The 60,948-nt window shown below is 47.2% G+C and overlaps 1 protein-coding gene and 1 pseudogene across 1 annotated transcript; one reads left to right on the forward strand and one right to left on the reverse strand.

Moving 5' to 3' along the window:
* The first annotated feature begins 6,277 nt into the window (after nucleotides 1-6,277).
* On the forward strand, nucleotides 6,278-10,729 carry LOC136506418 (acyl-CoA-binding domain-containing protein 5-like; annotated as a pseudogene).
* A 191-nt stretch (nucleotides 10,730-10,920) lies between these two features.
* On the reverse strand, nucleotides 10,921-36,699 carry LOC136506417 (golgin candidate 6-like). Its single transcript, XM_066501338.1, has 18 exons — nucleotides 36,407-36,699; nucleotides 36,117-36,169; nucleotides 35,841-35,968; nucleotides 35,542-35,741; nucleotides 35,371-35,444; nucleotides 35,215-35,284; nucleotides 34,692-34,745; nucleotides 34,499-34,594; nucleotides 34,322-34,372; nucleotides 34,144-34,233; nucleotides 33,919-34,032; nucleotides 33,758-33,829; nucleotides 33,469-33,654; nucleotides 32,733-32,830; nucleotides 32,436-32,484; nucleotides 32,266-32,331; nucleotides 23,620-24,375; nucleotides 10,921-11,693 (listed from the first exon to the last, which is right to left on the reverse strand). Exons 1-18 carry the CDS (start codon nucleotides 36,461-36,463, stop codon nucleotides 11,133-11,135), a joined length of 2,775 nt encoding a protein of 924 aa, XP_066357435.1. The 5' UTR covers nucleotides 36,464-36,699; the 3' UTR covers nucleotides 10,921-11,132.
* Between the last annotated feature and the right edge of the window lie 24,249 nt (nucleotides 36,700-60,948).

Here is a 60,948-nt window from a genome sequence, read left to right on the forward strand (position 1 = left end):
TTTTGTTATTTCCTTTTTAATTGCTTGCCTTCTTGTTGGGTGAGAATCGTCGTAACCGTTGTTTTACAGGTTTGGAGCCTTTGTTAACATCAATTCTGTGCTCAGCCAACTCCCTTGGGACTCCTGGCATGTCGGCTGGCTTCCAGGCGAAGATATCTTTGTTGTCCCGAAGAAAGTTGGTGAGCGCGAGTTCCTATTTTGCCGAGAGGTGAGCACTGATAGTTGCTGTCTTGGAGGTGTCGCCTGTGCCTAAGTCGATTTGCTTGACGTCGGCTTCTTTTGGTGGTGCGATGATACTGGGTTTTTTAGCCGATATTTCTAATTCTTCTTGGCTTGTTTCTGCAGCGATTGCGGCTATTTCTTTTCTTCCATTGTCAGCTTGTGCTTTAGCTGCAATTTGGATCGCCTAAACGTCGCAGTCAAAAGCGCGCTTTAAATCGCTTCGAAGAGAAAGGATACCGTGGGGTCCTGGCATCTTAAGCAGTAAGTACGGATAATGTGGTATTGCCATGAATTTGGTCAGTGCTGGACGTCCTAGGATTGCATGATATGATGAATCGAAGTCGGCGACTTCGAATTTGATAAACTCTGTTCGGTAGTTTGAAGGAGTTCCAAAGGTAACAGGTAAAGTAATTTGTCCTAGTGGCATGGCTGCTTTGCCGGGTACTATTCCGTAAAAAGGTGTGCTTGTTGGTGTAATCATCCCGGCGAGTTGTAGTCCCATTTTCCTTAGAGTTTCTGAAAAGATGATGTTAAGCCTAGCTCCTCCATCGATTAGTACTTTGGTGACGGTCATACCAGCTATAGTCGGATCCAGAACCAATGGATAATGGCCCGCGTTTCCCACGCTAGTCCATTGGTCTTCTCTGGTGAATTGGATAGGATACTGTGACCAATTGAGGTATCTTGGTGTAGCCGGTTCTGCGGTCATAATGGTCCGCAGTGCTAGTTTTTCTTGATGTTTGCTTCTGCAATCCGGAGCCCCTGAGAAAATCACTGCTACCGTTCCCCTAGGTTTTTGGAATCCTTTGTCCTCGTGGTTGTCTTCTTCTCTTTTCTGATTGTCCTCTTTAGTGTCTTCCTTACTATCTTTTCTTGTGTATCGATCTTTGAAAGTATAGCAATTTCCGATGGTGTGCCTCCCACTAGGGTGTAATGGGCAACGTATGTTTTCAATGTCATCATATCTTCTAGGTTTGGTAAACTTCTTTGATTTGTCGGCCATTGCCACAGTATTGTCTGGTCTACGTTTTCTTTCTTGATGTCTGCTGTTTCGATGATTTTGCTTGTCCGAGTTGTCCTGGTTGTTTCTGTCCGGGAACCTTTCTCGTGTTTTTTCTTCTGCAGTAATCATCTTTTCTACTGTTCGTCTGAATTCTTCATTGTTTCTCGGATTTTCTTTGCAGAAGTCTTGAAATTGCCACCTAGCCATGATTCCGTGAGAGAAAGCTTCAATTACTTCTCGTTCGGTTATGTCATGCACTTGAGCTCGTAGTTCGCCGAATCGTCGATAGTAATTTCTGAGACTTTCACCTCCCTTTTGCTTGAGTCCTTTTAATTCTGCATGGGTGATTGGATGTGTAATGATTCCTGTAAAATTCTCACAAAAAGCTCTTTGCAAATCCTCCCAATTTCTGATAGATCCTGGGTTCAGTTTGTCGAACCATTGGAGAGGCATGGCTTCCAGTGCCATGGGAAAGAACAGGGTTTTGATATCATCGTCTCCTCCGGCTAGTTCAATTGATTGTGAATATATTCTGAGCCATTGCCTCGGTTTAGTTTTGCCATCATACTTGGAGTGGTTAGACGGTTTGAATTTGTGAGGTAATCGTACCAATGCAAGCCTGTTCGCGAAACAGGGGAATCTGTCGTGCGTCTTGGTTTCTTTGAATTCGGATTCGGCACCTTCTTCTGGCCAACTGTCGTTCTGCCGGGAATAATCTTGCGAGACTGTCCGAGTAGGTACCCTACTCCTAGTCTTCTTTGGTTGTTCAAATCGGTGGCCTTGATTATGTTCCTTCTTACTTCCTTCGTCATGGCTTCCACCCGGCCCAAGTCTTTTTAAAGCGGATTTCCTTTGATTTTGTTCTTCTTGCCTGTGGGTTGTTGATCTGGCGGGTAGTCTTGATCGAGCTCTCTCTTCATGCGTTTTTGGGATCGTCGGTCGGAGCAAGTCCTGGAGCTGTTCATACTTCTCACTGGGATGTGAAGTTTTTCTGAGTTCTTCTAATGCTTCTCGAATCTTATCGTAAGGTGTATTCGCCGTGCATCTCCCCTCGACTTCTCGTTACGATTTTCTTTTGTCGTACTCTGCCAATTCTGACTCGTATCTGATCCAAGCTTCCCTACGCTGCCTAGCACGGTGTTGACGCCCTTGCTTCAACTTGTTTTTTCTTTCTCTAGCTTGTTTCTGACTATCTGTTTCTCCGTCGTAGCCTTGGGCAAAAGGTGATATGTTGGATTCTGATTCATCTGATGATCTGACATCAGGTACTTCTGGGGGATTTAATGGTGACCGCGGTCGTCGAACCATGAGCACTTCTCGCGCATGAGTCGTCCTGTTATTGGCGTTAGTTTTCATGCTGTCGGAGTTGCTAATAACTTTAGTGGACGCCTCGGTGTCGTAGATCGAGTCTCCTTCTTGGTAGGGTAGAATTGCTGTCGTCGTCGTGCCGACTAGTTGGGTACCGCTGTCCTCAGGAACAGAACCTGGCCAGTGGATGATGCAGTCTTGGGATGTTATTGTTAGCATGAGACCCTCCTGAGCTCCTGTCAGTGGTATCCCGCATCTTGGATTGAAAGATCTTTCGAACTGTCCCTAATAGGATTTTGTCATGTTGTCGAGCCCAAATGGAAAAGAACTCGACTTCTTGGAAGAACTCTGAGGGTAATCCGAGTTGTTTTGGGTTGTGCTCTGGAATCTTGCCAAAAAAGAACTCGGTTTTTTGAAAGCACTCGGATAAAGCTTCATCTTGATGTTTGAATTCGAATCGGATATGAGTGGCCGTGAGATCTGATTTGAATCGGATACTGTGAGCTGTGCGAATCTTCTGGTGAGCTGATCCGTTGTAGTAGGTGAAATATGGAATTCTTTATGATGATCTGGATCTTTGAGGAGATGGCCCTGAAGCTTGCCGTTGTTGTCCGCCTCGCAGATCCACGAGCCGAAGATGAAAGTTGATCCCGTCGGGAAGATTATGTTGTCGAGGTCCATCGAGTTCTCGGATGCAAAGTCGCCGAAGGCCCCTACCTGGCGCGTCAGCTGTCGATGTTTTACCACCGATAGCCTGCCACGGGGGTACCCGGGGCAGTATGTTCAGGCTTCGGCGTATGCCGAACTCGATGGTTAACGCAAGACACAGTCGATTTATCCTGGTTCAGGCCCTCGATCGTAGATCGAGTAATAACCTTACGTCCAGTCAGCGTTAGCCTTTGCGTTGGATTGATTGTCAAGTGTTGTGTTGTACAATGGTCGTGTCCTGTCCCAGGAGTCCTGCCCTCCTTTATATAGTCAGGAGGCCAGAGTCCTAGTCCGTTTACAATGAGATTTTCTAGTAGGATTACTTAATAGCTATACTACTAAGATTACATGGGGAGAGTCCTGGTTGGACTAGATATTCTCTCTCCCTTGCGGGGTATCCTGTGGGTCCCGCATCGACAAGGGTCTAGATCAGTTATCAGTCAATTGTAAAGTACAAGACATGAAGTAATACAAAAACTAATATAAGTTTTGATACTTTTTTTCCTGGAAGCTTGCTCGTTTAGCTCGCGAGCGGCTCGCGAGCTGGCTCGAGTTAACTCATTATAGCTAACGAGCTAAATTCTTGACTCGGCTCTACTCATTATCCTAATGAGCCGAGCCAGCCACCAGCCGAGCACCGAAAACGCCGTTCCCACTCTCGTCTCCATCGCAAACAACCGACAACCGACTGACAACCACACAGCGGAGCCCAAAAAAGGTCCAGATAAACAAGATTATCGTGTGCAAAATGTGCTTAAATTGACTGAGAAATGGACCATTAACTGTACTTATTAGGATTAGGACCTGGACCTATGCGTACAAGATGATAAGGTAAACTAACTTGGACCACAGCATACAATTTATAATGAACTAAGACGGTGCCCGTGCGTTGCAACGGAAAAATCACGGCATTACCTTTCCAATTATGATCTAATTTTTTTTCCGTCCTCAAACAGTCAATCACGACATTGCCTTCCATATTAATTTTCTTTTTGCCTCCTCAAGCGCGGCATTGCATTCCATTCGAGGTTTCTTTCCTTTAATTGCGCCAGTAGGGACACGATTATATGGAAAGCTTTTGGTGCTGCCGGGTGGACCAGTGTTGAGGGATGTTTGGTCCTGCCGGGTAGACGTTGACAATCTATATGTTTTAGTTGTAGAGATAAAGAAGAGAAATGTAGGAAGTTCCCTGAAATTTCACAATACAATTTATAATGAAGTTGTTAAGGAAAAAAAGGGGGCATCCGATGAAATATATTTTTGTTAAACGATATTTATTTATATTGATAAGAATAATTTATTGGTGACATTGAGTGCAGTCAATAAACGATAGGAGTAGAAAATGCATTGATTCCTCCATGGTCCATATGGGATGATGACGGGAGTACGGTGGTGGTTGGTTGTCCCTCATAAATTTTACTCACTATCTTATCGAATGTTTAGATATATGTATGGAGTATTAAATATAAACTAATTACGAAACTAATTGTATAGGTTGTGACTAATTGGCGAGATGAATATTTTAAGTCTAATTAGTCTATGATTTGACAATGTGGTGCTACAGTAAACATGTGCTAATGACGGATTAATTATGCTTAAAAAATTCGTCTCATGGAGTACTGACGGATTATGTAATTTGTTTTTTTATTAGTATTCAAACATCCCATATAACATTCTCCCAATATACCTCTTAAATTTTAATCACCGTATTCAAACACCACCTAAAACAATGGAGTACAACAGCAGGAGTGAGAGCGAGGAAGAGAAACAGAAACCAACAAGCACCGGTTCACAAGCTTGGGCCTCGTTTAGATTGCAAGTTTTTTTACTATTTCTTTATCACATTAAATATTTGGATACATGCATGGAGTATTAAATGTAGATAAAAATAACTAATTACACAGTTTAATTGTAAATTACGAGACGAATCTTTTAAACCTAGTTAGACCATAATTAGACAATAATTATCAAATACAAACAAAAGTGCTACAGTCCCCACTACTAATTCGTAGCCCCAATCTAAACCAGGCCTCGGTGAATCATCACCCGGGCCAAAGAGGACGAGAAGGCTGCCTGCTGCCGCCGCCGATGTTGCAGTTGCAGATCACGCGACCTTTTCTGCATCCAGCCATCCACCCTCCGTCCTCTCTCTCTCTCACGCACACAGACACATCACACAGCTGGAGAGCAGGTGCTTCTCTCACACCTCGGACAACGCCGCCGTTGCCAGTCGTCGCGGGGCAGCGCCGAATCCTGATAGGTGAAGAAGGCGTGGCATCCGTCGTTTTCGCTGCAGATTCTTGCTGCGGCTCATCTGCCCTGGCCCCCGTGCCGTGCTTCACCACCAACCCCGCCCAAGACTCCAAGAGGTAGCAGTGCTGCTCCTCTTCCTCGCAGGCAGCATCGTTGTTCTTGATTTCCTTTCTAGTCTCTCTCGGCGTTTCTCATGGTTGCCGGTTGTTCGATCCGTATGGCTTCGGAAGCGAATTTCTTGGGAACCGTTTTGTAAACAAGGGGGATAAAAAGAGCCACCATTTTCTCTGAATTCTTTCTACTGCACGCCTGGGATTTTGTCTTGTTGAGAATGCTGCTTCTTTGGAATCCAAAAACAACGCAAAAAATGCGTCGCTTCCTCTCAAACAAGATCTTCATTTTTTTTCCCTCGGTTGTTCTAGCACATGTCCTCATGATTGAGCTTTTTTTTCTTCCCCTTTGTGGTTTCTTGTTCTTCCTCCAGAGTCCAAGCCACTAGATGGCGGTGGCATTTTGGGGACGAGATTTTGTCCCTGGATTTGTCTGCGCTTCGCTTCTTTTTTTTCTTTTTCTTTTTTGAGAGAGAACCTGCGCTTCGCTTGTTGGTCTCTCTCTGTCCCCTGTGTTTCCGCCATGCTTTCCACCAACCGCCCCTGTACCTTCTTCCCAACTGATGATTGCATTGACTTACTTTTTTGCAGCAGACATAGGCTCATGTCCTGCCCAGCGGTTCGGCTCTCGGTTCTGAGCGCTGAACGCAACCTGTGAGACCGTGCAGTCCTGAATATGTTTGGTTTCTCGCGGCGCCAGGGGAAACTTGGAAGGTGAATGTTATGCACAGTTCCTTGTTTTCATCATGTCATGCTTTTCCTCATTTAAAAAAAAACGGTACCTGCTGTGTGATGATGACAAGGGGAGCTTGTTAACGTGAAATTCGGTCACTTGTGTACTCGAGTATCAGTGCATCATTTGAGTTTTGGCAGTTAACTTAGTAATTTCACCTGAGTTGATTCATCAGCTGGTGCTCCAGTACATGTCAGACTTCGAGATTTTCTTTAGAGAACTTTTTTTCCTTTTACTGACTACCAAACTTCTATGGACACAGTAGTACTGTTGGTAACAATTGATGGGATACATTGCAAATTGATGAAGTCATACGGCTTCATCAAGCTCAGTTAACATTGCATTGCATTCAACTTTTTTTTTTTCTCGAACACGCAGGAGAACTGCGTATCTTTATATTAAGAAGAAAAAAAAGTGTGTGTGTGTGTGGGGGGGGGGGGGGGGGGGGGGGCAAGAGCCCTTACAACACACACTCACACTCCTAAGCTCTTAGACAAACACACGCGCCTTTTACTAATATAGGAAACGACTTCACCTCCACAAAAGGATCCTACTGGCTATCTACAGGCTCAAGAGAAGGGAAGTAGCTTCCCTGAGCCTTTGCAAGCTTCCAGAAACGCTGTTCCTCACTTGCGAGCAGCAATGCTCCAGCCAGGCTAGGAGGAGTCCCATCGAAAACACACCGGTTGCGATGGTTCCAAATTGTCCATGCACCAAGGATGATAAGCGAGTTGAGTCCTTTTTTGTGCGAACCATCCATTCTAGACTCTGCTTTGCATTCAACTAAAGTCGCATTTCCTGGCTACATTTGATCCCAATCAGTCCTATTTTCACATTTGCTTTGACTGCTTTATACTTTGTCTTTTTTGCTTTTCTTTTTCAGGTCGAAGGGTGACCCAAGTGATCCTTTGAACAGCTCTAGGAGTCCAGTTGGCCCCAGTAAACACCTCAATCTGCACAATGTGAGCCTGTGACTGAAGAAACTGCATCTAGTATTGACCTTGTTGTATTTTGGCCAGAACTGGATGGTTTAGCTCTTGGATTTTTTTTCAATTTTCAAGGGTATGACGCAGTTACGACATCAGTGAGTGGCCGCGCAGATGATCTTTCCTACCGCTGCTCGTCAGATACCTTTGATCCTGACGGACGCACTTTCAATATTTCAGAAAATTGGACTGTGCTGTCCACAGAGGGAGATAAACCTATTCCTCGCTTCTATGTAAGCCACTGAAAATAATATAATAACTAGAATTAAGTTCATGTATCTTGAAAAAAAATAGGTATTTACTTAACACATATTCAACTTTGATCGAACAGCATGCAGCAGCCATCGTAAGTAGCAAGATGGTAGTGTTTGGTGGTGATTCTGGTCAACGCTTATTAGATGACACAAAGGTATGGGATCTTCTTTTTTCTTATGTATGTTGTTTGGATGTGTGAACTCTGCACTGAGTGGTACCATGTTATTATCAAATAATCTTATAATCTTATGACTTCACTTATTGTATTAATTAGATACTGAATTTAGAGAAGCTTACTTGGGATTCTGCGCCTCCTAAAGTTTGCCCATCACCAAGCGGACGTTCGATGAAGTTGCCAGCCTGCAAAGGTCATTGTCTGGTATAGCTCTTGTAAATCACTACTCTGTAGTGGTTCTTGAAACCTAAGTTACTGATATGATCATTCTTTAAATAAGAAAATTTACTGTGCTGAGTTAAGGCAGCTCGAAGCGGCCACACGGTGATTAGAGCTGGTGCTACATTGATACTTTTTGGCGGTGAGGACACAAAAGGAAAGAAACGGCATGACCTTCACATGTTTGATCTTAAGTCATCAACATGGCTTCCATTGAACTATAAGTAAGTCATAATTGATTTTGGGATACTACATTTTTGCTACTGGTCTATGGTTGTCCCAACTTAACATTTCCCATATAAGCGCATCTGATTTTTTTTAATTGGGGTTAAATTCAATTTGTGTTCTTTTGTAGAGGCACTGGACCTTCTCCAAGATCCATTCATGTTGCTACACTGTATGATGATAGGATCCTTCTAATTTTTGGAGGCCACTCAAAATCTAAGACACTTAATGACTTGTATTCTTTAGATTTTGATACAGTAAGTTTTTGTGAGCATCCTTGGTTCAGTATACCTCAATACGTTTTGCATTGAGCAGGCTACTTTTTAGTGTTATCTTCCTGACAGATGGTATGGTCAAGAGTGAAGAACCATGGTCCTCACCCATCACCTCGAGCTGGTTGCAGTGGAACTCTGTGTGGAACTTAGTGGTACATAGCTGGTGGTGCAAGCAAGAAAAAACGTATGTCTCAAGCTCTCAATTTGGAAGATGAGTTGGTGGTTTTATTTCTTAATGAATAATACATGTATTGCTAATGATGACCATCTATCTTCTTTTGCAATTTCTAACAAGAAATCAAATTCTCAGGACATGCAGAAACCTGGGTTTTTTATGTTCTACAATCTAAGTGGTCTGTTTGTGTAGTACCCCCTAGTTCATCAATTACTACAAAAAAAGTAAGTAATTTTCTTTCTGTTCTTTCTGACTCTCTTATTTAGTTTTGATAGTATCTCGTATTCACTACTTTCCATTTTACATCACTCAACTAATTAGCCAGAAAACTAAAACAACTACTGATGCAGGGTTTCAGCATGGTTCCTTTCTACCACAGGGACAAGATTGCTCTTATTGCATTTGGAGGGAACAAAAAAGAGCCGTCCAACAAGGTGAAGCAATCGGTTTCTACTAAAGAGCATATTTTTTAGTGACTGTTAAAGAACTGGTTGTCATTTTGATCCAAAAAATATATATAGTGTGGCTTCTCATGATCTTAAGGCTCTTAAAACACAATTTGTCATCATTGTCTGGCACATTTATGATGTATGTTTTCCACTTACTACCTCATGTGAAGTCAACTAAAAATGGTTTTGAAGTTTGAAGCTTTCATATCAACTTGGATTGTATCATTGACCATGTGACCTTGTGCAGGTTGAAGTATTAGTGGTACTGCAAAATGAGCATTCTTTTAGTTGGCGTTCGGCCCCAGAAGTGGACCATGTGCTGTACGAGTACTCTCCAAGCAATAAGGAGCTTGCTGATCATCTCAACAAATGTGCCCCCTTGTACTCACAGTTCCATCGCAAGGCATAGTCTCACTTCTGTGATAGAACACCCTCCTAGAAGGGAACCCCTCTCTGAGTCATTGTTGAAGCAGTCCAGTTTGGGCACTTCACTCCATGGGCAGTTGGATCAAGTAGGAGAGTGCAGCCTAGGTCAGAAATTGCAGAAACCAATCGATGATGACAGATACGATGACGTTGATGACGACTCTTCATGTCAAGATAGCACTGTGAACAGCTACGAGCAAATGGACATATTATTTGTTTATCTGCATAACAGATTGTTTCTTACAGCCGAAAGGGCATCGGAGCAAAAGGACAGGACCTGGTATTCAGAATGACATAGCAGAAAATATGGTGACTGGAGGATCAAATGTGAGAAGGATAGCTAGATGCTCTTCAGATGTTAGCCAGAGCCACTTATACACCACAAAAATAGCAGACTTAATCAGAAGAAACACCACGCTCGAAGACCAGCTTGCGACCACGCTGGCGAGCAAAGACCAGCTAGAGAAGAGCTTATCATCAGTCATTCACAGCAGAGAACAGCTGGAGAAGATGCTTGCCAACAAAGATAAGGAGGCTGAGATGCTGAAAGAGAAGATAGCATGCTTAGAGCTGGCACAGGAAGAGTCGAACAGCCTCTCGAACACGTTGCACGCTGATAATGTGCGCCTCGAACGTGAAGTGGCGTTCCTGAAGGCCGTCACAGATGAAACTCAGAAGGCAAGGAAACTTGATGCTTACTAGTAATGTTTGGTGATCCTGATGTGTTCTTTACTGAGTTCGTTTTGGTCTTGCAGGAGCTGCATTCCACTCGTAGAGTTTTAGCAGGAGAACAGTCGCGAGCGTTCCAGGGCCAGGTACTACATTTGAGACATATTGACCCCATACATTGAGACTTAACTGAGCCAAAATGTTTTTGTCACGCAACTTGACAAATTTTACCTACCAGTAACTCACCATGGCTTTTTCCAGGTTGAAGTGTTCCATCTCAAGCAGAGGCTGCAAATACTGGAGGGAAGATCAGGAACACCCACCAAACCACCTCTATAGCTTGTAGTTGCTACATTTCTGGACATCAATTGTTGCAAGTTTGTAACAGCCCCATGTAAACGATTCCGTGGTGAGCGTTTATATGATCAACAGGTTTTGTTATGCTACCATGTTAGATCTGTAATTTGTGGGACATGATATAAAACTATAAATAGCTAACGGATTGAACCGTGCTATATGAGTAAATATTGATCTGTAATTTGCGCGGACATGGTTATACTTACCTGAAAGGTGGCATCTTCCTTTCTCGAAGTTTCAATTAGCATTGATTTTTACATCAAAAAGACAAACTGCTATCAAAATTCAAGTTTAGTCGGAGAAGAATGTTGCATTGTTAAGTGCTTTACGCACAAAACTGTACTAAACAATTAACCATAATATAAAATTAAGTTAATTATCAACTATAAAATTTTATTCGGAGAATCAAATTCAACAAGAGCGCGAGTCAGCTATTTAGTCCCATTCTCCACAAATAACTTAAAATGGAACGGTGCCTTTGTCTACACAGTATCCACTGTACACTTGCCAATTGCCATCACAACATCATGACCCAACATGAGGGCGGATTACAGCAGCAGAACTACAGGGTTACATAAATATCACTATTCTTCATCTTCATCTTCGTCTTCATCGTCATCATCCGGAATGGCAGTGTCATCGCCAATACTTTGCAGAAGGGTATCCACATCTTCACCGAGCTCTGCCAGCCTTGTGCTCAACTTCTCAACCTTAGTTTGTTCCTGGCCGAGGCAGACGAGTAGATCATTCAGTTCCGCCTCACCATCCTTCTCAGCCTCTTCCTTGGCTTGCGCTTTTATTGCTTCCACGTCAGGATACGGCACACTGCCTCCCTGCCGCAAGGTTTTTACCTCGGCATCCAAGCGGTAGTTGGCCTGCTCTATGCTGTTGTAAGCTTCTGACAAGCTCTTGAGATCAGACTCCAGTTTTACTGAAAGGTTTCTTTGGTTGTTAGCTTCAGCTTCAATCTGGGATTTCTCAGCTTTGAGTGCCTCTATCTGTCGTTTCGCTCCCTCCAGTTCTTGTCTGAGGGCTTCAATCTGGACCCTTTCTCGGCCACTGCTCGGTTTGTGTGAAGTATCTGTGGTGGCACCACCAGTTCTCACTAACTCTTCTGCTAACATTGCATTTCGAGCTAGTAAGTCCTGACAGATGCCATTATAAATATCAGTGTCAGCTTCTTATACTTTCAGGTACAGCAGTGTCTGAAATATGTAGAAGTTAAGTCCTGCTCCCAGTTATCACTTAGTTATCTGTGCTTAATTATGTTTCTGCTATTAAGGCCTTGGGCAGCACAAGTGACTGTGCAAGTACCCAGGCAGTTAGCTGTTTAGTTAATGCTCTAAATGAGCCATCAATGTAATCAATGTGCTACTTATCTCCTATATATGAAAGAGCAGTCGCCTGGGTGTGTTATCCCTAGCTGAGTAAAAACACTCTGTACCTCCAACAATTGGTATCAGAGACCAGGTTAGACACCTCTCTCTCATCTTCTACTCGAGCCCCCTTCCCTGCTTTCTCATCCATGGCCTCGACATCTTCTGAGCGCCGAAGGAAGGCTGCCAAGGGCGTCAGCGATGCGGAGGACTCCTCTGGCCGGGCCGCGCGCTTGAAAGCTGCAGAGGAGGCAGCTGCGCAGGCGGTCCAGGCGGCGCGGCAGGCGGCGGCGGCTGCAGAGGAGGCGGCAAGGACCGCGCGGGTGCTGAGGGAGGAGATTGCAGCAGAGAAGAAAGAAGAGGAGCTGGAGTATGAAGAAGGAGAGGAGGAGGTCAAGAGCCCGCGCCGGAGGTCTCCATCTCCGCCAGTCCGCAGGCGTGGCCGCGGTGGCGGGCGTCGGGAGTCGCCTGTGTACGACAGGGTCGTATACAGGGACTCGGGCAGCGGCACGAACTGGCCGATGCTGTCCAAGACGAACTACCACGAATGGAGCCAAGAGATGAAACTGCGAATGCAGGCCCGCGATCTGTGGGACGCAGTTGAAGGAGAGCGGGTCTCGTTCCGCGACGACCGGCGGGCTATGGAGGCGATTGTCGCAGCGGTTCCCAAGGAGATGGGGATTCCGCTCATCGACAAGCAGACGGCGAAGGAGGCGTGGGACGCCATAGCTGCTGCGCGCATCGGCGTGGACAGGGTCCGCCGCGCGACGCTGCAACGCATCCGCCGCGACTGGGAGAACATCAGTGTCAAGCCAGGAGAGAGCGTCGAAGATTTTGCCTTCCGCCTCTCAACTCTGCATCGACAGCTTGTCCTTCATGGTGATCAGGACATCGATGAGAGGCGTGTGGTGGAGAAGTATCTGCGTACAGTACCGTCGAAGTATGCGCAGATTGTGGTTGCTATTGAGCAGTTTCTGGACTTTGACATGCTCACGCTTGAGGAAGCCACTGGGAGGCTCAAGGCTGTTGATGACCGTGAAGAGCAAGCGCCTACCGAGCCAATCACCGTCGGCGACAAGCTCATGTATACTGAGGAGCAATGGCGCGCACGCTGGAAGGAGAAGAAGGGCGGCGGGGATGATTCTGCTGGCTCTAGTTCAAAGAATCAGCGCGGCGGCGGCCAAGGCGGCGGTGGTGGCCGCGGTCGCGGCGGCTGGCGAGGAAAGGGCCGTGGCGGCGACCGCGATGGTGGACGCTGTGGCGATACCTGCCACAATTGTGGCCAGGAGGGCCACTGGGCAAGGGACTGCCCTCATCCACGCCGAGACAGAGATGGTGACCGTGATGGTGGCGGTGACCGCGGCGGCGGACAGGGCAGAGGCCGTCGTGGCGGCGGCCGCGGTGGCAATCAAGGCCAGCACGCTGGTGGCCGAGGGGGCGCAGGCGGCGGTGACGGCGGCCACAATGGCCGTGTGCAGTATGCAGAATGCGAGGATGATGGGGCTCTGTTTCTGGCGCATGGGCTCGTTGATCTTGATAAGTGCGCGCCGGCATACACCTATGCTGCTCAAGAGGTGAATCTGGAAGAACCAAAAGCCCGCGCCTTCCTTGGTGCCAATGGCGATGAAGAAAAGGCAGATGTGTGGTACCTTGATTCAGGAGCTACACACCATATGACTGGACGGCGTGAGCTCTTTTCTGACTTGAACACGGACGTGCGAGGCACGGTCCGATTTGGAGATGCGTCCAAGGTTGACATCAAAGGCATCGGTTCGATTGCTTTCGAAGGAAGAACTGGTGAGCATAGGGTGCTGCAGGGTGTGTACTATATACCAGCCCTGAAGAATTCCATTATCAGTCTGGGTCAGCTTGACGAGACTGGCTCCAAGGTGGAGATATATCACGACGTGTTACGTATCTGGGAACACACTGGCCGTTTGATTGCCAAGGTGAAGAGAGGGGCTAACAGATTGTACACACTCCAACTTCATGCAGCCCAGCCACTTTGTCTTGCAGCATGCAGAGGAGATGTAGCGTGGCAGTGGCATGAGAGGATGGGGCATTTGAATTTTGATGCACTCCGCAGACTTGGGAAGGAGGAGATGGCGCGCGGTGTCCCGGTTATTGACCATGTGGAGCAGGTGTGTGACACCTGTGTCACCACCAAAATGAGAAGGCGCCCGTTCCCAGCTGCAACACAGTACCGTGCCAAACAACCCCTTGAGCTGGTGCACGGCGATCTTTGCGGACCAGTGACACCTGCAACACCTGGAGGGAATCGATATTTCCTGCTGCTCGTCGATGACGCTAGCCGTTTCATGTGGGCAGCGCTCATACCAAGCAAGGATGCAGCAGCAGAAGCCATCAAGCGCATCAAACTGAGCGCAGAGGCGGAGAGTGGTCAGAAAATCAGGGTGCTTCGCACCGATAATGGAGGAGAATTCACAGTTGCTGATTTCGCTACCTACTGCGCAGAACAAGGCATTAAGAGGCACTTCAGTGCTCCCCACTCACCTCAGCAGAATGGGGTAGTTGAACGGCGCAATCAGTCAGTAGTGGCCATGGCAAGGGCACTGCTTAAGCAGAGGGGCCTGCCAGCTCGGTTTTGGGGGGAGGCTGTGATGACAGCAGTCCACATACTGAACCGATCACCGACACGTGCGTTGAAGGGGATCACCCCATATGAGGCCTGGCATGGACGTTCACCAACTCTGGGACACATGAAAGTGTTTGGGTGTGTGGCATACACAAGGAAGCTCAGTCAGCTGCGCAAACTTGATGACCGCGGCGAGGCCGGCGTGTTTATTGGTTATGCAGAAGGAGCTAAGGCATATAGGGTGTTTGAGCCTGTGAGCGGGCGTGTCAGGATCAGCCGTGATGTTGTATTTGATGAAGAACATGGCTGGGATTGGTCCTCGCCGGAATCTGGGCCATCAGCTGTGAACAGCAGTGAATTCACAGTTGAGTATGTCTGGTCAGAGGAGGTGAGCGAACCAGCGCCGCCGTCGTCGCCTCTGCTCCCGGATTCACCAAGAACACCCGCACCAAACAGCCCAATTGGAGTTGAAGGAGCAGAGGGCTCCGCATCAACTCATCCTCAAGCTAATTCTGCTCCAGCGGCACTGGAAGTGTCACCACTGCCACCAAGTCCTCAGATTGAGCATGCCACGCCTCTGGAGGATGATGATGATCGACTGGATGCTTATCACGAGGATGAACCACTTCGCTACAGAACTGTCAGCAATATCATTGGCCAGCAGCCCACACCGCCACTTGCAACTCGCCTGTTCGCAGAGCTGCATCTAACGCACTCTAGCGAACCAACTTCGCATACTGAAGCCAAGAGAGATCCAGCGTGGTGCGTAGCAATGAAAGAAGAGCTGCGATCAGTAGAGAGAAACAAGACCTGGGAGCTTGTGAAGCCTCCTGCTGGTCACCATCCAATCACCCTGAAGTGGGTGTTCAAATTGAAGAAGGACGAACACGGTAATGTTATCAAACACAAAGCCAGACTTGTCGCTCGTGGCTTTGTCCAGCAAGAAGGCGTGGATTATGATGATGCTTTCGCCCCTGTCGCACGCATGGAATCCGTTCGAGTCTTGTTGGCTCTGGCGGCACAGGAGGGTTGGTCTGTTCATCAGATGGACGTCAAGTCCGCATTTCTGAATGGAGACCTCAACGAGGAGGTATATGTGCATCAGCCGCCTGGCTTTGTTGTTGCTGGACAAGAAGACAAGGTGTATCGCTTGCGCAAAGCTCTGTATGGCCTACGGCAAGCACCAAGAGCATGGAATGCAAAGCTTGATTCAACATTGAAGAAGAAAGGTTTCAGACAAAGCAACCATGAAGCTGCAATCTATAGGCGAGGTTCTGGAAACTCTCTGTTGCTTGTCGGTGTGTATGTGGATGATTTGATCATCACAGGGGCCAAAGAGCAGGATGTTGAAAGCTTCAAGGCTGAAATGAAAGCAACATTTGAGATGAGTGACCTCGGGCTCTTAAGCTTCTATCTGGGCATTGAAGTACAGCAGAGCACCGATGGCATCACCCTTAGACAGACTCACTATGCCAAAAGGATACTGGAATTGGGTGGTATGGTGGACTGCAACCCAGCAGCCACTCCTATGGAGGAAAGGCTAAGATTGAGCAAGAAGAGTACAGCCAAGGAAGTTGATCCAACACAGTACAGGCAGCTGGTTGGAAGCCTGCGATATTTGGTTCATACTCGACCTGACTTGGCATTTGCAGTCGGGTTTGTGAGTAGATTTCTGGAAAGGCCCACCATAGAGCATCAGCAGGCAGTGAAGCGTATCCTTCGGTATGTGGCAGGCAGTCTGGAGTATGGCCTGCACTTCACCAAGGCATCCAGTGAAGCCAGATTCATTGGCTACTGTGACTCAGACTTGGCTGGAGATATTGACTCAAGCAAGAGCACTACAGGTTGTCTATTCTTCCTAGGCAACAATCTGGTCAGTTGGCAGTCCATTAAACAAAGAGTGGTTGCCTTATCTAGCTGTGAAGCAGAGTATGTTGCCATGACTACTGCTGCAACACAAGCTCTGTGGCTGTCCAGGTTACTTGCTGAATTGTTGGGAAAGAAAGTGGAAGTAGTAGAGCTGCGAGTGGATAACAAATCAGCAATAGCACTTGCAAAGAACCCTGTCTTTCATGACAGAAGCAAGCATATAAGAATCAAACAACACTTCATCAGAGATTGTGTTGAAGAAGGCAGCATCAAGACTGAGTTCGTCGCCACAAATGATCAACTGGCAGACATTCTGACTAAGGCCTTAGGCAAGGCCAAGTTTGAAGACATGAGAAGCAAGATTGGGATCATGAAGATCAAGGATGGGGGGAAGCAGGTCTTAGGGGGAGAACTGTAGAAGTTAAGTCCTGCTCCCAGTTATCACTTAGTTATCTGTGCTTAATTATGTTTCTGCTATTAAGGCCTTGGGCAGCACAAGTGACTGTGCAAGTACCCAGGCAGTTAGCTGTTTAGTTAATGCTCTAAATGAGCCATCAATGTAATCAATGATGGATAAGTCTCATGTGTGGCTGGTCTTTGTGGGGCTATGATGCTCACATGGTCATGGTCCTTGTGGCTGTTTTTTCTGTTTTTAGGACAGCATCTTAGACTAGAGGACAGCATCTTAGAGGACAGCATCTTAGACTAGAGGACAGCATCTTAGCTAGGACAGCATATTAGCATCTTAGACTAGCATCTTAGACTAGCATCTTGGCATATGCTTGGCTGGCTAGCAGCCTATAAATATGTAACCCCAACCCCTTGGGTTGGCATGGCATTTGTGTGAGCTTGTGTGAGAAATAGACAAGAAAATTGCCCCAACTCCTAGTGTCATCCTCTCTCGATGAGAGTAAGAATTCTCCTACTACCAAGAGTGAGAATTCAGCGACTAACAAGTGGTATCGGAGCCGTATTATCCTGTAGCCTGAGCATCTCTTGCTCATCTTCTCTCCCAGCCCCACAACAGCCCCAGTTGTTGGCAGCAGCAGCTCCTCCGGCCGCTCCTGTTCACTCCTCTCCCAGCTCGTCTGAAGCAGCCCTCTCCCCACGCAGCAGCCCCCCGGTAGCGCGTCATGTCCGCAGAGCAGTCTCAGCGCTCGGTCGCCTCGAGCACGCGGCGTCGGCAGGAGGCCGAACTTGCCGCGGCAGAGGAACGCGAGCGAGCGGCGGCAGAGACCGCTGCGGCGGCGGCAAGGGCATCGAGGCTAGCAGCGGCGGAGCTGGCAGCAGCCAGAGCGGAGGCGGAAGCAGCGGCGGCGGCGAATGCAGCGCGTGCGGCGGCGGCGGAGGTCGAGGCTCTGCGCGGCAGCATCGGCAGCTCCATTTCCGCTGACGACACAGCCGACGCGGACCTCGAGCTGCTAGAGAGGGAGGCAGCGCGAGCGCGGGCGGCGCAGTGGACAGCCGCGCACGTCCACGAGCGTGGCGGCAGCCCAGACAGGCGCGGACGCGCTGGCGGCGCTCCTGGAGGAGGCGCGCACGGCGGTGGCGCTCCTGGGGCAGCCGCGCACGCCCACGAGCGCGGCGGCAGCCCAGACAGGCGCGGACGCGCCGGTGGCGCTCCTGGAGGAGGCGCGCACGGCGGCGGCGCTCCTGGAGGAGGCGCGCACGGCAACGGTGGCGGACGGGTCGATGGAGAGCGCGGCCTTCACAGGCAGCGTGGCTCTCTCTCCCCGGATCGGTACCGACGGGTCGATGGAGAGCGCGGCCTTCACAGGCAGCATGGCTCTCTCTCCCCGGATCGGTACCGTGGTTACCACGGGCTCCAGGCTGTTGTCAGGGACGTCGGTCCCGGCGGTGGGTGGCCTACCCTCACCAAGACCAACTACGTCGAGTGGGCTGCGGTGATGAGGGTAAAGCTCCAGGTGCGGCACATGTGGGAGGCAGTCCGGTACGGCGACGTCGACTACGACCTAGATCGACGGGCGCTGGATGCTCTCATCGCTGCAGTCCCGCCCGAGATGCAGTTCTCACTTACCAGCAAGCGGACTGCCAAGGAGGCTTGGGACGCCATCGCTGCGGCACGCATCGACAGCGACCGCGCCCGCAAGTCCACACTGCAGGCACTTCGCAAGGAGTGGGAGAACCTGGCCTTCAAGCCAGGTGAGGACGTTGATGACTTTGCTCTCCGTCTCAATACTCTGTTGCAGAAGATGGTGCAGTTCGGCGACGACACCTACGGCGAGGAGAGAGCTGTCGAAAAGCTCTTCCGCTGCGTCCCCGAGAAGTACAAGCAGATGGCTCGCTCGATCGAGTCTCTGCTGGATCTCTCCACGATGTCGATCGAGGAGGCGATAGGTCGCCTCAAGGTCGTCGACAGCGATGAGCCACAGTCCCTCTCGGGGCCCATCACCACTGGCGGGAAGCTCCTTCTCACTCGGGAGCAGTGGCTTGCCAGCCAAGGTGACCGGAGGAAGGGGGAGCCTTCTTCCGCGACAGGCGGCCGCAAGCGTGGCAAGCCGCGCAAGGCGCGCAGAGACGCCCAGGCCGGGGCGCGAGGACGTGCCGAGGGTGATGCCCGCGGAGGCGCCCAGGGCGGCGCCGCCGGCAGGCACAAGCCGGCACGAGACGACACCTGCCGCAACTGCGGCCAGCTTGGCCATTGGGCCAAGGACTGTCGACAGCCACGACGCGGCCAGGCCCACGTCGCACAGGCGGAGGAGGAGGAGCCGGCTCTGTTCATGGCACATGCCAGCATCGAGCTACCTCCAGCGGCACCGGCCGCAGCGGCTCTCCTCCACCTTGACGAGCCAAAAGCACACGCCCTCCTCGGCGACAGCTCCGGCAACGACAAGACTGACGGGTGGTGCCTCGACACCGGCGCCACCCATCACATGACCGGTCGACGGGAGTTCTTCACCGAGCTTGACTCTAGCGTCCGAGGCTCCGTCAAGTTTGGGGATGCCTCCGGCGTGGAGATCAAGGGCGTCGGCTCCATCATCTTCACCGCCGTGTCTGGTGAGCACAGGCTGCTCACCGGAGTCTACTACATCCCCGCGTTGAGGAACTCCATCATCAGCTTGGGACAGCTGGATGAGAACGGTTCGCGCGTGGTGGTTGAGGACGGAGTCATGAGGATTTGGGATCGTCGTCGTCGCCTTCTTGCCAAGGTATCCAGAAGCGCAAATCGACTCTACGTCCTTAACGTGCAGGTGGCACAACCCCTCTGTCTCGCTGCTCGTCGGGACGACGAGGCGTGGCAGTGGCACGAGCGTTTCGGGCACCTTCACTTTGAGGCCCTGAAGCGGCTCAGTGCCACGGAGATGGTGCGAGGCCTGCCGTGCCTCGACCATGTGGAGCAGCTCTGCGACGTCTGCGTGTTGACGAAGCAGAGGCGACTCCCCTTTCCCCAGCAGGCGAGCTTTCGAGCCAAGGAGAGGCTCGAGCTCGTGCACGGGGACTTGTGTGGCCCGGTGACACCGGCCACACCGGGAGGACGACGCTACTTCCTGCTGCTCGTCGACGACCTCTCCCGCTACATGTGGGTGATGGTCCTCGGCAGCAAGGGAGAGGCTGCGGACGCCATCAGACGCGCGCAGGCTTCTGCGGAGGCGGAGTGCGGCCGCAAGCTGCGCGTGCTGCGCACCGACAACGGCGGCGAATTCACGGCGGCTGAATTCGCGTCGTACTGCGCTGACGAGGGCATTCAGCGCCACTACTCCGCGCCGTACAGCCCGCAGCAGAACGGCGTCGTCGAGCGGCGCAACCAGACGGTTGTGGGGATGGCTCGGGCCCTCCTCAAGCAGAGGGGGATGCCGGCTGTCTTCTGGGGAGAGGCGGGTGGTGACGGCCGTCTACATCCTCAACCGCTCGCCTACCAAGGCGCTCGACGGCAGGACGCCGTACGAGGCTTGGCATGGGCGCAAGCCGGCGGTCTCCCACTTGCGGGTCTTTGGCTGCCTCGCGTTCGCCAAGGAGCTTGGCCACATCAGCAAGCTCGACGACAGGAGCACTCCGGGAGTGTTCATCGGCTACGCGGAGGGCTCGAAGGCCTACCGCATCCTCGACCCGAAGACACAGCGTGTGCGCACGGCGCGCGACGTTGTGTTCGACGAAGGGCGAGGATGGGCGTGGGACAAGGCGGTGGACGATGGCTCGGCTCCGACTTACGACGACTTCACTGTCGAGTACGTCCACTTCGAGGGAGCTGGGGGAGTAGGCAGCTCTTCTTCGGCGAGCGCGTCTACCCCAGTCCCCGAGCCTCCACCGACCCCGGCGCCTGCTACTCCGACAGCTCCACGCTCTCCAGCCAGGACCTCGGCTGCGATGAGTTCTTCGCCGGCTTCACCACAGCCGGCAACGCCACGCACTCCAGCACCGACAGGCACCTCTCCGGGAACGTCTACTCCAACACCAGCTCGTGTCGAGCATAGCCCGGTTGAGCTCGCTACTCCGCTCTCTCACGACGAGGAGCGCATCGACGCGTACCACGACGGCGAGCCGTTGCGGTACCGTACGATGGAGAACCTTCTCGGCGACCAGTTGGTGCCGGGACTGGTGCCTCATGACCTGGAGGACCTGGAGGCGCAGTTGCACCTTGCATGTGACGACGGCGAGCCTCGGTCGTTCGCAGAGGCCGAGAGACACGCGGCATGGCGCGCCGCGATGCAGTTGGAGATGGATGCGGTTGAGAAGAACCGCACCTGGGAGCTTGCTGACCTTCCTCGTGGTCATCGCGCGATCACCCTTAAGTGGGTGTACAAGCTGAAGAGGGATGAAGCCGGTGCCATCGTCAAGCACAAGGCTCGCTTGGTGGCACGAGGTTTCGTGCAGCAGGAGGGGGTCGACTTCGACGACGCCTTTGCTCCCGTGGCACGGATGGAGTCCGTGCGACTCCTCCTTGCGCTAGCTGCCCAGGAGGGCTGGCGTGTTCATCACATGGACGTCAAGTCGGCGTTCCTTAACGGCGACTTGAAGGAGGAGGTCTACGTGCACCAGCCGCCGGGATTTGCGATCCCCGGCAAGGAGGGCAAGGTGCTCCGCCTGCGCAAGGCCCTCTATGGCTTGCGGCAGGCACCGAGGGCGTGGAATGCCAAGCTGGATTCCACGCTAAAGGGGATGGGCTTCGAGCAAAGCCCGCACGAGGCGGCCATCTACCGACGGGGCAATGGAGGTAATGCCCTGTTGGTGGGTGTCTACGTCGACGACTTGGTGATCACCGGCACCAAGGATGCGGAGGTGGCGGCATTCAAGGAAGAGATGAAGGCCACCTTCCAGATGAGTGACCTGGGGCCTCTCTCCTTCTACCTGGGAATCGAGGTACACCAGGATGACTCTGGGATCACGCTTCGACAGACCGCCTACGCCAAGCGCGTCGTTGAGCTAGCTGGGCTCACCGACTGCAACCCAGCTCTCACTCCGATGGAGGAGAGGCTGAAGCTGAGCCGCGACAGCACGACGGAGGAGGTGGACGCTACGCAGTACCGGCGTCTTGTGGGGAGCCTCGCTACCTCGCCCACACACGGCCGGACTTGGCATTCTCCGTCGGCTACGTTAGTCGGTTCATGCAGCGACCGACGACGGAGCACCAGCAGGCTGTGAAGAGGATCATCCGCTACGTTGCGGGGACTCTCGACCACGGCCTCTACTACCCGAGGTGCCCTGGGGCGGCACACTTCGTCGGGTACAGCGACAGCGACCACGCCGGCGACATCGACACCAGCAAGAGCACGAGCGGGATCCTCTTCTTCCTCGGCAAGTGCCTCGTTAGCTGGCAGTCGGTCAAGCAGCAGGTGGTGGCCCTGTCCAGCTGCGAGGCCGAGTACATAGCGGCCTCCACCGCTTCGACTCAGGCGCTCTGGCTCGCTCGACTGCTTGGTGATCTCCTCGGCAGGGACACTAGAGCGGTGGAGCTCAGGGTGGACAGCAAGTCCGCTCTGGCCCTGGCAAAGAACCCCGTGTTCCACGAACGCAGCAAGCACATCCGGGTGAGGTACCACTTCATCCGAAGCTGTTTGGAGGAAGGGAGCATCAAGGCGAGCTACATCAACACCAAGGACCAGCTTGCGGACCTGCTCACCAAGCCCCTTGGGAGGATCAAGTTCCTTGAGCTCTGCTCCAGGACCGGGATGGTTCAACTCTCCCACAAGACGACGCACAAGACTTAGGGGGAGAATGATGGATAAGTCTCATGTGTGGCTGGTCTTTGTGGGGCTATGATGCTCACATGGTCATGGTCCTTGTGGCTGTTTTTTCTGTTTTTAGGACAGCATCTTAGACTAGAGGACAGCATCTTAGAGGACAGCATCTTAGACTAGAGGACAGCATCTTAGCTAGGACAGCATATTAGCATCTTAGACTAGCATCTTAGACTAGCATCTTGGCATATGCTTGGCTGGCTAGCAGCCTATAAATATGTAACCCCAACCCCTTGGGTTGGCATGGCATTTGTGTGAGCTTGTGTGAGAAATAGACAAGAAAATTGCCCCAACTCCTAGTGTCATCCTCTCTCGATGAGAGTAAGAATTCTCCTACTACCAAGAGTGAGAATTCAGCGACTAACAATCAATGTGCTACTTATCTCCTATATATGAAAGAGCAGTCGCCTGGGTGTGTTATCCCTAGCTGAGTAAAAACACTCTGTACCTCCAACAAAATACACTAGCAACAACAGGCACCCAGCAATAAACCCATCAATCTAGAAACAATTATGTATGGCCACTTGCACAACAATTCACATGTTAACTTTATGAGAACCATGTTATCTAAAATATTTTCAAAGGAACTTTTCAAATGTCTGAGTTTGCATCAATCAGCTTGTTATTGGTTAATAAAACATAGGGTCCTCTAGTACCGGAGTATTTGACAACCTAACCTCAGTGCTGCCCAGAAGACTAGACCATTCAAGAAGGTGGTGTCTTAAGGAGCAAGCTCCAACTAATGAGAAATACATGAAGTTTTATTAACACTAAGTCATAGAACATAGTGAATAACCTAATTTAAGAATCACTTTCTGACAAGATCATGCCAAGAGACCCTTCATGTTTGCTAACTGCTTAGTCTTTTGGATTAAGAAAATGATGTTAATGAAATTTAAACTATTGTCAGGTGTCCCAAAATAGTAGTCATTTCTTTTTTTTTCATGGCAATGCACAAAACATCATTTTTTAGCTTTGAATTTTTGAAGTAATTCAACAGGAAATTCTCTGAAGGCAACAAATGGAAACCTACCTGCATCTCATTGCACTGTTTCTCTACAAATGACTTTAGTCGCTTGATATACTCTCCATCGACCTCCCCGTTCTTCTGCTCCAATTCATTAGGAAGGACTGCAGTTGCAGTTTTTGTCCGACTAAATATATCCATTATGTTTTCTCTAATATCAGCCTCAAGCTTACTAAGGAAATTAACAAACTGTGAATCAAATATTTCTGAGAGGACAGGGTGTTGATCGTCTTTATTTGTTTCATCCTCTTCAATCTCTTGGAAATCTGACATGCTATTCGCACTTGATCGGGAGAGCTCCTTGCGGTGATGCTGCTCTGACAATGGATGTGCCAAACTTTTCCTCAATTCATCAAACCTCAAAAAGTATGTTGTGAGGCCAATCTTTTGACTTATAGCATCTGCAACAGCAAAGGCATCACGACCCTTCTCACGGCTAGCATTGTACAGGATGCAAGCACCTAGAACAACAGCAGCCAGTCCACGAACACAAGCAGTGTAACGTTTACTTGAAGCAAGCTCTATTATGTAGTTCAGATGCACTGCTGATTCCAAAAGGCAGTTGACAGCATTTGAACAATCAACAAGCCATATGATGAGTAGCCGAAGAATAACAGGTTGAATGTATGGTTCTGGTTGGTTGTTTTGGTCGTTTTCTCCATCTGTTGAAGCTGCAATGGACAAACATGTGACAATACGATGCAATACCGGCTCAGTGCGCCCCAAGGACGGTGTAGGTGTCTCAAGCTGAATTTGCAATACCTGAAAAAACATCAGTTGTGACTTGTGAGACAACCTTCTGTCTTAAGTTGTACAAGGGGCATAAAACAAATACACATATGAGACAGAGACACGCTACTGAATCGTGCCTTATAGTAGTCAAAGAATTGGCATAAACAGGCACTAAAGCCCCAAATAGTTTAAGGGTATAAGAAAAATAACATGACTAAATATTAATTACTTTAGGATCAAGAAGAAGAATCATAACACAATAACGAGCCAAGCTCAGATACTCCCATCACAAGCGAGGAAGCATATGATTAGTTCTACCAACAACACTAAGAAGAAAAGGTCATGTGTCAACGCAGCTCAATATCCATTTTATTTTATTTTCAAAATAGAATAGTGGAGTCAGTTAATAATTAGATTTACACCGCTTAATATTTCGGCCATGTTATCAGCGGTGAATGGTGATGTAAGGCATGTGTTAGGGTTATGTTCTATCATGTGGTCCAAAAATTGTGTTAATTATTGGCCATACGCATCCTGGATCTTTAGAGGTCGGAATAATATTTTGTTCCATCATCTAAAAAATAGTCAAACCTTAGCAGTAGGGTACTTGGTTTGCTACTTTTTTTTTCTCGAAAACGCAGGAGAGCTGCGCTTCATTAAATTAAGAGAATAAAGGGCAAGAGCCCAAACAACACCTTACACACCACACACACACGCACCCACCCCAGTTTCTAGGATTACACTCACGCCGGTGACATAAACACACAAGACGACCACTACTGAGTTAGACACTCTAACTACCGGGGAGGAGGGCAGTCAGGAAAGATAATCCTCGAGCCCCTGCCATAGACCACAAGCGGCATTCCTCGCCAGCTAAAATCAGAGCACCAGCTAAGCTTGGAGCTGCTCCATCGAAAACACACCCATTGCGATGGTTCCAAATAGTCCATGCTCCAAGTATAATAAGCGAATTAACTCCTTGCCTTATCAGCCCATCAGCGGTGCTGCTGCTAGCTTTCTCCCACCAAGCATGGAAGGACAACTCTGTAGGCTGAGGGGACAGAATCTGAAGACCGACCTGTCTGAGCAGATTGAACCAAAATTCTCTTGCGAACACACAGTGGACAAGGAGATGGTCAATAGTCTCTTCTTCTTGGTCACAGAGAGGACAATATTCAGGATGAGGCAACCCGCGACGTGCCAGGCGATCAGCCGTCCAGCACTTGTTGTGCGCGACCAGACACAAAAAGAAGCGACACTTAGGCGGTGCCCAAGATTTCCAGATTCTTTCCCATGGTCCAAAGTGAGTAGAACCCACAAAGAACCCATCATATGCCGACTTAGCCGAGTATTGTCCATTGGAGGAGAGCCTCCATATGTGTCTATCCTCAACCTCCGGCTGCAGCTGAAAATCCATCAATAAATCCCATAATTGGAGAAATTCCACCAACACACCTACTGTGCGAGCTCCCTGAATGTCCGAAATCCAAGCCTGGTTAGTGAGAGCGTCCTGGACAGTGCGCTGCTTAACCCTCCTCTTGGGAATAGCTCCGAAAAGGCGAGGGGCAAGGTCTGCAATGCATTGCCCATGGAGCCACCTATCTGTCCAAAAAATAGTATTTGCACCATCTCCAACTATAGAATTCACAGCTACAGAGAAGAAGGTTCTCACTTGCTCAGGCACATGTAATGGGAGAGCAGCCCAAGGACGATGAGGTTCTGTTTTCTGCAGCCAAACCCATCTCATGCGCAAGGACCAGCCAAGAGACTTGAGATATGAAATTCCCAGACCTCCCAGCTCCGGTGGTCGACAATCTTTGACCCAGGCCACCAGACAATGTCCACCTTTTGCATCTTTATGGCCTCTCCAAAGAAAACCGCGCCGGATTTTATCCACCGCTTTGAAAGCCCATGTAGGAAAATCAAAGGCCATAGCCAAGTAAATGAGCATCCCAGTAAGAACAGATTGTACTAGTACCCTTCTTCTAGCCCTTGTCACTAGATCTGCCTTCCGACTAGGTAGTTGATCTGCAATGCGGTCAATAATAGGCTGCACTTGTTCTTTAGTTAGTTTTCTTAAAGATAGGGGCACACCTAAGTATCTGCATGGGAATTCTGAAAGAGGGCAGGGCAGCAGGTTTTGTATTGTAGCAATCTCCAATTCAGCACACCTGATAGGGATCACAGTACTTTTCTGCAGATTAGTCTTGAGCCCAGAAGCTTCACCGAACAGATTAAGAATATCCATGGTTGTAGTGATATCCCCAGACTCCGGGCGAAGAAAGAGGGCCACATCATCAGCATACATAGAGATGCGGTGCTGTAAACCACGAGATGACAGGGGTAGCAGCAAACCCTCACTGGTGGCCTTAGTAATCATATGCCCCAACACATCCATTATCAAGATAAAAAGCATGGGAGAGAGGGGGTCACCTTGCCGCAATCCTTGGCGATGATGAATAAGATCCCTAGGCACCCCATTTAAAAGCACTTGGGTTGAAGACGAGGAGAGCAGCCCACTGATGATATCTCTCCATAATTGCCCGAAACCAAGCTGCTGCAGTACCTCTAGGAGGAAAGGCCACGACACAGAATCAAAGGCCTTGGAGATATCTAACTTGAGAAGAATCCGAGGCTGCTTTTGTTGATGAAGAAGCCTCGCCGTTTGCTAAACCAACATGAAGTTATCCTGTATGAATCGCCCTTTTATGAAGGCACTTTGAATCGGAGAGACCATTTGCTGTAGACGACCAGCAAGGCGATTAGCCATCATTTTTGTGATTAATTTGGCGAAGCTATGAACCAGACTTATGGGTCAAAAATCTTTAGGCTGATCAGCACCATCTTTTTTAGGGAGGAGAGTAATATAGGCTGAGTTGAGGACGCCCAAGTTCACAAACTTCCTGTTCCAAACTGCTGAAACCGCCGACATAATATCTTCCTTTATGATGGGCCAGCAAGCCTTATAGAAGCGACCCGTGAAGCCATCTGGCCCGGGAGCTTTGTCTGAAGGTAAGATTTTAATAGTATTCCACACTTCTTCCTCACTAAAAGGGAGTTCGAGATCAGCAAGGTCATGTGCAACGATTTGTAACTCATTTAAATTGATAGTGTACTCCCTGTCAGGACAGCTACCCAGCAAATTTTCATAGAAATCATCAATAGCTGCAGCTTTGTCCTCATGACTAGTGCAAATTTGCTCACCAGCGACAATTTTTCCAATAAAGTTCTTCCTCTTGCGGTGACGAGCATGAAGATGGAAGAGCTTTGTATTTGCGTCTCCATCACGGAGCCAACTAATCCTTGAGCGCAGCCGAGCAATTGTGCGTTGAAGGGAAGCTAGAACTAAGCTGTGCTTTTTTAGACAGTTTTTGAACCACAATTCCCCCGAGGATAACTGACGACTATCTTGGGCGATCTCAAACTGATGGAGAATTTCCCTAGATAAAGCAAGCTGGAAATTCACCTGACCGACCATCTGGTCGCTCCAACTCTGCAAACCTGTGGTGGTAGCCTTGAATTTTCTTGCCAAAGTTATGAAAGGGCATGGAGCAGCAGGAACCGAGGTCTAGGATGCGGAGACGGCTTCCTGAAAGCCATCCAATTTGGGCCAGAAGGACTCAAAATGAAACCTGCGACGACCCTGAGTGTTGTTATCCCTTAGGCCAAGCAAAAGGGGGCAGTGATCCGAATCATCCGAAGCCAAACTCTGTAACAAACAATTAGGAAATCTGTCCTCCCAGTCCACAGTGCATAGAACTCTGTCCAACTTTACCAGAGTAGGGAAAACCTGCTGATTTGACCACGTAAATTTGCGGCCCATGTTTTAAAGGCGGCTAGGCGTCCAGGCGAGTGCTTGGTACGCCTGGACGCCTAGGCGACAAGGCGCCACTGTTTCCCAAGGCGAGCTGGGTACGCCTGGACGGCTAGGCGTCGCCTAGGCGACGCCTTTAAAACAGAGTTTGCGGCCATGCAGCGGAATCTCTTTGAGAGCAAGATCATTGATAAACCTTCTGAAACGACCCATCATGGCCCTATTAAAATTAGCATTATTCTTGTCCTCATCCTTATAAATTATATTGAAATCCCCGGCAATCATCCACGGCCCTGGGCAAGCTGCTCGGATACCACGTAGTTCCTGCAGAAAATGGATTTTATCTTCATTTCCTTGCGGCCCATAGACACAAGTTAACCACCACGCTTGCCCATCCTCAGCAGCGAACTGAACTGTTACGCTGTGATTATCAATCCTGACTCCAGAAACACCGATATGACATCTCCAGGCAATCAGAATGCCCCCACTAGCACCAGTGGAGGGGACAACAGCATAATCAGAGAAATCAGCTCCAAGAGCTGAGAGAATAATCCTGCGATATAAGCCTGCAATTTTTGTTTCCTGAACACACACAATATCCGACCGCGAAGAAACCACAAGAGACCGCAGAGTCTTGTCTGGATGAAGAATTCAAACCCCTAACATTCCAAATCAGAATTTTGGAAGGATCCATAAATGACAATCATGTCAAACGACCAAGAAAAGACATCAGGAGACTTAACATAGCAGCACACCACCCTCTCCCTCATCCAGACTTTCAGGAAGAGACCAATGGAAAAGAGTTGTCAGAGCCTGGAGATGAGCATCAGGTAGGGGCTGCTCAAACAATTTCGCATATTCATCCAAGGCCTGTTGATCTATACCTTCATGCTCCTCAATGAGTTCAAGAGTCCTCATTGCCTTCTTCGATCTCCTTTCCAGGTCGTTGAGTCCAAATTCAGACTTCGCACCAGCAAGGCGACGGCTGCGTCGGGGGGTGTCACCTATTGGTACGGTCTTGTCTCGCCGCTTATTGATGGCCGGGACAGGGAGAAGGCCTCCTGCGCGCCGAGCAAGTTTGTTGATGAAGGCAGCCCGCGAAGCCGCCGAGACTACCGTGGAGGAGGCCGGAGGCGGAGCAGGGGCCTCCTGAATGACACCCACATCCACCGCCGAAGGGGAGGGCTCGCCAGCGGCTGCCGGAGGCAGAACCGTTGCGGCCAGCCTGGAGAGGCCCCGCCCCTAAGATAGTCGGGTCAACCAGAGAGGAGGCCGGCAGCGGAGCAGATGCAGTAGCTGCCGCGGGCATCGGTGAGGAGACCGGAGATGGGGCAGCAAGCTCCGTAGCCTCAACCCTGACCGCGGGTAACCTGGAAGGACGGAAGTGACGCCGAGAATAAACCAAGATTGGCTTCACCAGAGCTTGAGACTGCAGCGGCGGAGTGACCAGGAGGTCGAAAACAAGGATGGGAGGGGAAGGTGGAGGAGTCAGAGGCGAGGCCGGCATTACCGTCGCCTCGTCGGAGGAGAGACAGGGACGAACACGGTGAGGCCGGCAGGCACTCCGTCGCCTCACCACGGTCCCCAGCCTCACAGCCGAAGTCCTGAAGCCGCTCATCAGAAGCCTAGTGGAAATTTTGGCCAACAGCGGGTCTGGAACTGGGGAGTCCACAGGCCCAAGAGAGGCCGGCCCAGGTGGAACGCAGCCAGTAGAGGGGAGCTCCAGATCCTCTAGCACTTCGAATCGCACAAGTGTAGGAGAGACCATTGATGGGCTGCCATCGATAGGGCCCTCCAAGCCGTTGGCAGCCGCCGCTAGATTAATGTCCGCAAGCCCGAGGGGTTCAGCGTCTGGGGAGCCCCGAGCTACATCGCTTGTTTCCTGGGAACCCGCGACCGGTTCCGGAAGAACCGCTGGCGCAGAGGCCGCCATGAAGACGCCGCTCAAAGAATCCGCCACGTGGACGACGCATGACGAGGAAAGACCCACCCGCTCGAGGACAGGCCGACGTCGAGAACCACCTCCCTCATCGCCCGCCGCGGAGGAATCAGATGACGTCGGGGAAGATGGACGGCGGCGCCTCCGTCGATCAGAGGGACCCTCACCGCCTCTGCTCCCAGCATGAGATGGCGGAGGGGGAGGAGCGCCGGGCCCGAGCAGCACAGAGAACCGAGTCTCAACAGGGTAGGACAGAAGCCTCTTCACCGAGGGACCATCCATGGCAGCGACCGGAGGTTCAGAGACCCACAGCTCCTTGGTGGGTGGGAGAGCAGAAGGGTCCAAGCACCATGCTGAACATCTGAAAGAGACCAGGTCCCTCAACCCAACAGTGTCTGGGTGAACTTGCTGAATACAGGCCAGGGGGCTCAAGAACTGCTCCACAGTTGAGGTTTCCCAGATGTGCATGAATTCCCCGAAGCTCAACGTCGATCAACCATGGCAGCACCCGCCCCGAGGCACCGGCCAACCGACTCCACCGCTGACATAGGAGGGTGAACGTAGGCGAGCGTAGGGGAGGTTGTCGTTGATCCATCAATCGCTGAACGAAGCCAGAATCAGGAAGGACGAGGAGATAACTCGAGCTGGAGGTTTGACGAAGCACCAGGGAACCCGCCTCGACACCCAGACGAGCGGCGAGCACCTCCGCCACCTCACCTGCAGGGGCCAATGGCTCCACCCCACATACAGTCACGATCACGGCATTCGCGATGTCTTCTTATGCCCTGGCCATACGATCATCCCAGTTGATAATGCATTGAAGAGACTGCGTAGGCGCGGCAAGGGCATCAGGAGGAGCCACCGCCGAAGAAATTGAGGGCCCAGGATCAGCAGGAGTGCAAGAAACGGCCGGCTGTCGGAAACGAGGCCGACGTCAACGACGCGGCCACCTCTCCCTGTCGCCCATGGCTGCCCTGGTCCCGGTGTCACAGCTCCGCAGACAGTCCTCGCCACCATCACCAGGGACCTCACCCGCCGGAGTGCCGTTGCGGGGATTGGGTCCGGCTGGCAACTGGGCTGGAGATTTGCGCCTCCAAACACGCATGGCAGCTCCCGGGCCACGCACAGCACACGCATCGCCGACCAGTCTAGCCGCCGCGACCCTAGACTCCTCACTGGCCGAAGAACCGTTGCGAGAAGCGCCGGGCGGCGATATGACTGGCCCAAGCCGCCTCCAGACAGAGATGCGCTCCGGCAGCAAGACACCGCCACCAGCTGACTCCATGGGACACACGTAGGAGCGGTGCCCCGGTGAACGGCAACGGAAGCACCTAGTTCTCTGACGGCACAAGGCGCGGTATGGCCAGCAGAGAAGCAGTTGAAACATTTGCCCACTAAATCAGCAGGGACTTGACGACGAGGGGGGCGTGCTTCGCGCCGGCGTCTCCGCCACTCGCCACGCGACACGAACTTCACCCAACCGCCTGGACCAGGCCTCTCAGCACCACGCCGCCTAAGAGCAGAGGGGCGGATAAGGACGATCCTGGGAGGCGGAGGCGCTGGCGCTAGGATAACTTCAACTGCGGCAGAAATATCCGTCGCCACGGCCGCCGAAGGAGCCGAGGAGCTCGGGCCAGCAGACGAGATGACGACGTCGCGAAAGGATAGAACAGAACCGTCGGATCACTCCGAGCCCGGACTATCGCAGTCCCACCGCTCATGCTTGGAACGACCGCGAGAGAGCAAGGGAGGGGAGGAAACCGTCGCCAATGGGAAGGGATTGGCCGCCTGCGCGAACGAGGTGGAGGTGGCCGCCGGGCTCGGGATGAGTGACGGCGGAGGGGCAGGGGAAGGCGAGGCGACGGGAGAGGGAGAGACAGGGGAAGGCGAGGTGACGGGAGAGGGAGAGACGGTAGCTGTCGCCGATGGAGAGGGATTGGCCGCCTGCGCGGCCGAGGTGGAGGTGGCCGACGGGCTCGGGATGAGCGTCGGCGGGGAGGCAGGGGTAGGCGAGGCGACGGGAGAGGGATAGACGCTTCGCATCCCGCCCCTCGTTTCCCCCTCCTCAGGGTTCTGTGAAGGAATTCGTGTTATGGAAGCAAAAAACCTGGTTTGCTACTTAAGTTTATATACAGGTAGAATGAATGAATGGTTGAAGGGTGCATACATGATCCTTGCTTTGCAAGTTGTCCTTGATAATGTGAGAAAGAACGCTAGATGCTCTGCAACATGCCTGTGTAATTTTGGTCAAAATGTTAGAACAATTAATTAAACACAGCTACACAGAGACCACTTGAATGTCCTGTAAACTGGAGCTTTAGGTTTTCAAGACTTCACCTCCATATCTCCATTGACATCACTTGAAACCAGAGCTTGCAGAAGTACACTGTCATTAAAAGGCAATGTATGTCAACTGTCAATGGTTCATGATGAAATTGATACTACAACAAATCACATGGGTTTGGCAGAAGCAACAAAAGAAATGCCAGAGTGGGATGGCCAAAATTATATAATGGTGAAGATATATGTTATTTTGGCCTTGGCTCAAGCAGTAATTTATAAACATTGCAAAAGGCAGCGAAGGTTAATGTCCTTTAATGTAAGATACAACTTATGTACAACCAACAAACCAACCTTCCAAAAGGCATGTCACTAGCAGGTCCATGCGTATCTCCTTGGTTCGGATGTGGAGCAATAGTTGATGCTAATAATGCCTGGCCACTAGGATTTCTCTATTTCACAAATGGCAAACCAAAGATTGTTATGTGCTTTGTTAAGGAAAAAACATGAAAGCGTAATAGTTTCAAACAAATACTAACCAACAGTTACATGTGAAGACTTTAGAAGCACAAATTGTTAGAACATTGAACAAGTATTCTTGGATTACCATGCGTACTAGAAATCAAAAGTTTTCCACTTGAGCAGTAAAGTTAGTTCTACTTCAGTTTGCATCATTGCATGTAATGTTACACAATTTTATGCTAGGCCTTCCATACCTATAAAAAAAGGGCGTACCCAGTGCAGAGAGCTCCTGCTTTGTGCGGGGTCTGAGGAAGGGTGTTAGTGGCAAGCCTTACCCTCGCCTGTGCAATGCGAGGAGACCGCGACTCGAACCCGGGACCTTCCGGTCACAGGCGGTAAGACTCTACCGCTTGCACCAGGCCCGCCCTTCAAAAAAGGGGCGTACCCAGTGCAGAGAGCCATTCCTATGTTTCATCTTTTTATTTTCAGAGTACATATGTGCTAAAGAAATATGACTTTGTGATCCGGATGATGATACACAAATATTTACTACAGTGACTCCTTGCCTTCTTAGTGCTTGCTAGTTTAGACATAATTAAAGAAGCGAGCACAACAATAGAATAACCACCTCGCAGAAACACTTGAATACATAATCAGCAGCAACAAATTCCTGCACTATAGAGGTCCGCAAGATTATAGAGAAGATAGCATTCAGTGCAGGTTGAACATGAGGCTCTTCTCCAACTTGCTTTCTTGCAAGAGAATCAAGATTCTGAGGATTTCTTAACACCAAATTGCCAATACATCGCAGTGCCTGGAACAAATTTATGGCCAGTGCCAAACAAGGTAGCATCATTCACTGGTTGAAAAGGGAAAAATGCAGGAGAAAAGGGAGCAGACAGTCCTAAGGGAATTACCATACAGCGGAGGGCGACAGGGGCCCACTGACTCTCAACACCCAACAAAAGAAGATGGTCCAGAATGTTTTTCTATCAATAAGGGGAACACATATGAAGCTCAGTTCCATGTCATATGGATGTCAGTGTCGCTTAAAGAGTTTGAAGGGAGGAAAGGATACCTGAGCCAATGCAGTTTGATTTGCGTTCTTGTTAGCATCTTTACCTGCTTCACTGGATGGGCCCCCCATCAAAAGCAATTCCACAGTATTTAAAGCACCGAGGAGATTTACTGTCTAAAGAAGGCACAGTTTATAGCTTGAGTAAAATGTTGCTAATCCAAACTAAAGACAGATATTCCAAGAATTTATCATCAAGAACAGAAGCTGGACTGATGAACATAATACCTTCTGTTGGGTAAAATTAAATGCACTGCCTCTCCTAATCTTTAGTATTGATATCAATGGGTCAAAGCCCATTGTCTCTTTCAAAAGCATCTGATTGATGGAACAAAGTAAAAAAGTGGCATTAACGAAAAATCTAACAAATTAAAACTTTCAGAAAGGTTTTGGAAGAATGATGAACCTGATTCGAAGCACTGTGTCGAATTAAATTATTTAGCAGTTCCAGGCAATCCTGCTCAAATAAGGAACATATTAGCACCAACTAAATTTTATATACCTAAAACCTTAATATGGGAACTGAAAAAAAAAAAGTTGGCAGCCAATTTCAGATAAAGAACACTAATAAGCAATTTTCCACCTGAACAACTACACCTCCATCAGAATAGCCCTCCTCCCTGATAATGCTAAATATCTTCTCAAACACACCCTCAAATACAACAATTTTTTGAATTTCCTGGAATGAAGAGAATTAAAGTCAATTTAGTTATAAAAAGGAGTGAAAAAATGCCAGTAACATAACAAATCAACATCTAGTATTAGACAGGTTTAACCTCTGCATCCCGAGTCAAATAAGTAAGAAGTAACAGTGCTTCATTCCTTATGACCTGCAAGGTATAACAAAAATAGGCAACTACATGAGTAATAAGATACCATAAGGATTGGTCGTGAACTCATGATATATCATTTTGAAAAGCTTGGATCAAAATATGAAACAAAAATACTATGTTTACCATTTACAAGAGGACTGCATCTTTGAAAATACTATAATTAGAGTCTATGGTAGAATTAGGTGTTCAGTATATGTGGAATGTCTGAGTAGACATGTACTGAATCGTTCAGAAAAGGCTATATAACAACCCAGACTAAATTGATTGTATATTCATTGATTTCGGAAACATTCTAGTCTGAGAACGCAATGTTCATATAAATTAGCATATAAGCTTCCCACAAACATTCGACTGTCCTAACACATACAAGGGCAAACAATAAATAAAAGCATAAAATGATTAGAATGTCATGAGCGGCATGTGTTCTTCCTAAGAGAGTGAGAAAATAGGCAGAGAATGTTGAGACCTCACGATCCATAAGCATGTCCATTAGAACTGTTATACCACGAGGAATCAATAGAATTGCTTCCTGTAACCTGAAAAACAAAATAAAAGGCACTTACATGGGATTCTAATGTAGTCATGGCATCTCAACAGGACACAAAAATGACTTACTGGGCACCTTTTCAGCGAGTTTGTAAGTAGAGCTGTTAGAAGCTGGATTGTGTAGTATCTCACATAAAAGTCTTCCTCTGACTTCAAACCAAACAGGAGCGATAAGCCAGGACTCAGGACACATGAAGCAGGTGATGCAAGTTACATGCTGTTAAGGCAAAAGATGAGTAGTACTCACCAATAAGCTCAAAAGAAGAGAAATATTCTCCGTTTCTCGAGACAGCAGATCAGAGTTCACCGACGCCGGTTGAACCTCAGTCTTTGGCCCTTGTGACGTCTCAATAGGAGTCAATGCGCTCACAAAGGTCTCAAGGGCACCTCTCACAAGCTCTACATCCTCGCGGTCTTCTTTCAAAATATTGAGGAGGATAGGAAAACCTATTTTTGCAAATTAAAAAGGAAACAAATGTAAATATGCACCAGTCTCGCCAGAGCAGCTAGAGAACAAATATCAGGACACAGGGAGAAAGGAGATACCCATTGCTCCAAACGACATCTGTGCCGAGCGGCTTTCTGCCACAAGAGACTGCAGCTCGGTCATGGCAGACCTCCGGTCATCAGGTATCGTGCCATTGCTTATCCGGTCAAGATATCTCTCGACGTAGCTGCATCCAAGGGGCACAATGGTAGGATTAACTGATATAGGTGATGCACATAAATCAATTGCTACTTTTGCTTGATAAGAGCAGACAGCATTGCAGCGAGTCTGTGAGTGAAGTAAAAACCAAACATGAAATTTGCAACTGAGCCTACCTATCTTCCTTGGACTCGATCCCCTCGTTGCCGAAAACGAATTTCCCCATTCCCTGCCAAAGACACACGCAACACAAACGGGAGGTAAGTAAGCATCAAACCGACTTGACCAACCACTAGCATCTCGAGCTTGAATTCCACTACGACATAATACCCAGAACTCAAAATTGGTGATGTCCATCATGGTAGCAACTCGCCCCCGCGACCGCAGCAGCGGCGGGGGCGTGGGGGGGCGGTCGTCCCTCGGGCGGGGTTCGGATAAGGAGCGCGAGGGATTCGGGCGCGCGAACCTGCATGATGTTGCCGGCGCTCCCGGCGATGCCTCGGAAGTTGATCGACCGGTCCATGGATCGCGCCTTCCGCCTCGGTGGCGCCCTGCGAGGATGGGAAGAGCGACGAGGAAGGGGAGGGACGAAGGAACCGCTCGGGTGGCGTGTCAACTGCAGCGGTGAAAGGGCGCTCGCGGGAGGGGCAGTCGCCGCCGCCGAGGCGGCGGAGGAGATCGGAGCGGGGTTGGGTCGGGTCGGATGCGGCGGAGGCGAGTCGGGGCATGGAGACGAGTCGAGTCGGGGGTCACGGAAGGTTGTTTTTTTTTTTAGGAAAATCACGGAAGGTTGCTGGATTTGCTCAGCGAGATGACGTGGCCGCGGCCCAGGTTCCTGTTTTCTTTTTTATAAAATTGATTGATTGCTGTAAATTTTGGAATGGCTCCTCTTTTTTTCCTAATAAGGTAAATGAGATTTATTATATTAAAACTTGGCACATTATATATTCTCAAATTACATATTCCCTTCATTCTAAATTATAAGATGTTTTGACTTTTCTAGATACAGCAATTAGATACATACCATGTCTATAGATAAAGTAAAACTAATAATGTAGAAAAAACAAAACATATTGTATTTTATTTCAAGCTAAGAGAGTATATATAATTTGGAACGTCTTATAATAGCGGGACAATTGACAATATCATATCACTAGGCTCGAAAAAGCTATAGCAATATCTATATTGTATTTTATTTCAAGCTAAGAGAGTATATATAATTTGGAACGTCTTATAATAGCGGGACAATCGACGATATCATATCACTAGGCTCGAAAAAGCTATAGCAGTATCTACAACACTGCGCTACCAATCTGAATTAAGTAGCTTATTATTTTTGGTGGGCCTATCACTATGATATTTTTTAGAGTAAAACTGGGGTTCTTACCGCCTCGTCCTAGCTCCAGGTTTTCAAAGGAGAATAATGAGCTAATTGGTTCCATATTTTTATGTGTAAATAATTGGAAAATATATTCAATACCTTTTTATCAAACATCTGTTTGAACTATGAACCCTTTATTAACATCTACTTTTGAGAGTGTCCCTTATAGGAGGTTTCCTTCTTGCTTAAATCTATGGCCAGCTTGGCCACTCGGATCAGGAAAGAAGAAAGACAATAAGAAGGGAAGAAGTAGAAAAGAAGGAAAATCACATGGGCAACCTCTTTCTCATCACCTTGGTTAGGGAAAGGTTTCCCAAAGCTGCATTTCTCTAGTTATTGGACAAAGAAGGAAAAGATCAAGGGGCAATCTCCAACAACACCACTCTACATCAACTTGCGACATTTTTTATGCTCAACAAGATATGTGGTAAGCCAATCGTGACCTTAAACCTAACCTAAACTCTAGAAGAACCCATTCAAATTCAAACCTTGGTAGGCTAGCCACGGATGACCTAGAGTTTCACTAGGCTATATTAACCCAATGTACCTTATTAGATGAACTCTAAACCTTCCTAGCAACCTCTAGAAACAAACTCGTTAGCAAACCATGGCTTGATCCACCCTCGACTAGTTCACCCAAACATGATCATTATCAGGTTAACTAAATCTCTTATCTGCCATCTAAAAACATGATTCTCGTGTGTATCATTGGTGTTAAACTATAATCACTTCTATACCAAGGTAATTGTCTAAGTAAGCAGATGTCGGTATTGCTTCTACTAGTCATCTCTAAATCGCAGAGGTGGTCATAAAGAGCAAATGGGTGGCTCAATGAGGAAGGACGTGGTAGAGATGGATCTCTGATCGGACTGTATGGCATGTCGGGCTGTCAACAATGTGGGTTGCTTATAGCATGTTTGGTTGGCTGGTTCGTGCCCAGCCAAGCTCGTCGTATGCAACTTTGAGGCATTTGGTTGCTCGCATCGGAGTCCAAAACCTGCTCCCTAGATGCAAAAGGCAAACCAACACCTAACTCCACATATACGGATTTCATTTGTATTTCTGACGAATTTGACTTGCATGGTGCGGTGTGGAGAGTTTCCTAACATTGATATTACCATGTGATTACTGTGTACTATGCGAATTAGTATATTTTAAAGCATATTAAGATATTAGAAGTAAAACAGAAACTACTAGAGTGCACTTACACAAGTTAAATACTATAAGACCACTTGTTTTCCTATTTTTATTTTATATGGTATGGTTTTATGTAGGCAACAAACACCATTTCTTCTCGACCAAGCTATATACATGGAGACAACCAAAGAAGAATAGCTTGCACCTCGACAAGCTTGTCCAGCAAGGGCATGCTTCCTAGATGAGAGCCAGGCTCCTCTCACTAGCAAACCAAACATATGTTATAGCGTGTGGGCAATGTTGGTCGCTTGGTTGCTGGCTTCTACTGCTTGGTGTCCTAGATGGTTACACTCGTGCTACTACCCAGTTGCGAGTGTAGCAGCAGTTGTGGAGGGTAAGCTTGTTGAACACTCCTCACATATACATAGGTCTCAAGTGAATAGATCCTTTCGGGTTGCAAGTAGTACAATAATCTACATCATGTGCTCAATTGGTGAGAATAAAACGGAGCAACTAAATTTGTGTCCGACTGAGAGGACAAGCAAATTGATCTTTTTATGTCTCTTAGCCAAGACTATTGGAATATGATAAATAATGGCATGAAAGATATTGAAATTTATGGATAGTGGGGATTAGAGTTTTTAGGTGGCAGATCAAGAATATAGGTTTTAGCCAATGGCATATAGAAAAATCCTATTGAGAAAAAAACAATTCTAGAGTAAGGGGCGTATGCTCATCGAGAAATCTTGATCCCTTTATACCTAGGACCCACATGTCATTTTCTAAACAAATATCTTTCTTGACATCTATCCCTTCTCTCCCATCTGCGCGACATGGTGATATAGCAACTTGCTCATCTGCGTGGAGCAATGGCGCAGTGGCCTGGCCGCCCAAGCAGACGTCACCTTCGAAGGGGCGGTACAACGGCCCACTCGTTCGCACAAAGGAGTGGCACGACCTGAGGAGTGGCATGGCAGCTGCTCACTAGTGCACTAGGCCGGGCGGTGGGGCCTCGACTCCTCTCTCCCGCTTGCCCCGACAGCGGTGGCGACCTGCAGAAGCGCCTCGACGTGTGTCACACCCAGTTTTAAGGATAAAATGAGATGCATAAATCTTAAGTGCGCCCAGAGATCAGTAGCACACATAAGCTGACAAATTACAAAGTATCATCACGAGTGTTTATTACATCACGAATAATAATTCATCACAATAGTATCAAGTCTATCATAAAAGCGGAAGAACTAGATAACTACTCTTCACGAGAGCCTCCAAACTCCACAGGGATGTCGACTGGTGAACCACAATTCTAGTAATCCTTAGGAAAGTCCTTATAACCATTGGCATCTGTCACCCCATCCGGGATTTTTATCCAAATAATGAAAAATAGACAAGCATAAGTACATCTCGTACTTAACAAAAATAACATGGGGTTATGAAGCTCAAAAGGCCAACACTAGTTGTACTACGATTAGCATTTTTAATAAGTCATAATTTTAACATTACTTTAGCATAAAGTTGTGTTTAAGCCCCAATTAACCCACGCGATCATATTAAGCAACATTTCATCTCATAGTGCATCATCAACATATGTATAAATAATCATCGTCATATTTCGTCCTCTATTCTATGAGTTTTTCAGGCCGCTCGTGTCCGTGAGCATGGTTTTTATAACAGTTTTAATACTCTGCAGAGTCTGTATATCTGTACCCGAGAGCAGTGATTTACCCTTTCGCCCGAGGTAGCTAATCTCTTGCTCCAAGGTAGGCGTCATTTCTAGCTCCATAGCATTAGCGACAATGCCTAGGTTTAGATGCTCAAACTTTGCACATAACTCCTTGGGCATTGGTGTCGTCCGAACCTAATTAACATAACTCTTTCTGCTAAGAGCATTGGCCACAATGTTTGCTTTTCCAGGATGATAGTGCACTTCCAAATCATAATCCTTGATCAATTCTAACCAACGGCGTTGTCTCAAGTTCAGATCTAACTAGGTAAAGATGTACTTTAAGCAATTATGGTTCGTATAGATGTCACTCTTATGCCCGATTAGATAGTGTCTCTAGATCTTCAAAGCATGAACCACTGCTGCTAACTCCAAGTCATGAGTGGGATAGTTCAGCTCATGCTTCCTCAACTGCCTTGATGCATATGCCACAACTCTTTCTTCTTGCATAAGAACACATCCAAGGCTCTACTGAGATGCATCACAATAAATGGAGAACTTCTTGCTCAAATCCGGCAATGTCAACATTAGGGTTGTGGTTAATCTCTTCTTCGACTCTTCAAAGCTAGCTTGACACTTTTCTGACCACACAAACTTAGCATTCTTCTCCAACAGAGCTATCATAGGCTTGGCAAGTTTAGAAAACCCTACAATAAACCTTCTGTAGTACCCAGCCAATCCCAGGAAGCTATGAATTTCACCCACATCAAATGGTGGTTTCTAGTTCAACACATCTATCTTGCTTGGATCCACTGCTATTCCACCATTGGAGACAACATGACCCAGAAAAGAGACTTCTTTCAACCAAAACTCACACTTGCTCTGCTTAGCATACAACTTATGTTCTCTGAGCTTTTCCAAGACCAATTTCAGATGTTCAGCATGTTCATCTTTAGTCTTAGAGAATACCAGTATATCATCAATGAATACCACCACAAACTTATCAAGAAATTCCATGAACACCTTATTCATCAAGTACATGAAGTATGCAAGTGCATTAGTCACACCAAAAGACATAACTGTATACTCATACAACCCATACCTCGTAGTAAATGTTGTCTTGGGTATGTTAGTCGCACGAATCTTCAACTGATGATAACCAGAACGTAGATCAATCTTTAAGAACACACAAGCACCCCTCAACTGGTCAAACAAGTCATCAATCCTTAGCAGTGGGTACTTATTCTTGATAGTGACTTCATTAAGAGACCGATAATCCACACACATCCATTGAGTGCCATCCTTCTTATCAACAAAGATCACAGGTGCCCCCTAAGGGGATGAACTAGGGCGAATGAAACCTTTCTCCTGCAACTCCTTCAATTGTTTCTTAAGTTCTTCTAACTCATTAACCCCCATTCTATATGGATGCCTAGCTATGGGTGCAGTTCTAGGTAATAATTCAATAATAAACTCAATATCATGGTTAGGTGGCATACCTAGCAAATCATCAAGGAACACATCTGGAAAACTCCTCCACAACACGGTCCTGTTGGTTGACATTATCATTCGGCTGGTTCACTATAGCTATCTGCTGCTCTTGCACTGTGACATCAACACTGATTCTATCCCCATTTGGTGTGGTCAATACAACTACCTACTCTTGACATTGAATCACTACCCAGTGTCGCTTCATCCAGTACCAGAATAACATCAATAACAGCTGTTCTCAACACAATGGGACCCACTTTGAAGTCTACCCCTCTTAGAGAAATACTAGCCGAGGGACACCATAAAGTAGCTTGCATACCTCCTCGTGGTGATGTCACTAGTATGGGTTCTTTCATGACACATAAGGTCATACCATGCAGTCTAAAAATGCTTGCGAAATGAAAGAATGCAAAGCTCCAGAATTAAAAAGAATGGTAGCAGGGATGGAATTAACACTGAACATACCAAGCATAACTTCTGGCGCTTCCTAAGCCGTCTCAGCTGACACATGATTCACCTTTCCATAAAGTGATGGCTTCTGAGGGGTTCCCTTCTGGTTACTATTTAGCCCTGGCGTGTCTGCTGATTTTGCCTCTCAGGACAGTTATAAGACATGTGTCCTTCTTTTCCATAGTGGAAGCACATGTTTGGGATGTTTGGGGCATTAGTCTTCATGGGGGTGGTATTGGGGTTCCCCTGATGTTGTGTCTGTAGACCACCCTACTGTTGTTTCTGCTACCACTAATGCTAGAACTGGTTGCGCTACGGGTATGGAGCATGGTTCCACTGATTAGATGGACCCTAGTACCTCTGCTGAAAGCTTTGCTATGGGTTGGCACGCTGTCAAGTGTTGCTTCCAAAGGCCTATCCCTAAAGCCTTGTCTTTTTAGCTTCCATCTCCTTGCGCTTATTGTCAATCACAATAGCACAATTCACAAGAGCTTGGAAGTTGGGGTAGGTGTTAGACATAAGTTGCAGCTGAAGACCATCATATAGACCCTTGAGAAAGATGTGTTGCTTATTAGCATCCTCTGCCACCTCATTAGGATCATAATGTGACAACTAAGCAAACTTGTCACAATACTCGCTCACAGACATTGACCCTTGCTTCAAGGCATTGAACTCCTCCTGCTTAAGCTCTATCAGTCCTTCAGGAATGTGATATGCCCTGAACTCCTCCCTGAATTCCTGCTAGGTGATAGTAGGAGCATTGTTGGGATGTCCATAGTCATATGATTCCCACCAGTCTTGGGCCGCCCCCTGAAGTTGTCCTAACGCATATAACACCTCTCGGTCGTTGCACTATGCTATGTTGAGCTGCTTCTCCACCGCCCATAGCCAATCATCTGCCTCCAACAGATTAGCAACATGAGTGAACACCGAAGGATGTCCCTTCATGAATTCAGCACGCTTGTCCCTGACATGAACAGGTAGCGGTCCTCCTACAGGCTGATTCTGGATGTGTTGCATCATTGTCTGCATCAACTACGCCTGCATTGCCATGAGCTATTCCACAGTCATCGGTGATGGTGGAGGTGATGGATTGGGGGGGAGGGAATGCCTTGGCCCCTACCTTTGCCTCTGCCTCCCTGGGTGGCCATCTTGATCCAACACAAATATTCAAAACTTAGAGATATCCAAGTTATAGATCACTTATAAAGATAAAGAGTGCAATCTGAAAATTTTTAGGCGAGTTTCAACAATAGCAGTTCAGTAAAACAGTCATATCTTGAGTTGTATGTATCAAACAGAGACATTCTAGACATGGTTGGAAAGCTTATGAAATTATCTACAACTTTCTTATAGAACTTATTCCCAGATTCTGACGTTAAGGTGGTAAAAACAGAGGACAACAGAGACTACTCAAAATTCTAGACAGCGCAGATACTTCAACTTGTAACAATTATATCTCCCAAACCATCACAAATAAAAGGGTGATTCCAGCGGCATTTGAAAGATACAAAAGTCTAGTTGTTCCCATAAATTTTCATATACATTGGACGTACAGATTTTGAGTTATAACACAGAGAATAGAGACTGCTCTGGAAAACAAGACACCGCAGAGACGAAAAAAACCCACCCCCATTATCTATTCATTAATCCTTATGCCTTAAGACTATATGTAAATGAAATTGTAGGTAAATTTTACAAAATCATTGCAATCGTACAAAGATCCAAATCAAGCAAAATCATAATCACAATTCCACAAGACATCAAAGGTGCACAAAGCAAGCAATGACTCAACTTGCGACACTATCGTTCACATTACATTATGGGTAAAGACCCTAGAGTTTAACTGGAGTTACGCAAGAAAGTGGTAAGACAAGATTCTAAAAGCATATTAATGCAACGAATAAGGTGAGGACAAGACTTTAAAACTAGCAACAAGGTGGAGGTGAATAACAAAGATAAGGATATGGTATAGAAGAAAATATCAAGATTTCTAGAACAAGGATTTTTGTAGCAACTTCTAAACCTTAAAACGACCAGTTTCTACTAGACTTGCGTCCTACAGTCAACACGACTCCAATACCAATTTTATGTGACATCCGGCCCAGTTTGGAATTTGGACCATAGTAGCCCATGTGCACGTAATGAGATATTATGAAGAGTTTAGTCCCACCTTGGTTGTTAAAGGTGGGATAGACCAACATATAAGGCTTCAAGAGTCTATCCCTATGGGGATATAACCCTCGGTACCCATAGGGCTATACATGGGCTGAGCCACCAGGGGAGGCCCAGCCCACAAGACTACACTAGGACATAGGTCAGCGTGCCTCACAAGGCTACATGAAGATCCTTGGAGACCAAGGATAATCTATTCGGATATGCTAGATCTCATGATCTTTGTAATTCCTATCGTGAAGGATAATCTATTCGGATATGCTAGATCTCATGATCTTTGTAATTCCTATCATGTAACCGATCAGGATTAGATTCAACCGACATGTAACCCTACCCCCGTATTATATAAGGCGGGTAGGGACCCCCCTCATTTTCACCTCATATCAATATACAACCCACCAAAGACATAGGACGTAGGATGTTACATCAAGCTGATGGCCCAAACCTGCCTAATTGTTGTTTCATGCTGAAAGCATCTAGGCCCCTAGTTGGGTTTCGGTGATTAATGACAATACAAGATTACTATGACTAATGTATATTTTGCAGAGGCAATTAAGTTAGGTCATGGTAATGGAGATCGATTGGGCAATCAAAGTGGTCATGCCCCTACGATGGAAATCATTTTGGTTTTCAAAGGATGGACGACAAGGTTAAGAATGACTAGTTTAAGTGTCGATTGGAATTGGAGTGACACTTAGAATAGTTTAGGACTTTGTTTTTCCTTTGGCCGTACTATTAAGGGGGGTATGGACGGGTAGCTTGACCTAGTTGAGTCTAGTGAGTTAGGTGTGGTGTACACTTGTTGAAACTAGCTCTAGGTAGCTCCTATGAATGCCTAAGATCCTTTGGAGCAAACTTTATTCACATATGTTCAAGAGTTGAAAGTGAATGGAGGGTCAAATGCTGATCGGACGCTGGCCTCGGTGCGACCGGACGCTGGCCGTAGGGTCCAGTCAGTTCATTTGATCAGCTGTTTGCGTTCGGTGCGACCGGACACTAAAGAGGTCAAGTGACTGGACACTGAAAGGCAGCGTCCAGTCGGCTCCAGTAAGGTTCCAGAGAAGGGAATCTGTGACCGGACGCGTCCGGTCAGTACTGACCGGACCCTGAGGGTTCAGCGTCCGGTCGAGTCCAGTAAGGTTCTAGTAAGGGTTTCATGCGACCGGACGCGTCCGGTCAGTGCTGACCGGACCCTGCCAGCGTCCGGTCAACTCATTTTTACTGGTTCGTGGGTTGAACTGACTGGAGCGTCCGGTCAACACGACCGGAGCGTCCGGTCACCCCATAGAAGCTCATAATGGTTCGTTTTCCAGGCTGCCTTATAAATAGAAGCTCCACTCATGTGTGGAGTTACTTTTGCTTATTCCAATAGCTGAGAAACGCGTTTGTGAGTGCCAAGAAGAGCAAGATCCTAGTGAGGTGATTGAGATTTGAGAATCCAAGAGAGTAGCCTCATTAGTGAATCAAGAGTAGCAAAGTGTGCATCCACCTTCTCATTAGGCTTCGCATGGTCAAGTGAGAGTTTGTGCTTGTTACTCTTGGTGATCGCCATCACCTAGACGGCTTGGTGGTGATTGGGAGCTTGGTGATCACCCGGCGGAGCTTGTGGGTGACCCAACTCAAGTTGTGAGCGGCTTTGGGTGATTCGCCACGACGGAGTGTCGAAGAATCAACCCGTAGAGAGCACTTGATCCTTGCACGGATCAAGGGGGAGCTACACCCTTGCGCGGGTGCTCCAACGAGGACTAGTAGGGAGTGGCGACTCTCCGATACCTCGGCAAAACATCGCCGCGTTCTTCTCTCTCTTTACTTTGAGCATTTACTTTGAGTATTTACTTTGAGCAATTCAATACTTGTCTTTACATTCATAGAATTGCCATGCTAGAGTAAGTTTGGAACATAGGTTGCAAGTCCTTTGTGCATTAGTTTGATAGAAACCCTTTTCTAGGCAAAAGGGGTTAATTGGGCTATCTGTAGGATTTGATTATTGTAAGAAAATTTAGAATTAGCCTAATTCACCCCCTCTCTTGGGCATCTTGATCCTTTCAATTGGTATCAGAGCCTCATGCTCACGTTTTTAAGCTTAACCACTTAGAGCAAGATGTCTCACGGGGATGGACCTCCTTCTATCTTTGAGGGAGATGACTTTCCATATTGGAAAATCCACATGGAGGCGTACTTAGAAGCTCTAGGCATTGGTATTCTTAGAGCCGCCTCACAAGGCTTCCCAAAACCTCAAAATGCTACTAACCTACAAGGCGATGAGGTTAATTATGAAAAATGGAATGCAAAGGCTCGCAACACCATCTTTAAAGGCCTTTGCAAAGATGTGTTCAATCGTGTAAGGAACCACAAAGACGCCCATGCACTATGGTCGGACGTTTGTGTGCTCCATGAGGGAAACAAGAGTGAGCGTGAGGAACGCTATCACCTTGTGATTAAAAAGCTAAATTCATTTGAAATGTTTCCTAAAGAAAGTGCTAATGAGATGTATTCTCGTTTAAATGTTCTTGTAGAGGAAGTCAATGGGCTTGGACTTACTCAAATGTCACCATCCGACATTGTGAGAAAGATCTTGAGTGTCCTCCCCATTGACAAATATGGGCACATTGTGACCGTGCTACATCAAGGTGATCTTTCCGCCATTACACTGACACAAATCTTGGGAAAGATCAATGCTCATGAGATGTACATGCACATCGCGCCACAAGATGGCTCATCCTCTATAAAGAAGAAAGAGAAGGACTTAGCATTCAAAGCTAGCCAAGATAAGGGCAAAGCAAGACTTGAGTATGAGAGCTCAAGTGATGAAGATGATGAAGAAAGTCTTGCTCTCATGGTAAAGAAGACCGCCAAGATGCTAAAAAAGCTAAACAAGAGTGGCATCAAGTTTGACAGCAAGAAGAAGAAGTTCTTCACTAGCTCAAGAAGAAAGCCAATCTTCAAGATGGATTGCTACAATTGTGGTGAACTTGGCCATCTAGATCATCAATGCACAAAGCCCAAGAAAGACAAGTTCAAGAACAAGAACAAGGGCAAGAAAGATGACTCAAGCAATGAAGATGAAGATGAGAAGAAAAAGAACAAGCCATACAAGAAGAGAGATGGCAAGAAGAGGGACTTCCACAAGAAGAAGAAGAGTGGAAAGGCCTACATTGTCGGTGATTGGCTCACAGACATTAATTCATCAAGTGGATCATCCGATGATGATAGTGACAATGAAAAGGTGGCCGCCATTGCTATTGATCTTGCATCTTCACCGCCACCATCGCCATCATCCTCTACACACTTATGCCTTATGGCCAAGGGTGAACGCAAGGTAACTAAGAGTGATGATAGTAGTGATGATGAGCATGCTAGTAATGATGATAGCGATAGCGATGATGATGATTCACCTACCTATGATGATCTTGTCAAAATACTAAGAAAATACACTAAGATCATTAGAAAGAGTAGAGCTACAAATAAAAAGCTTGATGCTAAAAATGATTCACTTTTAGCTAAGTGTGATACATTGGAAAAGGCTAATGATGAGCTTAGAGAAACTAATGATGCTATATCATCCAAACTCAAGGAGCTCAAATCTTCCAAGAAAGAGCTTAAAGATAAACATGATAAACTTGAGTGGGTACACAATGAACTCATCACTAGCCACAACAAGCTAAAAGATGAATACACTACTCTTAAGATTAATCATGATACTCTTGTTATTGCTCAAGAATTTTTACCAAATGAGCCACATAATGCTACTAACCATGTTGTCAAGATTGATATAGCTACTTCATGTGATGATTTAATTGATGAGAGCATTGAGCATGGATCTAGTAGCAAAGGCAAGCAAGTGGTTGAGTGCAATGACTATGATGAGTATGTCAAGCTCAAGAGTGATAATGAGAAGCTCATGAAAGATCTTGAAGAGATGAAAAGCCACAGCACCATTGTGCTAGAAACTCTTGATCATGACAAAGAGTTAATTCTTGAGAATGAGAAGCTCAAAGAAGAAAATAAGAAGCTCAAGGAAGAGAAGAAAGATGATGCTCTAAAGGAAGAAAATAAAAAGCTTAAGTTGGAGAAAGAGCATCTCAAGATTGGATTGAGCAAGTTTGCTAGAGGCAAGCATCTCCAAAGTGAGCTACTTATGAACACCGTCATGAAGATGGATAGAAGTGGCATTGGATATGTAGCAAGTGTAGAGAAGAAGAAGGCTCAAGCTCAATCACAACAATCAAAGCCAAAGCCAAAGCCAAAGAGATGTTTTGAGTGTGGACAAGAAGGACACTTTGCTCATGAGTGTCAAACTCCACCACCACAACCCTTACCCAAGCATGCTAGACCATTTGCTTTCAATGCTCACTACATTCTTAGAAAAGATTCTAGTGGAAAGATGAAAGTCATGTTCTTAGGACCCCCCAGCAAGAGTAGGCCTAAGAAGATTTGGGTGGCTAAGTCAGTTGTTGAGAAGGTGATGGGTCCTCAATAAGTTTGGATCCGAATCTCTTGTGTGTAGGTGAGCTACAAGACCGGTGGAAGTCATTGGGTTATTGATAGTGGTTGCACTCAACATATGACCGGTGATCCTCGTATGTTCACCTCACTAGATGAAGAGGTAGATAGGCAAGAGAAAATAACATTTGGAGATAACTCAAAGGGCAAGGTTAAAGGATTAGGCAAAGTGGCAATATCAAATGATCATTCCATCTCCAATGTGCTCTATGTTACCTCATTGAGCTTCAACTTGCTATCTGTTGGACAATTGTGTGATCTTGGCTTCCAATGCTTGTTCACCGAGAAGGAGGTTGTTGTATCCAAGGTAGATGGCAATCAAGTGATATTCAATGGATTTAGATACAACAACTTATATCTAGTTGACTTCACCTCTGAAGATGCAAATTTGAAGACTTGCCTATTCACCAAAACAACACTTGGGTGGCTATGGCATAGAAGACTTGCTCATGTTAGGATGAGCTCACTCAAGAAGCTTATGAAGAATGATTTGGTGAGAGGGTTGAAGGATGTGAAGTTTGAGAAAGACAAGCTTTGTAGTGCATGTCAAGCCAGCAAGCAAGTTGCAAACACTCATCCAACCAAAGCTTTCATGTCAACCACAAGAGTGCTAGAACTCCTACACATGGATTTATTTGGACCAACAACATACAAGAGTTTGGGAGGGAATCTCTATTGTCTTGTGATTGTGGATGACTATTCAAGGTATACATGGGTGTTCTTCCTTCATGACAAATCCGAAGTTGCATCTTGTTTCAAGAAGTTTGCCAAGAGAGCTCAAAATGAATTTGAAGTGAAGCTCAAGAAGATTAGAAGTGACAATGGGAAAGAATTTGACAACACAAACATTGAAGCTTATTGTGATGAAGTTGGGATCAAGCATGAAGTCTTCGCAACTTATACTCCTCAACAAAATAGTGTAGTTGAGAGGAAGAACCGGACTTTGATCACTCTTGCAAGAACAATGCTAGATGAGTACAACACTCCTGAAGCTCTATGGGCGGAAGCAATCAACACCGCATGCTATGCATCAAACCACCTATTTCTTCAAAAGTTCCTTGGCAAGACACCTTATGAGTTGCTCAATGGGAAGAAGCCGGACGTCTCCTTCTTTAGGGTGTTTGGTTGCAAATGCTACATCTACAAGAAGCGGCAACACCTAGGGAAGTTCCAAAGATGTTGTGATATTGGTTTTCTTATTGGTTACTCATCAAAGTCCAAAGCATATAGAGTATTTAATCATGCCACTAGCTTGGTTGAAGAAACATATGATGTGGAATTTGATGAATCTAATGGCTCCCAAGGAGCACATGAGAATCTTGATGATATAGGTGATGAACCATTGAGGGAGGCTATGAAGAATATTCCGGTGGGAGACATCAAGCCAAAAGATGATGAAGATGATGTACAAGTCATTGATCAACCCTCTTCATCAAGTGTGCCACAAGATGGTGAAAAAGATGGGAGAGTAGAAAATGAAGATACTCATATCTCTCATGAGCAAATGGTGGTACAAGCACAAGATGTTGATGCTCCACAACCTCCTCTCCAAGTGGTCAATAGAAGAAATACACCTCTCCTACAAGATCATCCACAAGATCTCATCATAGGGAGTCCATCAAAGGGGGTAATGACTCGATCTCAAAAACTTACTTCATTTATTGCTTATCACTCTTTTATCTCTTGCTATGAACCTACCAAGGTAGAAGAAGCTCTTAAAGATCCGGATTGGATCAATACCATGCATGAAGAGTTGAACAACTTCACTCGCAATGAAGTTTGAACTCTTGAAGAGCGACCAAAAGGTGCAAGAGTCATTGGAACAAAGTGGGTGTTCTGCAACAAGCAAGATGATCAAGGTGTTGTTGTGAGGAACAAGGCAAGACTAGTTGCAAAGGGGTTCTCTCAAGTTGAAGGTTTGGATTTTGGAGAGACCTTTGCATCAGTTGCAAGATTAGAAGCCATCCGTATCCTTCTTGCATATGCATCACATCATGAAATGAAACTATATCAAATGGATGTGAAAAGTGCATTTTTAAATGGCTTTATTAATGAACTAGTCTATGTTGATCAACCTCCCGGGTTTGAAGACCCTAGATATCCTAATCATGTTTATAGGTTGTCCAAGGCACTATATGGGCTTAAGCAAGCCCCAAGAGCTTGGTATGAGCGCCTTCGGGACTTCCTCATTGAGAAGGGCTTCACCATTGGGAAGGTCGACACCATACTATTCACCAAGAAGCTTGATGGGCATATCTTCATTTGTCAAGTATATGTTGATGATATCATCTTTGGATCATCAAATGAAGACTCATGCAAAGAATTTGGTGAATTGATGTCGAAGGAGTTCGAGATGTCCATGATTGATGAGCTTACATTCTTTCTTGGTTTTCAAGTCAAGCAAATGAAAGAAGGCATCTTCATCTCTCAAGAGAAATACACAAAAGATCTTCTCAAGAGATTCAAGATGGATGAATGTAAGCTAATCAAGACACCAATGTCTACCAATGGATATCTCGACCTAGATGAGGGAGGTAACCCGGTTGATCAAACTCTCTACCGTTCTATGATTGGTAGCTTGTTATATTTAACCGCATCTAGGCCCGATATTATGTTTAGTGTGTGTATGTGTGCTAGATTTTAAGCTAGTCCTAAGGAAACACATTTAATTGCTGTAAAAAGAATCCTTAGGTATCTTAAGCACACACCAAGCATTGGTTTTTGGTATCCCAAAGGAGCTATATTTGAGTTAGTTGGCTATTCCGATTCGGATTATGCCAGATGCAAAGTGGATAGAAAGAGCACATCCGGAGGGTGCCATTTGCTTGGTAGATCACTTGTGTCTTGGTCCTCCAAGAAATAAAATAGTGTGGTTTTGTCCACCGCCGAAGCGGAATACATTGCCGCGGGTGCTTATTGTGCATAAATTTTATACATGAAACAAACTTTGCTAGACTATGGTGTAGTTCTAGAAAAAGTACCTCTTTTGTGCGACAATAAAAGTGCGGTAAAACTTGCAAATAATCTGGTTCAACATTCTCACACCAAGCACATAGATATCTGCCATCACTTTCTAAGAGATCATGTTGCTAAAAATGATATATCACTAGAAGGTGTAAGAACCGAAGATCAATTAGCGGATATCTTCACTAAACCGCTAGATGAGGCTACATTTTGTAGATTGCGGAATGAGCTCAATGTACTTGACTTTAGCAACTTCACTAAAAATTGAGCTTGTGTTGTCCCTTGCATTCATTATAATATACAACATGTCTAATTTTTGGCAATGCATATAGGGCTTGTCTAACATGGTTAAGATAACCGCCAAAAAGCGTGTGAAGAAGCTTAACCTTGGATCAAACTTGACAAGCAACTAGATTTACTTACAAGTATTGCATATGCATGAATGTTGTTTTGTCGTTTTGTTCCATTTGCCCTCTTATTGCCTATTTTCTTAAAAAGAATAATAGCCTAAGGTAAAATATTTTGAAAAATATGAGGGTTTGAGAGAGGTCACTCACATCAGTCCCAATTGGTGTTTATTTGGATCTTATTCAAGTTGGGACTTAATTGGGAACAGGCAACGCGAAGAAACTTTGAAGATTTGCTGGAAAAGGTGCACCGGACGCTGCTGCCCAGCGTCCGATCAGTTCACAAGAGGTGAACTACTGGTGAAGGAGTGACCGGACGCTGCAGTTGTGTGTCCAGTCAGGAAGGGATCCAGCATCCGGTCGATTAAAAGAAGAACAGGCTGTACTGACCAGACCCTGCCTGTGTTCGGTCATAGACCATCGGACGCGTCTGGTCCCGATTCTAGAGGAATTGGACCTCTCTAGAATTGACCAGACGCTGGGTGGTAGCGTCCGGTCGCTACCACCGGAGCGTCCGGTCAGTGGATCTTGCGTGACTTCAGGACTCTTTTACGTTTCCTTATCTGTTGCGCTTGGGGACCTCATTTAACCAAAGTCATCATGTTTTTTTTTCTTTACCCTAATCGCCATAGCCGCCGCCTCCGAGTCTCCCACGCCACCGCAGCTCGCCGTGACCTCCTGTGCCTGCACCACCACCAGCCGTGCCCTAGCCACTGTGCCACCTCATCTAATCCACGCCGTCAAGTTTCCTTGTCGCCGGAGTTTGTCCACGCTCGCCCCTGCTCTGTGGCCGAGCACCTCCCGTAACCTTTGCGCCGCCACAGCCACGACCGCACGCCTTCCGCGCCTGCAGTGCCGCCAGCCTACGTGCCACCTCCACCGCGCCAATTGGTCGCAGCGCTCCGACCAGCCTCCAAGTACCATCTCAAAAGTAGTTCTTGCGCCCTAGCCCTGTTTCCTCCTTGGTAAGTCCAGATCGTTGCTCCAAATTTGATTTGCCTGTGAATCTAGATCAATTGCATTGTATTGATTGTCAATCGCATTCGGGGCTTTCGATCTACCCTAGTCAGTTTCGAGGTTCCCCCGCACGACGTCTTTTCTCTTCTCGGATCGCTGATCATCAGGTAGCTTGCCCATCGTCTCAATTTTACACCTACATTGCTTGCTTCCTAGGTCTTTCGCATCTATTAGATATATTGTATTTATTCGTATATCCATCTATTCTATCGTGCAGCGAGTCGGTGCCGTTGAGGTTCTTGTGATAGTTGGCAGTCAACTCAGAGCCAAGCTTGCGAGTAAGGATTGAGGCCAAGCCTCGGGAGTGTCAGTTTGACAGTTCATCTTCATCAGCGGTAGTTCATCCTCTTGTCAGATCATATAGCTCGCACCAAGAACGTTGGTGGTGGCCTAGGTGATGATGACCGGAGGCCTCCACCTCGCTAGCCTGCAGGATCAAAAGGCAAGGCAACGAAGCAGGTGACATCCAAGAAGCGTAAGTACCCCAACATAGAGACAGCGAGAGCAGTAGCTGTTGCAGAGGCCGTAGAGTGTGCCGAGAGAGGAGGCGCTCGCAGTGGTGTTATCATAGTAGATCCACAGCTCACACCAGCACAGAGGGCAGCAGTTGAGGAGGCTGAGCGATGTCATGGTGGTCCACCTAGGACTGTCATGATGGCAGGACATCGACTGGCTATTGAGGTGGCTTGACCTCAGGGGGAGTCCTAGCAGGAGCCACAGCAGTAGCCCCCACCAGCAGAGCCTTAGCCAGCTTAGGACACTCAGGAGGGTCAGCAGGCCGAGGAGACTATGCCGACACCCCAGCTATGCCGCTCTGGTTGGACCAGTGCCATAGTTCCACTGAGGCCAGCTACACAGCGCTGGGGTTCATGCCCACCGCCCAGACCATAGGGTCCGCCTCCAGTGGTACATCTCGACTTGAGGGCCACCACAGCTAGACAGGTTCACCAGTTGTGATTTGTTGAGTTCAATGTGTGGTTTCCTCCAAGGAGGGATGAGAGAGCAGCAGAGGGGTTCTACACGCCACTCTAGGAGGATTTCTACAATGCCTATCTCAATAGTGAGGCAGTGTTTAGATCTTAGAGAGTCTATAGTTTAGAGTCTATTATGGCAGCAGCTGGAGAGCACATCCACCCCTACTTGTCATATTTATTGGGGCTCGCAGATCTGATTGGCTGGATAGGAGTATATGTACCATCTTGGGTCCAACAGTTTTATGCTTCACTCTATGTTGATCTGCATCACAACTTCATTTACTTTGCATTCAACGGTAGAGATTACAGGGTGATGAGCTTCAGGGCCCGAGAGATACTGAGGCTACAGGATCAGCCTATCAAGTTGCATGAGGTATGCTATGGACAGTAGGAGCTTCCCAGGCATCCTCATGGAGGGATGGTGCCCCCTACAGATCTGGTGCGACATTGCTTCAAGGAGCCCTTTGGTGAGAGGTCGAGTAGGAACCCTAGTGACCTGACTCCTATAATGCGAGTGCTAGAGGCCATTATCAGGAGGACACTCTTCCTAGGTTGGGATACAGGGAGGGTCTGACTCGCTTATAGCTCTGGCTCCTCAATGCCCTGATGCAGCAGACCGTGTTCGATATTTGGGACCTCCTTCTCTCAGAGATGGAGGATACTATTACTAAGGGCTTCAAGGGTCACCGACAGCTTCCTTATGCACATTGGGTCACATTCTTGATGCTATAGTGTGTGTGCGTCAGGACCCCTGAGTTGGTTGCAGAGTACATGGCTGCCACCATAGAGTTTCCCTCATATAACATGGCATAGAGGATCAGGCATAGCACTCCACAGGCACCAGCTCATCCTAATCATCATTTAGGTATTCCAGAGTCAGCAGCTCAGTAGGACGAGATCATTAGAGGCATTGCCACCACTAAGGAGGAGCAGCTTGAGGCACAGTAGGAGATGACCGAGTCTAGTGATAGCTCGGATGATGACTATCTGCCGATTCCTCAGAAGCCTCCACGCAGACATGATGCAGAGGCTAGCAGTTCCAGCTCAGCTCCACCAGCACCGTAGACAGACCCCGCATTGATTGCCATTCTTGAGTGGATGCAGCAGGATCAGGCACGACAGGCACAGGAGACTACTGCCAACTTCGCACAGTTCTAGGCTCGTCAGGACGAGTTCCAGAGGCAGCAGTAGCTTCTCCAGCAGTAGCAGCAGTAGATGCATCAGCAGTAGATACTCATGTAGTAGCAACTTATGGGCTTTATGCAGCATGTAGTGACAGCACTTGGGGCCCCACTGCCATAGCCTTCGCCCCAGCTTGCTTAGCCTGCCACCACTTCATCGACTCCAGCTATACAGCCCAGTGGGCTTTAGAGTCAGGGACAACCTCCAGCTCAGTTTGCCTCACCTATAGTTCAGGTGTCCCAGTGGTTGTCCTCACCGGTGGTTGCCCCATAGTTTACTCCATATCACACGGGTTTCTCACCGGAGCAATCACCCTCGCTATTTATGCCTGACACATCAGTCTCCAGGAGTCTTGGAGCATCTTTCAGTGAGCTGACCGGCATGCCTACACCACCTCATATGCATACCGCCGGTCCTTCTACAGCAGCCCCAGTCGCAGTGACTACTCAGAGGCTCTCCTCGTCTGTCGCCTCTTCAGATCCTACGACAGATGTACTAGCAGCTTCACAGGCAGCACTAGCCCCAGCTTAGACCCAGATCGCTTCAGCGACACTTCCTGCCATAGAGGGTCAATCAGTACAGAGCTCAGGGTTAGATGATGATGGTGCCCAGTTCTAGCTTGCTCCACGTACTTCAGCGCCCGACTCATCCGCTGTAGCCCCGCCGACCGACCCTTAGGTTTTGGTGTTTGATGCCAAAGGGAGAGAGGGTTCGAGTATGTAGACTCAGGGGGAGCGCCTTTCAGGGGGAGCTAGTTATCTAGTATTAGCTTATTATATACACATTTGGAGTTTTATCTGTGTGATACACTATTCCTATTATGCATTCGTGTGTTACTTTCATGCATACTATTATATATATGTGATAGTGCTATCTACGTGATTGTGATATATGACATGTGTGCTTGCTATTTTACATTATTTATATGTCATATCACTTGTGTTATGCTCATTTGCCTTTGCTTCCGTGTTTATACTCTGATGCAAATGAGCTTTGTTACTCGTACTCATGCTTAATTCATATCCTTTGAGTACATTGTGTTGGCTTGGGTCATATAAGCTTGACTAACACTTTTGTTCTTATCGACAAAAGCTTATACGAACCAAGCCCATCAAAAACCTCACTCTTTCACATACTCGAGGTGGTATTATCATCAATCACCAAAAAGGGGGAGATTGAAAGCATCTAGGCCCCTAGTTGGGTTTCAGTGATTAATGACAATACAAGATTACTATGACTAACGTATGTTTTGCAGAGGCAATTAAGTTAGGTCATGGTAATGGAGATCGATTGGGCAATAAAAGTGGTCATGCCCCTATGATGGAAATCATTTCAGTTTTCAAAGGATGGACGACAAGGTTAAGGATGACTAGTTCTAAGTGTCGATTGGAGTTGGAGTGACACTTAGAGTAGTTTAGGACTTTGTTTTTCCTTTGGCCATACTATTAAGGGGGGTATGGATGGGTAGCTTGACCTAGTTGAGTCTAGTGAGTTAGGTGTGGTGCACACTTATTGAAACTAGCTCTAGGTAGCTCCTATGAATGCCTAAGATCCTTTGGAGCAAACTTCATTCACATATGTTCAAGAGTTGAAAGTGAATAGAGGGTCAAATGCTGACCGGACGCTGGCCTCGGTGCGACCGGACGCTGGCCGTAGGGTCCGGTCAGTTCATTTGATCAGCTGTCTGCATTCGGTGCGACCAGACACTGAAGAGGTCAAGTGACTAGACACTAAAAGGCAGTGTCCGGTCGGCTCCAGTAAGGTTCCAGAGAAGGGAATCTGTGACCGGACGCGTCCGGTCAGTACTGACCAGACCCTGAGGGTTCAGCGTCTGGTCGAGTCTAGTAAGATTCTAGTAAGGGTTTCATGCGACCGGACGCGTCCGGTCAGTGCTGACCAGACCCTGCCAGTGTCCGGTCAACTCATTTTTACTGGTTTGTGGGTTGAACTGACCGAAGCATCTGGTCAACACGACCAGAGCGTCCGGTCACCCCATAGAAGCTCATAACGGTTTGTTTTCCAGGCTGCCTTATAAATAGAAGCTCCACTCATGTGTGGAGTTACTTTTGCTTATTCCAACAGCTGAGAAACACGTTTGTGAGTGCCAAGAAGAGCAAGGTCCTAGTGAGGTGATTGAGATTTGAGAATCCAAGAGAGTAGCCTCATTAGTGAATCAAGAGTAGCAAAGTGTGCATCCACCTTCTCATTAGACTTCGCGTGGTCAAGTGAGAGTTTGTGCTTGTTACTCTTGGTGATCGCCATCACCTAGACGGCTTGGTGGTGATTGGGAGCTTGGTGATCACCCGGTAGAGCTTGTGGGTGACCCAACTCAAGTTGTGAGCGGCTTTGGGTGATTCGCCACGATGGAGTGTCGAAGAATCAACCCATTGAGAGCACTTGATCCTTGTGCGGATCAAGGGGGAGCTACACCCTTGCGCGGGTGCTCCAATGAGGACTAGTGGGGAGTGGCGACTCTCTGATACCTCGGCAAAACATCACTGCATTCTTCTCTCTCTTTACTTTGAGCATTTACTTTGAGTATTTACTTTGAGCAATTCAATACTTGTCTTTACATTCATAGAATTGCCATGCTAGAGTAAGTTTGGAACATAGGTTGCAAGTCCTTTGTGCATTAGTTTGATAGAAACCCTTTTCTAGGCACAAGGGGTTAATTGGGCTATCCGTAGGATTTGATTATTGCAAGAAAATTTAGAATTAGCCCAATTCACCCCCCCCCTCTTAGGCATCTTGATCCTTTCACACGTGTTCTGTGTCATTGTCCGGCTCCTATCACGCGTACCTTCACCAATTCATCTACTACCATAGGTATACCCCTCGGTAGACTGTCGACCAGATTTTGTCGATAGTGGCGCGCCAGGTAGGGGGTGTGCATGCTGATTCCATGTCAAGACAGATGGTTCGCTTCCTGAGCTCCATGATCCTTCTTAAGCTAGGTCATACCTTCATGGTCGGATCTATGACCTGGTGTTGATGGTAGTTATCATACATATTTAACCATCAATTAAACATGTATAAGGGCATAAATGAATCACCAATGTAGACTTAGGGGTTTAAACTAACAAATTCCATGAGTTTTGGTGAATCTTTGTTTCCAACAGGATTTAATCAGAAAACCGCCAAGGAGGACCTAATCGTCGAAGGAAAACATGGAATTTCACCACGGTACCTACGTAGGAAGACTCTAGAAGGATCTAGGAGCCACGTCACCAATGCAGAGGACCAGAGGATGACATGTGGGGCTGCCTAGCCCCACTATTAGGACACCCGGCCCCCTATGGGCCCACCTATCAGCCTCGTCGCTATGTTGGTTTCCCACCACCTCCTAGGATGCATCTCCGCCGTTGCTTAAGTTGGTTTGATCTAAGGGCTCATGTTGGACCCTCAAGGCTATATAATCTAGCCTTGCCTCTCCCCCTAGGCATAATGCTCATTTGATCCTAAGAGCTGAGAAGCCAAGAACCCTAATTCATATGTCCACCAGGATCAGAGCTAGCAATCAAGAGAAGATTAGTCCTCCATGGGATCTAATCTAGTTCTAGAAATAGAGAGATAGAGTGTGAGGAAAGAGTTCTAGAGGAGTTCTGGCCTGTCAGTGCTCTCTCTATGGCTTGTACCTGGTGGAATCAAGTTTTTCTTGAGCTTGCTTCTGAGATTTCTCTGGTAATCGACTTCTAATTCAAGTAAGCATCTTGTTCATATTATTCTTTAGGTTTGTGACTCTCTTTTGAGTACTTTAATCCTTGTAGCTCCTGGGTTAACGTAGTATTGATAATGTAAGCGTGGTGCTTAGACTTGGTTACTCGTAGATGTACCCAATTTTTTGGATCGGTGGTAGCTCACGAGGGTGACTTTTATAGCCTCATTGAATCCTCTATAGTCCACCTCCTGTTAATAGGACTAGCAGGATAGTATTGTTATAGGAAACATACTATGTCTGTGTTTTCTCTAGTATTATCCCCAGAATTGAATAATAGAAGACAAAGTTTACCGAAGTTAGAACTAGAAGACCTTAGTAGTCTCCTCTACGGTCCTATTATCTAGACTTGATTGTGAAGTTGGGATAAGTTAGATTTGGTTATTCTCACACACGTTTCCTTGAGTTTAATATAAAACTGGGTACTCCCAGTGAAGTGCTACATCGGTATAATATCTGTGCACTTGTGGATTATTCTGTGTGCATTAATTTATACCAACAAGCATTTCTGGCGCCGTTGCCGGGGAAACGGTTGCTGAGTTAACTTCAAACCTAGCTTATCCTTGTATTATACTTTTATCTTTTCTTTTATTCTTTTATTCTTTTTACCATGGATCTAGAATCCACCCCTATTTTCCAATATGGTGCACCCACGAGCGCAAGCCTACAACCAAAAGAGTCTTCAAAGCTTATCCTAACACCTGGCTATCAGTTGCGCCCGTGTTTAGTTAACATGGTTCAGGATCAACCCTTTTTGGGCAAAGATGATGAAAACCCCTATTCCCACCTAAATGAGTTTGAGCAGACATGTGCATGCTTATGCATTGCGGGCATGTCAGATGAAACCTTACGATGGAAGCTTTTTCCTTTCTCCTTGACGTGAAAAGCTAAACATTGGTATAATCTCACTATAGGGAGTAGACAAGGAGATTGGGGAGCTCTATGTTCTAACTTTTGCTTATAATTCTTTCCCATCTCTAGGGTAGTCAAACTTCGTTCAGAGGTTCTATCTTTTAAACAAAAGAAAAAAGAATCTCTAGGCACAACATGGGAACGCTTTAATACTCTTATCAATACTGGCCCTGACCTTACCATTCAAGACCCTATTTTTCTTCAACACTTTTATATGGGTCTTGATAGGGAATCCTCATCACTTCTTAATACGGCCTTAGGAGGCTCGTTCTTGCATATCTTCGCAAATGTGGGGAGAAGCATTCTTGCAAAAATCTTAGAAAACAACCCTAAGGAAGAAGAAGACAAACCATTAGAGGAAGAATTCTAGATAGCTAAACCTGAATCTTTACCAAACCCATCACCAACTTCAGTTGTCCCAAATCCTGAACCACTGAAAAAGGAGGAAACTCCGATTTTGGATTTTATGCTAGAATTTGAGGATGAACTTTTTGATGAATATGGAAACACCTCGAATTACCATACCATGAGACCCCAGAAGTCTAGGAAATCATTGAATAAAGAACCTTTAGATCCTTCTGAGGAAGCTTTCCTTAAAAAGACAATGAAGGAGCTAGTGTCTATTATAAGCAATGAATGGCTAGAAGAATCGGAGCTTTCCTCTGATGTGATTCGTTTAGATTCACCTTCTATATCCATTCATTGCCAAATTAATAAAGCTCCTTTTGATGCTCTTTACAATCCAGTTGTGGGTATTAATATCATCTATGTATCTTTTGCTCTTGATTTATTGGAACATATGCCATTAACCCCCACAACAAAGTTATTGAAAGGCCTTTCAAGACACATTCTCCTGAGTTTGGGAATTTTGTATGTCCTCCCTATCCATGTCAATAGAACTAGAGTTTATTTGAGCTTTTATATCTTTGATATTATGGAGTTTGATCGATTGATAGGACAACCAATTGGAAGACTTATCCAAGTAGGCCAAACGGGAAAGTTGAATATAAGACTTGGGGAAAACTTTAAACTTTCTA

The sequence above is a fragment of the Miscanthus floridulus genome, chromosome 15 (assembly GCF_019320115.1).
Source record: "Miscanthus floridulus cultivar M001 chromosome 15, ASM1932011v1, whole genome shotgun sequence".
NCBI lineage: Eukaryota > Viridiplantae > Streptophyta > Magnoliopsida > Poales > Poaceae > Miscanthus > Miscanthus floridulus.

Excerpts from the sequence above, each read along its gene's own strand:
- LOC136506417 (XM_066501338.1), bottom strand. The coding sequence starts at position 36,463 with ATGGACCGGTCGATCAACTTCCGAGGCATCGCCGGGAGCGCCGGCAAC. Across the intron at positions 36,170-36,406 it reads GCGCCGGCAACATCATGCAG|GGAATGGGGAAATTCGTTTT; the intron begins GTTCGCGCGCCC and ends TGTCTTTGGCAG. Across the intron at positions 34,234-34,321 it reads GACACAGTGCTTCGAATCAG|ATGCTTTTGAAAGAGACAAT; the intron begins GTTCATCATTCT and ends TCCATCAATCAG.